The sequence below is a fragment of the Capricornis sumatraensis genome, chromosome 4 (genome assembly GCF_032405125.1).
Source record: "Capricornis sumatraensis isolate serow.1 chromosome 4, serow.2, whole genome shotgun sequence".
Lineage (NCBI taxonomy): Eukaryota > Metazoa > Chordata > Mammalia > Artiodactyla > Bovidae > Capricornis > Capricornis sumatraensis.
In genome coordinates this window covers 75,883,786-75,955,874 of record NC_091072.1, presented here as the reverse complement: position 1 = coordinate 75,955,874, position 72,089 = coordinate 75,883,786, and the positions used below count along the sequence as shown (strand labels likewise).

The following is a 72,089-nucleotide window of genomic DNA, read 5'->3' as shown; positions in this document are numbered from 1 at the left end:
CAAACTCCCAATTACTCCCACCCTTTCCCCCTAGGTATCCATACATTTGTTCTGTACATTGTGTCTTTGTTTCTGCTTTGCAAATAAGGTCATCTATACTGTTGCTGAGCGCCAGAGAAATGTGCTTTTGAACTGTGGTATTGGAGAAGATACTTGAAAGTCCCTTGGACTGCAAGGAGATCCAACCAGTCAATCCTAAAGGAAATCAGTCCTGAACATTCATTGGAAGGACTGATGCTGAAGCTGAAACTCCAATACTTTGGCCACCTCACATGAAGAGCTGACTCATTGGAAAAGACCCTGTTGCTGGGAAAGATTGAAGTTGGGAGAAGGGGACGACAGAGGATGAGATGGTTGGATGGCATCACCAACACGATGGACATGAGTTTGAGTAAGCTCTGGGAGTTGGTAATGAACAGGGAGGCCTGGTGTTCTGCAGTCCATAGGGTAACAAAGAGTCAGACACGACCAAGCATCTGAACTGAACTGATACCATTTTTCTAGATTACACATATATGCATTAATATATGATATTTGTTTTTCTCTTTCTGACTTACTTCACTCTGGACTAACTAGGTACATCCATGTCTCTACAAAAGAACAAATTGTGTTCCTTTTTATGGCTGAGTAATAGTCCATTGTATAATCTCCAAAATATAAAAGCAGCCCATGCAGTTCAAAATCAAAAAAAAAAAAAATCAAAAAATGGGCAGAAGACCTAGATACACATTTCTCCAAAACAGACATACAGATGGCCAACAAACACAAGAAAAAATGCTCAACCTCACTAATTATTAGAAAAATGCAAATCAAAACTGCAATGTGGTATCACCTCACACCAATCAGAATGGCAATCATATAAAAATCTACAATCAATAAAGCTAGCGAGGGTGTGGAGAAAAGGGAAATTTTACACTGTTAGTGGGAATGTAAACTGATACAACCATTATGGAAAAATATCTGGAGGTTCCTTAAAAAGCTAAAAATAAGACTTCCCTGGTGGTCCAGTGGTCGGGCGTGCCAATAGGGAACACGGGTTGGATCTTTGGTCTGTGAAGATTCCAGGTGCCGCAGGGCCACTCAGCCCACGTGCCGAAACTACTGAAGCCCAGGTGCCCTAGAGCCTGTGCTCTGCAACGAAGAAGCCATCACAACGAGAAGCCCACCCGCTGAAACGAAAGAGTAATCCCCCCTCGCCACAGCCAGAGGAAGCGCATGAGCAGCAGAGAAGACCCAGCACAGGCAAAAGCAATAAATAACTTCTTAACAATACTCTGCTCTCTGAGAGGGCTTCCCAGGTGGTGCTAGTGGTAATGAACTCACCTGCCAGTGCAGGAGATATAAGAGACATAAGTTCGATCCATGGGTCAGGAAGATCCCCTAGAGAAGGATATGACAACCCACTCCAGTATTCTTGCCTGGAGAATCCCATGGACAGAGGAGCCTGATGGGCTACAGTCCAACCAAGATCAGAAAAGGCAGTATGAATTATTAGATGTAAGTGGGTAGGAGACAGTCTCCTGATTTTCCTTGATCTTAGAATGCATGGGAAGTGAGGGACCCTACAGTCCATAGGGTCACAAAGAGTCAAACACAGCTGACGTGACTTAGCACACATACACTATCTGAGATTGTTTTCTTCAAATGAGTCATGGGGTACTGGGAGAGAAATGGAAGTCTGGCCAACCAGATCAGCATGAAATGGCTCACACAAACCATCCTCACATTCCATAGAGTGAAATACAGATTTCTGGTATTCAGTGTTTTAGTGATGTTGATGAATTATTGATAACCTTTGCTTCACATACTTTTCTTTCAGACTGAGGTAGCCATATTTAGTTATCTATACCAACATTTCTTATTGTTTCCAAATATCCACATGACTGCCTTTTAGAGAGTTTGATCTGGACATAAGGTGCTATCTCTACATTGATTCAGTGGTATTAAATGCTAAAAGAGTCATTTAAAATAAGTAAATAAATTGTTTAAAAAACTGAAAATAGAACTACCGTCTGACCCAACAATCCCACTACTGGGCATTACCCAGAGAAAACCATAATTCAAAAATACACATGCACCCAAATGTTTACTGCAGCAGCATGGAAGCAACCAAATGTCCATCAGCAGAGGAGTGGATAAAGAAGACGTGGTTCATCTATTGTTTCTAGAAAGATAACCTCTCACACCAATTTCTGAAGGGTAGATTCTTATCTCAGGGATAAGGAAATACCTCAATCCCTCTCAAGTCACCCATTTCAGATTCTTGGAGCCCCTGCCCTTCCTGTCCTTTTCCCACTCCACATCTCTACCTGTGAAAATCCCACCAACATTTCAGAAGAAGCTTAAATTCATTCCTGTGCCATCGGGGGCATTGAGCAAGGATCAAAAGTCAGAGCACCAGTAATATATCCCTGGAGAATAGTCCTGAATGTCCAATGGTGTCACTATAGGGCCCAGGGCTCAGACACAAATTAGCTTCAAGAAAGTACAAAGAAGCAAAATAAGGTAGCTATAGGGAAGAGGAGTTCCAGGAACAGAAAGAAGCAGAAGCAGCAAAGACAGCAGGTGTTCACAGCTTCTCATAGAGCTCCTGATCCAGCTTCTCAGAACAGAATGCTTTATGGGCCAACCTGATCAAAAAGGAGACAAGGCAAGTTGACTGACAGGATCTTAGCTCGACTTCGATCTACCTTTGTCCCCAGGAAAGCTGAGGTAGAAGAGTGAGGGTGAAAACTAAAACCAAAAAGATTTTCCTGGCCAGCTGGCAAGAGACACTGAGCCACCTCCATTTTTTAAAAAATTCCAAGAAGATAGTAGGGCCGTGGTACAAAGAGCTTGCCTTAGGGTTTAGGTCTAAACAAGTCAAGTTAAATGTGCAAGATCCGCTGAAGGAAATCCTGGGTTTCAGCCCTCTATTAGGGAATCCTTGTTAGGAAGATTGTTAAACAGAAGCGGAGTAAGTGAGGCTTGAAAATTGGAAACCTGAGTCTGGTTGATGATTTTTGTTTAGAAGGCTACATTCTAGCTTAAAATACCAGGAGATAAAGAAAAAGGGCTAAGTTAATAGAACTAAAGAGCTCAGAAGAAGGAGAGGAAGGTAAAGCAGAAAACAGAACGGGGCTCTCCAGGAGTTAATTCCGACTTTACCCAGAATCTTCTTGACACACAGAATGTCATCATCCAGGAGCTCTGGCAGGAGTTACAGGGGGTGGGAAATGAGAGAGCTAAGTATTACCCGGAAAGGTAATGAGTGTCTCTGTTCCCTGGTCCTTCTCAGAACTAGAGATTTGTGCTTGTTGTCTTTCTATATGAGAAATCCAATACAATAATGCCTCCCCTAGGTAACGACTCCCTTCGCTTTTCTCAGGCATCACCAGAGGAATTACCAACTTCATCAACTGAATTACTCTGAAAATGCCAGAGTATTACACTCTACCTGTGAACTTCAATAAGCTATCTGTGAATTTAGTGATGATGAAATTTTCTAACAGCCTCTTGCTCAGTATTATCAAGTCCCACAGTTGATGTGGAATCCAAGACAATGAAGCGAGAGGTGTGCTTTACACCAAAAAAGACTGTCACAGTGGTAGGCAATCTCAAAAAGAAAATCAAACCTGGAGGCTCACACTTCCCATTTTTACGTGTTAGTACAAAGCAACAAACAGCAAATAAAATGCTATGAGACTATGAGACATAAAGACATACATACAGATGAATGAAATGGATTGGAGATCCCCAAAATGAACCCACCCATCTATAGTGAACTGATTTTAGACAATAGTTAACAATATTAAATTGCAGGAAAAACGTGTTTTTAAAAAATGGTGTTGGGCAATTTGCTATCCACATGAAATTAGACTCTTTCCTCCTACCATATACAAAAAATAACTTAAAATACATAAAAAGCTTGAACGCTAAGAAGTAAAATTACAACCAGCACACCATATCCACAGGTTCCACATCTATGGACTCAACCAACTCCAGATTGAAAATATTAGGAAAAAGAAATTACAATGTTTCCAAAAGTAAAACTAGAATTTGCCATATAAAAGCAAATATTTACATAGTATTTACATTGTAATTACAATGTTTATATAGCATTTACATTATATTAGCTGACATAAGTAATCTAGAAATTATTTAAAGCAAATAGGAAGATGTGCCTGTGTTATATGGAAACACTATACCATTTTACATAAGAGACTTCAGCACACATGGATTTTGATGTGCCCAGATGTCTTTGAACCAATGCTCCACAGATACCAAAGGATGACTGTATAAATGCTCCAATGAAACATTGGGATAAATCTTGAATTTAGTGGTGATTTCTTAGATCTGAGAGCAAAGCACAAGCAATGAAAGAAAAAACAGATTAAATGGATTTCCTCAAAATTAAAAACCTTTTTGCATCAAAAGTTCAAATCAGAAAGTGAAAATATAGCCCACAGTATTTAAGAAAATATTTTCACATTATTTATCTGATATATCATTATCCAGAGTATATCAAGAACTTTTGCAGTTTGTCAACATAAAGACAAACAAGCCAAGTTTAAAAATGAATAAATGACTTCAATAGACCATTCTCCACACAAGACATACAAATAGTCAACAAGTAGATGAAAACATGTCAAACAACATTAGTCATGATGGAAATGGCAAATTAAAACAGCAATGCAACAATTCCTTCACATACTCTAAAATGGTTAAAATCAAGAAATCTAAAAATAACATAGATTGGCAACAGTGTGCAGAAATCGGAACCTTTAAACATTATTTGAAAAAATGGAAAAGATGTAACCTAGGTTAAGACTATAAATATACAATTAACACATGGTTCAACAACTCCACTCCTAGATATATACCCCAAAGAAATGATAGCAGATGTAAAGACACATTGATAACAGCACTGCTCACAATAGCCAATAGGAGAAACAAAGCAAATGTCCATCAAAGGATCAATGGATAAACAAAATGGAATTCATCCATAAACAGCTGTATTATTGACCATAAAAGAAATAAAGTAAGATGGTTCGGCCACTGTGGAAAATAGTATGGCCATTCTTGAAAAACTTAAACCTAGAATTAAAGTATGATCAATTAATTCCACATCAGGGTATATACTCAAAGGACTGAAAGCAGGGACTAGAAAAGATATAGGTACACTTATATTCATAGTAGCATTAACCACAAGAGCAAATGGATACACTAAATGTGGCATATACACAAAGTAATATAATATAGCCTTAAAAACAGAAGCAACCATAAATAGGTGCTGGATTTTGTCCAGTGATTTTTCTGCAGTTATTGATATTATCATATGATTTTTATCTTTCAGTTTGTTAATATGATATATCACATCGATTAATTTGCACATATTGAAGAATCCGTGAATCCCTGGCATAAATCCCTCTTGATTATGGTATATGATCCTTTTAATGTTTTGATGGATTCCATTTATTAGTGTTTTGTTGAGGATTTTTGCATCTGTGTTCATCAGTGATTGTTGTTGTTCAGTTGCTCAGTCATGTCTGACTCTTTGTGACCCCATGAACTGCAGCACGCCTGTCTTCCAATATCTCCCAGAGTTTGCTCAAATTCATATCATTGAATCAGTGATACCATCCAACCACCTCATCTTCTGTTTCCTCCTTCTCCTCCTGCTTTCAATCTTTCCCAGCATCAGGGTCTTTTCCAATGAGTCAGCTCTCCCCCTCAGGTGGCCAAAGGATTGGAGTTTCAGCTTCAGCATCAGTCCTTCCAATGAATGTTCAGGACTGATTTCCTTTAGGATTGACTGGTTTGATCTCCTTGTAGTCCAAGAGACTCTCAAAAGTCTTATCCAGCACCACAGTTCAAAAGCATCAGTTGTTTGGCCCTCAACATTCTTTATGGTCCAACTCTCAGATCTGTACATGACTACTTGAAAAACCATAGCTTTGGCTAGGCGAATCTTTGTTGGCAAAGTAATGTCTCTGCTTTTTAATATGCTATTTAGGTTTGTCATAGTTTTTTTCCAAGGAACAAGCATCTTTTAATTTCATGACTGCAGTCACCATCCACAGTGATTTTGGAGCCCAAGAAAATGAAGTCTGTCACTGTTTCCATTGTTTCCCCATCTATTTGCCATGAAGCGATGGGACCGAATGTCATGATCTTTGTTTTCTGAACGTTGAGTTTTAAGCCGGCTTTTTTGTTCTCCTCTTTCACCTTCATCAAGAGGCTCTTTAGTTCCTCTTTGCTTTCTGCATCTGTATATCTGAGGTTCTTGATATTTCTCCCAGCAATCTTGAATCCAGTTTCTGCTTCATCCAGCCCAGCATTTAGCATGATGTACTCTGCATATAAGTTAAATAAGCAGGCTGACAGTATACAGCCTTGGCATACTCCTTTCCCATTTTGAACCAGTCCTTTTTTCCATATCCAGTTCATCAGTGATATGGGCCTGTAATTCTTTTTTTGTGGTATCTTTGTCTGGTTTTGATATCAGGGTAATGGTGGTCTCATAGAATGAGTTTGGGAGTGTTACTCTCTCTGTAATTTAATGAAAGAGTTTAAGAAGGATAGGTGTTAGCTTTTCTCTAAACTTTTGATAGAATTCACCTTTGGAAGCTTCTGACTCTGAGCTTTTGTGTTGGAAGATTTTTCTCATAGTTTCCATTTCAGTGCTTGCGATTGGTCTGCTCATATTTTCTGTTTCTTCCTGGTTCATTTCAGAAGGTTGTACTTTTCTAAGAATCTGTCTGTTTCTTTGAGTTTGCCCATTTAATTGGCATATAGTGGCTGGTAGTAGTCTCTTAGGATCTTTTGTATTTCTGCATTGTCTGCTATAGCTTCTCCGTTTTCATTCCTTATTTTATTGATTTGAGTCCTCTCCCCTTTTTTCTTTATGAATCTGGCTAATGGTTTATCAATTTTGTCTATCTTCTCAAAGAACTAGCTTTTAGTCTTATTGATCTTTGATTTCTTTTTCTTCTTTTCTATTTCATTTATTTCTGTTCTGGTTTTTATGATTTCTTTACTTCTACTAACTGTGGGGGGTTTTCGTTCTTCTTTTTCTAGATGCAGCAGGTGTAAGGTTAGGATGCTTATATGATGTATTTCTCATTTCTGGAGGTAGGATTGTATTGCTATAAACTTCTCTCTTAGAAGTGTTTTGCTGCACCCCAGAGGTTTTGAGTCATAATGTTTTTGTTGTCATTTGCTTCTAGGTATTTTTATTTCTTTTTAAATTTGTTCAGTGATCTCTTGGTTATATAGAAGTGTATAAAATAACTTCAACATTTTTTTTCATCTTAAATGTTTCATCATTTTATTTTTATAAGCATAAATATTATTTAAAGTATAACAAAATGAGAAAGAATGAAAGAAGAGAGGGAAGAAGGGTAGGAATCCCAAGCTTTGAAATAAGAAACCTTAGAACTCTATTATATTTTTTCTTTAGAAATTATTGGCCACCCAAGGGTACCTCTTAGATGATGCAACTCTCTGAAACAAGACTAATACAGGGAAGAAATAGCTGGCCCTGGAGAACTCATTCAGATCAGAGCAAGCCTCCTTCCTAAGGGCCTCTCCAGGGACTCTTTAGATACTCTCCAAGGTCTAAAGCTGAGATAAAGTCCCTCTAGCCATTGTTACTCTGGAGGTAGAGTCAGAAGTCATCCCATTGGACAGAAGGACTATAGGAATATTTCCTTACTCAGAAGCCCCACCTCTGCATCTTCTAAGGGAAAGTTGTAGGAATCACATGAAGCCTTACTTATATCTGTGGCTTTGTTCCAGTGTTAAAAAGAATGCCATTCAGGTATCCTCCACTGAGAACATCTCTTGTTATCCTAAGGAAGCCAGGTGAAGAAAAATATCCTTCTCGTTCAGCTACATCTTCTCCTAAAACTATCCAATCTGGGAACTTGTGAGCATACAAGCCACAAATAGTAACTAGATCCTCACTCGAAAAATATCCTTCTCGTTCAGCTACATCTTCTCCTAAAACTATCCAATCTGGGAACTTGTGAGCGTACAAGCCACAAATAGTAACTAGATCCTCACTCGTCATCCTCCTGAGTTAGCCTTCAAGGGGAGAGAGGCCATCACTTGGTGTTCCTGTGGCCTGGACTAACCCCTCTCACTGTCCATCTTACCAGGTATTCTAGGGAGTCTTTTTTTCTCTGCTCTTGTTTTTACTATCACATTACTGTCTCTCTTATGCACAGAAGGTGGTTCAAATTTGACTTGGCCTTATCCAAATCCTCTGGTACCAACTTAGAGAATTCATTGTTTTCACAGACTCTAGCATTAAGTCCTGAGATTACAATGCAAACAGTGAACATTATAAATTCACAGAAATCCTGGAATGGGAAACTGTTGGAATAACTGATGTGCACAGCCCTCACCTCCAATTTGAGGGCTTCCTCATGCCTGGCTCCCCTGAAACCAGACTATGACTGTGCCACTTCTGTATGGGTTGACACAGAAGGGGAGAAATTTCCATTTAGTACCAGAGATAGCCAAGGAAGATTGTCTCCAATCTGTTTTGTTTAAATATTTGTTCATTTTTATTTATTTATTTGGCTGCACTGCATCTTAGTTGTGACACTCAAGCTCTTCAAGCTTCGCTTTGTGGTATGGGGGATTTTTAGCTGTGGTATGAGAACACTTAGTTGAGGCATGTGGGATTTCGTTACCTGGCCAAGGTTTGACTCTTGCCTGCCTGCACTGGGAGTGCAGCGTCTCAGCCATTGGCCCCTTAGGGAAGTTCATCTGCATTCTTCAGAATTTCTAAGATGGTATGGACTTTAGAAACCATCTAAAGTTTTCCAAGATTTTTTTTTTTAAATAAGAAGTGCAAATGACTTATTCATGAACTTACAGTGAGAGAGAAAGGTCCTGTGCCATCATCAACTGTCACAATACTTCTATTAATCATTCAGCATGCATCATGGACTGTCAGTCAGATGGTTGGCCAAAAGCTTTATTGCTTACTCACTATGCCTGTGAGGCTTCCTGTGGTTTGAACTCTGTTGCTTTTGTAACTGGAGAACAGCCCCTCTCAGTGCTCTGGAGACTATTTCCACTCCCTTCGTTTCCTTCTTCAGTCTGAATGGTATCTTTTCTCTTCTCCTTCCTTTCTAGGTTTGATTCTCTACACTCGTCCTTCTCACCTTTTCCACCTTATCCAATAGATTATCGCCCTGAGCTGGAAAGGGTTGATGAGGTCTGACATGGCTAGGTTACCTCTGCTACACACACTGTCTTTGATCAGTCCTAAAGCTTTATTCATAACACCTCATTCCCAGCCATTCTCTGAGACTCATAGCACACTGGAACATTCTTTTCTGTTCTTGTCCCTCTGAAGGGAATCTCTAATGATCCATGGAAGTTGGCAACACAACCAGAGTCACTGTGTTTGTTCTCCAAGGACTATCCAACAACCCTCAGATCCAGGTAGTACTCTTTGTAACATTCCTGGTGATTTACCTCCTGATCCTCACAGTGAACCTGCTGATGCTGCTGGTGATCAGGACTGATTCCCACCTGCACACCCCCATGTACTTCTTTCTCAGTCACCTCTCCTTCCTGGATTCTTTCTATTCCTCAGTCATTGTGCCTAAGCTGCTAGAGAACCTGCTTTTCAAGCAGAAAACTATATCCCTCCTAGAGTGTTTCACTCAGATCTCCTTGGTCATATTTTCAGGGGGCACTGAAACCTGCCTCCTTTCAGTCATGGCCTATGACCGATACCAGGCTGTGTGCCACCCGCTGTCGTATGTGGGGACTATGAACAAGAAGATATGTATTGGCCTGGTGGGAGCCTCCTGGGCCATAGGAATGGGGACTGGCCTGCTTAACACCATCCTGCTGGCTCAGGAGCACTTCTGTGGCCCCAACCTCATCCGCAGTTTTGCCTGCGAGTTTCCTCCAGTGCTCCTGTTGGCCTGTTCTGACCCCTCCATGAGCGTTGCCTCCATCCTGACCACCATGGTGGTCCTGGGCCTTGGCACCCTTGTCCTAGTGCTGGTTTCTTACACTCATATCATCATGACAGCCCTGGGGATCGACTCTGCCTCAGGTCAGAACAAGATCTTCTCTACCTGCTCATCTCATGTTCTTGTGGTCACCATCTTTTATGGTTCAGGAATTTTCAGGTATGTCATTGTTAAACCTCCAGAATGTAAATGCAGGATATTTTTCACTCTAACGTAACCTTGAACTACAGAACAAAACATTGCAAAGTAGCAGGAAAAGAGTTGTACTGGAATTCAGAAGTCCTGGGACCTATTTATGGCTCTTTTGTGGACTAGATGTGTGAATTATAAAATATCCATTTTCTTTCTGAGAGTTGAATTTTTACACAGTTAAGCTTAATTTTAATATGTATTACATCACAAAAGGAATATTATTAACCTCATTTTCCAATTAGAAACCTGACTTTCAGAAGTAACCAGGTACTTTATCAAAGTTGCCGGAACAAGCTAGGAATCAAATCAAAATATAAACCAAGTCTCACTGACTTGAAACCTCAACCCCTTTTCTACCAAGTTTCTCTCAAGCATAAACAGCTGTAGTTGATGAATCCTTATTCCCAGGAAACAAAATAACCAATGGCCTGTGCTCTTTTCAAGTGAACTGGAAATGGATTTGCACAAGTTACTCCGTACTTTCCTCGTCTGGTTGTTACTTGGAGAGAAGTCAGGAGTGGGAATGGATAAGGAATGATCTAGAAGAGTTCACTTGAGCCTGAGAGCAAATCTCTCCAGCTTTCTTTGTCTCAGTTTCCTCATTTGCCATAAAGGTATAATACAATTACTCCCACCCACTTCACAGAAATGTTTGGAGGAATAAACTAAAAGATAAAAAATGAGAATGAAATGAGTATCTTTTTTATTTAAGCATGTAAAACCCACAAAGAACATTCCAATGAAAATGGCACAATTGCAAAAAAAAACAACAACAACTTTAATGCTTCTTTGGGAAATACTCCTCGTGACACTTAAGATACACTAAAAATTTTAATATTACTATTTTGTATTCCTATCTCATGCTGAACACATATTTATCTTTCATTTTATTTACCCAGCTTGGATTATTTTCTAAGCCAAAGACAAACGTGCTTAAAAGGACAAATGATTGTTCCACTAAGCGTTAGAAAAATGATGTGCTGTGATTTGGGGGTATTTCTCAGAGTCATAAATGTTAGGAAAAATGATAGCATTATTGGACTAGCATTTAGTTTTGTAAGGTACAATCACCACAAGATTGGAACATGCATATATAGGGAAAAGAAGAGGGAAAAAATCCTCATGTTATCACCATAACTATTAAGGAAAGTCACTTTGAAAACTGTGAAGCGCTACAGAAATGTCTGAAATTTTCTTTAGTTCTAGTCTAACCTGTACCATTTGATATGCTGAAGAACTTCCTTTTTCTTTGGAAACTCCTCTAACATTTTGCATAATATCACTCATGTATGGAGGCGTTTGAAGGCAAAAACAAGTGACTTCTCACTAATAACACAGCCATTTCTAGATGCTTTCTACCAGTGATAGATGACTCAGCTCTGAGGACCCTCTTGGCCAGTCTGGGATGGGATGGACTGTGGCTGGCAATGGCATTGTGGCCACTGTCCTGAGCTCATTTCTGTCCTTTGTGCAATTCCCTTCAAGGTACATGACTCCAGCTTCTGGCTCAGCCCTGGAGCAAGTGCTATCCATGCAGTACAGTGTGGTGACCCCGCTACTGAACCCCCTTATCTACAGTCTGAAGAACCAGGAGGTGAAGGCAGCTCTTAGGAGGATGCTGGCCAGGAAGCCTAGGCTTACCTTCTAACCCAGGCTCTACTGCCTCCGCGTAATCAAAGAAAAATTCAAGAGAAGGAAGAGGACTTATAGAGAGCTTCACTTTAAAGCTATCTCAGCATGAATTCTTCTCCACAACAGAAGCCTTAGTTCCTCTGACCCCTGTGCCCTCATCCAGTCAAGCAAGATGGGAAAATCTCCACAGAAATGATGGCACTCCTCCACAGATGACCCAGTTACCACGCAGGAAAATCTTCTCAAAAACCATACAGAGGAATTCTCAAAAAACAAAAATAGAACCACTCTATGTCCCAGCAATTCCACTTCTGGGAATATATTCAAAGGATATGAAAATACTAACTTAAAAATATATCTACACACCCATGTTCATAGCAGCATTATTTACAATAGTCAACATATGGGAAAGAATCTAGGTTTTATTAATGGGTGAATGGATAAAGAAGGCATGGGAAAGCAACTGGGTATTATCCAGCCATAATAACGAGGAAATTCTACCATTTGTGACAACATGGATGGACACTGAAGACATTATACTCAGTGAAATAAGTCAAAGAAACACAAACACTATATGATCTCACATGCAGAACCTAGGGAAAAACCAAACTCATAGCAAACAAACATGTAGTTGTCAGGAGTGGAAAGTAGGAAGAAACGGAATTGGAGGAAGGTGATAAAAAGGTCCAAATTTTCAGTGTAAGGTAAGTACTAGGGATGTAATGTACAATATAATGACTAATTAACACTGCTGTATGTTACATAGGAAACATGTTGAGAGTAAATCCTAAGAGTTCTCATCACAAGGAAAAAAATTTTTGTCTGTTTTTTTGCTTTTGCTTTTCTGTTTTTTATATGTTTATTTTTTTGGACATGATGGACTTTTTAGGAATAGAAAAGAGTTATATCTCAGTCCCAGTGAGGACTGTAGCCCAGGAGACAGCTTCTCAAATAACTCTGGGGAACTGCTCAGTTGAATCTTTTCTTTTTAATAGTTATATAATCTCTCAGAGCACAGAACATACATCAAATGTGACAGGGGTATATTCCTTCAAGTTTCCAAAACACAGAAGTTTAATAAATATGGACTAAGACAGCATAATGGTCATGTCTGGAAATGGAACCTTATCTTTCAGGGAATGTTAATGTGGATGTCATAAGGAGGGAGATTTTTATCCCTGTCTTCATAACAGACATTCTTTCTTTACCTTTATGATTGAAGCAGATACGCTGTGTATGGCTGACAGGCTCACCACATAAAATTCAGGCTGAACAATGTATTAGTCCAAACGACTTCCCCAAAACTCAATGTGTGAAAATTTTCTCCATCAGAGGGAATCTTCAGGTTTTCCCAGTTTGGAGTTTTGTGATGATGGATATTAACTGAACCTATTGTAATATTCATTTATATATGCATATCAGAACATCATGCTATATGCCTTGAAACTATACAGACTTATACAGTAATGTATGTCAATTATCTCTCCATAAAACTGGGGGTCGGGAGAGTAAAGAATATCTTCACAGACCCCCAGCCGTTTCCACAGCTATTGCTTTTCCCTCTCATTTCCTGCCTATTCAGCCCCTCCCTTTTGCCTCGCCCTCACTCTTTTGCTTTGTCTATACACAAAGTGGAAATCTGACCACTAGAAAATTTACCACTTGATTTTGGGAGAATTCCATCTTAGTACTGAGAGCCAGCTCCTCCTTTGTTCCCACACCGAAAACTCCCTGGCAAAACCTACAGCTCCAGAGAAACCTGGTTTCAGAATAGGCAGAGGAACCAGAGATCAAATTGCCAACATCAGCTGGATCATCGAAAAAGCAGGAGAGTTCCAGAAAAATATCTATTTCTGCTTTATTGACTATGCCAAAGCCTTTGACTGTGTGTGTGGATCACAATAAACTAGGGAAAATTCTGAAAGAGATGGGAATACCAGACCACCTGACCTGCCTCCTGAAAAACCTATATGCAGGTCAAGAAGCAACAGTTAGAACTGGACATGGAACAACAGACTGGTTCCAAATAGGAAAAGGAATACGTCAAGGCTGTATACTGTCACCCTGCTTATTTAACTTCTATGCAGAGTACATCTGAGAAACGCTGGGCTGAATGAAGCACAAGCTAGAATCAAGATTGCTGGGAGAAATATCAATAACCTCAGATATGCAGATGACACTACCCTTATGGCAGAAAGTGAAGAAGGATTAAGGAGCCTCTTGATGAAAGTGAAAGAGGAGAGTGAAAAAGCTGGCTTACAGCTCAACATTCAGAAAACTAAGATCAAGGCATCCAGTCCCATCGCTTCATGGCAAATAGATAGGGAAACAGTGGAAACAGTGGCTGACTTTACTTTTTTGGGCTCCAAAATCACTGCAGATGGTGACTGTAGCCATGAAATTAAAAGACGCTTACTCCTTGGAAGGAAAGTTATGACCAACCTAGACAGAATATTAAAAAGCAGAGACATTACTTTGTCAACAAAGGTCTGTCTAGTCAAGGCTATAGGTTTTCCAGTAGTCATGTATGGATGTGAGAGTTGGATCATAAAGAAAGCTGAACACTGAAGAATTGATGCTTTTGAACTGTGGTGTTGGAAAAGACTCTTGAGAGTCCCTTGGACTGCAAGGAGATCCATCCTAAAGGAGATCAGTCCTGGGTATTCATTAGAAGGACTGATGTTGAAGCTGACACTCCAATATTTTGGTCACCTGATGCAAAAAGCTGACTCATTTGAAAAGACCCTGATGTTGGGAAAGATTGAAGGCAGGAGAAGAAGGGGATGACAGAGGATGAGATGGTTAGATGGCATCACCAACTCAATGGACATGAGTTTGGGTAAACTTTGGGAGTTGGTGATGGACATGGAGGCATGGCGTGCTGCGGTTCATGGGGTCACAAAGAGTCAGACACAACTGAGTGACTGAACTGAACTGAACTGAAAGTAGAACATAGAAAACAGTAAATCCTCAATAACTATTTGTTAATTATGGAGTGAATGAAGGAATGAATGGTGGATCAGTCTGAGGAGTCCTTTCTCTTGTATGATCTTAGGATATAGAAGGGACTCTGTAAGCCTGTACTCCAAGCCTATATTCCAAGCCTGTAAGCCTTGGAATATAGCAGATAGAGGTGTGATATTTAGCAATCAGACCAAAACACACAGCATAAAAGGTCTTACAGAGTTCTGTCTCATCACATTCATTTTAAACAAGGAACTAATATCCAGAAAGTTAATGTACACTGAAGTTGAAATTATTAAAATAAAAAAATTTACCTAAATAAATAAAATTTTAAAATGAAGTATAAGTCTTGAGAGCAAAACCATTTCTAAGCCTTCCGTATTCCCAGTGTCTAATAGGTCCTGTCACTTAATTGGCTAACAATTAGTGTGCAAAAAAAAAAAAAAAAGAATAAGAGAGAAGGAACATCTGAAAAGAAACATTTAATTTTGTTTAGTAAAATTGCTGCCTTCACAACAATACAGATGTTGTAGCCACACATTCCAGGAAACAAACTCACTCAGAAGGACAATGCAGATGGTGGAGTGCAGTTTATTACACCGGCGGGCCCCAGGCAGAGTCTCCTCTTAGCCAGGGACCCTGACCAGCATTTGTGAAAATCTTTTATACCCCATGTGTACGTGTCTGAACCCACCACTCCAAATTCCTTGAGACTTACATAAACCAAGGAAAATACAATCCCAATAACCCCAACATTCACGTGCTGTGCTAATGTGTTCAAACAGTCAAACAATTAGCCAATAATCAATAAACCCAAGGTTACACTCTGATAGATACAGAAAAATTTATGGCCTGTCTGGAGGAAGGGGTGATTAGTGTATGTTTTCTCTTAGGTGATGAGTAACCTAGATACGATCTTCAAGGTTCCCCTGTCTGGAGGGGGTCTTATCCTTCTGTTGTTGTTTTCATAGGCACTAAACACAGAGTTCAGAGCCCATTGGAAAGGTGGCCGAGCATGATCAGCATGAACAGGCCTCAGATGGAGTCCAGGCCCCATGAATTCCTTCTTCACAGATGTCAGAGGAAAGTAGCATGGAGGAGAGATCGGGATAGAAAGGAAGAAAGAGTCCATATTTTGAGACATCATCCTGGGTATTCCTCCCAAAAGCTCACTGAAGCCTGTGCACTGTGAGAACCCCTGACTTGAATCTCTCCACCACCCACCTGAGCCTGGACCACTTCATAGCCTTGACTGGTTCAAGACCTCTTTCAGGCCTAAAGGAAGGAGAAGTAGTTGGAGAAAGCAGAGCAAATGTTCAGCTTCCACCCCATCTCCCTTCAGCTCCAAAGAGAGTTCTCAGAAAGACAACAGCAATTGTTCCATCCAGATACTGACAGGTCAACATCAGCCAAGACCACTTCCGTGCCAGCTCCCTGAATTCTATCTGTTCTTGATCCTTTGACCCTCAGGCTAAGATCCCCTCCTCAGGTGTCAGTTCCCTTCAGCAAAGCCCTCTGAAAATCATGGCCTCATATGTAGTACACTCCCAGGGGAAATTTCCAAGATGAGGATATTTCTCTGTAGATAAAGGCCAAGGATGTACAGCTGAGCAAAACAGTCCCAGCTTCAGCTGCATTTCTGCTCTGACCATTTGGAGAAGCTTAGCTTTACATTTTCCAGAGCATATGCCTTCTTGAGGCTGAAACTGAGGCAAAGTTAAGTAGATATATGAGATCAGTGGGAAGAAGGGCCATTCAATCCTGTCTTCACATACAACCCAACCACATACAGGGATTATTCCTACAATCCTGTAGACCTGGAGGAAAGTCCTTTACCCCATGATTAAGGAGGGAAATGTATACAGTGCCCTCTGGGAGATGTGTTCCATTATGTTCAAATTCAGACTAAAATCATAGGATGAATACCAAGTTATTTCCTGAGACTTAGTTGTCTTTAAATATAGGACAGGGATGTCCTGCCCACCATTTTCCCGGCCCTATATGTCCCTAAATAGGCTATGGGGCCTTCATTAGGGAGCTGCTGGGCTCTGAGACAAGAGGAATATGGTCTAAATGCCAAAAACTCCAGTGAGTATATAGGGTAAGAAGAGGGAATTAGAAAATATAACTCGGCTAATACAGAAATGGGTGATTTAAACTGAAGTTTTGGAATATTTGCTTTGGAATGTCAAAGCAGGAAGAGATCTCAGAAAAATCACTAGACCAAAACCTTCATTTAATAATGAGGAAATTGGGCCATAGAGGCAGAGATGACTTGCCCAGCTTTGGACCACCAATGAGAAGCACAAACAGATTTAGGACTCAAATCTCCTGATTACTCTTCTTTTGCATTTCTCATAATCAAATTAGAATAAAGTTCTGCAAACATCCTCCTTAATGATCAAACAAGAAGTAACAGTAATGAAATCGAGTCCCAAAAACAAGGCCCAAGAGGTCCAGATTCTTCCATTGCTCAGCTCTCCTCTACTGTTTTCAGAAAGAGTTCCTCTCATAGCAATTTGTGAAAGGTATTTTCTTATCTCAGAGGTAAGGAAATAACTCAAACCCCCTTCAAGTCATTCATTTCAAATACTCATTTGAGCTCCTGCCCTGGCTGTCTTTTTCCCATCACACATCTTTACTTGTCAGAATCCCACAGCAATACTGCAAAGCAAGCTTAAATGTCGCTCCTCTCATGAATCTTTCCTTGAGCTCTTTTTCCCACAGCTCCCCCACGAAATATAAATTATCTTCCCTCTTATGAATACTCAGGGCACATTTCTAATCTCTTTCATGATATTTATGACACTATAGCTTGCGTTTTAATTAATTCTTAATGTTTATCTTATCTTTCCTACTATTCCTTGAGGAGAGAGATGGTTTCAGCCAACTAAAGATCCCTTCCATCTAAGGTGGAGATGATGGAATTCCAGCTGAGCTATCTCAAATCCTAAAAGATGGTGCTGTTAAAGTGCTGCACTCAATATGTCAGCAAATATGGAAAACTCGGCAGTCACCAGAGGATTCGAAAAGGTCAACTTTCATTCCAATCCCAATGAAAGGCAATGCCAAAGAATGTCCAAACTACTATAAAATTTTGCTCATTTCACATGCTAGTAAGGTTATGCTCAAAATTCTTCAAGCTAGGTTTCAGCCGTAGGTGAACTGAGAACTTCCAGATGTACCAGCTGGTTTAGAAAAGGCAGAGGAACCAGAGATCAAATGGTCAACATTCGCTGAATCTTAAGAAATCAAAGGGGTTCCAGAAAACCATCCACTTCTGCTTCATTGACTATGCTAAAGCCTTTGACTATGTGGATCACAGCAAACTATGGAAAATTCTAAATGAGATGGGAATACCACATTGCCTTACCAGCCTCCTGAGAAACCTGTATGCAGGTCAAGAAGCAACAGTTAGAACTGGACGTGGAACAACAGACTGGTTCAAAATTGGGAAAGGAGTACATCAAGTTTGTATATTGTTACCCTGCTTATTTAATTTCTATACAGAGTACATCATGCAAAATGTGGGGCTGGGTGAATCACAAGCTGGAATCAAGATTACCAGGAGAAATATCAACAATCTCAGATATGCATATCATATCACTCTAATGGCAGAAAATGAAGAAGAACTAAAGAGTTTGTTGATGGAGTAAAAGAGGAGAGTGAAAATACTGTCTTAAAACTACCACTCAAAAGACTATGATCATAGCATTTGTCCCATCGCTTCATGGCAAACAGATGGGGAAAAAGTGGAAGTAGTGACAGGTTTTATTTTATTGGGCTCCAAAGTCACTGCAGACAATGTCTGCAGCCATGAAATTAAAAATCCCTTGCCAACCTAGATGTCCATCAACAGATGAATGGATAAAGAAGCTGTGGTACATATATGCAATGGAATACTGCTCAGCCATAAAAAGGAATGACGCACATGAGTTAGTTCTAATGAGATGGATGAACTTAGAGCCTATTATACAGAGTGAAGTAAGTCAGAAAGAGAAATATAAACATCATATACTGACACACACACACATATATATGGACTCAAAAAGATGGTACAGATGAATTTATTTTCAGGGCATCAGTGAAGAAACAGACATAGAGAGCAGACCTATGGATATGGGGAGAGGGGAGGAGGAGGAAGATGAGATGTATGGAGAGAGTAACATGGAAACTTACAATACCATATGTAAAATAGATAGCCAATAAGAATTAGCTGTGTGACCCAGGGAAGTCAAACAGGGACTCTGCGACAGGCTGAAGGGAGGGGTGGGAAGGGAGATGGGAAGGAGGTTCAGGAGGAAGGGGACATGGGTGTACCTGTGGCTGATTTTTGTTGATGTATGACAGAAAACCACAAAATTCTGTAAAGCAATTATCCTTCAATTAAATTTTTTTTAAGTTGCTTGCTCCTTGGAAGGAAAGCTATGACAAACTTAGATAGTATATTAAAAAGCAGAAACATTACTTTCTGCCATCAAAGGTCCATATATTCAAAGCTATGGTTCTTCCAGTAATCGTATATGGATGTGAGAGTTGGACCATAAAGAAACCTGAGCATTGAAGAATTGATGCTTTTCAACTGTGGTGCTGGAGAAGACTCCTGAGAGTCCCTTGGACTGCAAGGATATCAAACCAGTCAGCCCTAAGAGAAATCAACCCTGAATATCCATTGGAAGAACTGATAATGAAGCTGAAGCTCAATCCTTTGGCCACTGATGTGAAGAGCCGACTCCTTGGAAAAGACCCTGATGCTGGGAAAGATCAAAAGCAAAAGGAGAAGGGGGAGGTGAAGGATGAGATGATTAGACAGCATCACCAACTCAATGGACATGAATTTGAGCAAACATCAGGAGACAGTGGAACAGAGGGGCCTGGCATGTTGCAGTCCATTGGGTCACAAAGAGTTAGATACTTCATAGCAATTGAACAACAACACTGGAATCTATTTGTCACCTCCACTGTATTGTCATAAGAGATTTGATAATATTATCATAAGGATATTGACTATGCCAAAGCCTTTTGACTGTGTGGATCACAACAAACTGTAGAAAATTCTGAAAGAGATGGGAATACCAAACCACCTAACCTGCCTCTTGAGAAATCTGTATGCAGGCCAGGAAGCAACAGTTAGAACTGGACATGGAACAACAGACTGGTTCCAAATAGGAAAAGGAGTACGTCAAGGCTGTATATTGTCACCCTGCTTATTTAACTTATATGCAGAGTACATCATGAGAAACGCTGAGCTGGAAGAAACACAAGCTGGAATCAAGATTGCTGGGAGAAATATCAATAACCTCAGATATGCAGATGACACCACCCTTATGGCAGAAAGTGAAGAGGAACTAAAAAGCCTCTTGATGAAAGTGAAAGAGGAGAGTGAAAAAGTTGGCTTAAAACTCAACATTCAGAAAACTAAGATCATGGCATCCGGTCCCATCACTTCATGGGAAATAGATGGTGAAACAGTGGAAACAGTGTCAGACTTTATTTTGGGGGGGCTCCAAAATCACCGCAGATGGTGATTGCAGCCATGAAATTAAAAGACACTTACTCCTTGGAAGAAAAGTTATGACCAACCTAGATAGGATATTCAAAAGCAGAGACATTACTTTGCCGACTAAGGTCCGTCTAGTCAAGCCTATGGTTTTTCCAGTGGTCATGCATGGATGTGAGAGTTGGACTGTGAAGAAGGCTGAGCGCCGAAGAATTGATGCTTTTGAACTGTGGTGTTGGAGAAGACTCTTGAGAGTCCCTTGGACTGCAAGGAGATCCAACCAGTCCCTTCTGAAGGAAATCAACCCTGGGATTTCTTTGGAAGGAATGATGCTAAAGCTGAAACTCCAGTACTTTGGCCACTTCATGCGAAGAGTTGACTCATTGGAAAAGACTTTGATGCTGGGAGGGATTGGGGGCAGGAGGAGAAGGGGACAACAGAGGATGAGATGGCTGGATGGCATCACTGACTTGATGAACGCAAGTCTGAGTGATCTCCTGGAGTTGGTGATGGACAGGGAGGCCTGGCATGCTGCAATTCATGGGTTCGCAAAGAGTCGGACACGACTGAGCAACTGAACTGAACTGAAGGATCATACCTGAATGGCCTAGTGGTTTTCCCTACTTTCTTCAATTTAAGTCTGAATTTTGCAATAAGGAGTTCATGATCTCAGCCACAGTCAGCTCTAGGTCTTCTTTTTGCTGACCATATAGAGCTTCTCCATCTTCAGCTGCAGAGACTATAATCAGTCTAATTTCAGTATTGACCATCTTGTGATGTCCATGTAAAGAGTTGTCTTGTGTTGTTGGAAGAGGCTGTTTGCTATAACCAGTGGGTTCTCTTGGCAAAACTTTGCCCTGCCCACTTTGTACTCCAAGGTCAAACTTGCCTGTTATACTGGGTATCTCTTGACTATATACTTTTTTTAAATATAACTTTATTTATTTTAATTGGAGGTTAATTACTTTACAATATTGTATTGGTTTTGCCATACATCAGCATGAATCTGCCACAGGTATACATGTGTTCCCCATCCTGAACCCCTCTCCCTCCTCCCTCCCCATACCATCCCTCTGGGTCGTCTCAGTGCACCAGCCCCAAGCATCCAGTATCCTGCATCAAACCTGGACTAGCGATTCATTTCATATATAATATTATACACAGTTCAATACCATTCTCCCAAATCATCCCACCCTCTCCCTCTCCCACAGAGTCCAAAAGACTGTTCTATACATTGGTATCTCTTTTGCTGTCTCGCATACAGGGTTATTGTTACCATCTTTCTAAATTTCATATATATGCTTTAGTATACTGTATTGGTGTTTTTCTTTTGGCTTACTTCACTCTGTGTAATCGGCTCCAGTTTCTTCCACCTCATTAGAACTGATTCAAATGTATTCTTCTTAATGGCTGAGTGATACTCCATTGTGTATATGCACCACAGCTTCTTATCCATTCATCTGCTGATGGACATTGACTATATACTTTTGCATTTCAATCCCTTATGATGAGAAGGACATTTTTTTTTTTGGTGTTAGTTCTAGAAGGTCTTATAGGTCTTCATAGAACCATTCAACTTAAGCTTCTCTGGTGCTAGTGTTGGTGCATCAGCTTGGATTACTGTGATGTTGAATGGTTTGCCTTGGAAAGGAACTGAGATCATTCTGTCATTTTTGAGATTGCACCCAAGTACTGCATTTCAGACTCTTTTGTTGACTATGAGGGCTACTCCATTTCTTCTAGGGGATTTTGTCCACAGTAATAGATATAATGGCCATCTGAATTAAATTCACCCATTCCTGTTCATTTTAGTTCACTGTTTCCTAAAACGTTGATGTTCACTCTTGCCACATCCTGCTTGACCAAGTCCAATTTACCTTGACCCATGGACCTAACATTCCAGGTTTCTATGCAATATTGCTCTTTACAGCGTTGAACTTTACTTTCACCACCAGACACATACACAACTGTGTGCCATTTCTGCTTTGGCCCAGCTCTCTTTCTGGACCTATTTTTCTACTCTTCCCCAGTGGCATATTGGACACATTCTGACCTAGGAGGCTCATCTTCTGGTGTCATATCTTTTTGCCTTTTTATACAGTTCATGGAGTTCTCAAGGCAAGAATACTGAAGTGGTTTGCCATTCCCTTCTCCAGTGGACCATGTTTTGTCATAGCTTCATTGAGTTACACAAGTCCCTTTGCCACAGTACTGTGATCCATGTGATCATTTTTGTTAGCTTTGTGGGATTGTGGTTTTTATCCTGGAAGCTGTGGGATTGTAGTTCTTGTTTCTTCTGACTGCCTTCTGATGGATGAGAATTCAAGGCTTATGCAAGCTTCCAGGATGGGAGGGACTGGCTGTGTAGAAAGCTAAATCTTCTTCTGGTGGGCAGAGCTATGCTCAGTAAAATTTTAGTCTAATTATCTGCTGATGGGTGGGGTTGTGCTCCCTCCCTGTTAGTTGTTTGGCCTGAGGCAACTCAGTCTACAGAGTCTACAGGCTCTATAGGAGGGCTATTGGAGAACTTCAAGAGGACTTATGCCAACACATGCCTCCCAGGCCCCAGTCCCCGAGGCAGGCCACTGTTGACCCACACCTCTGCACGAGACCCTCAAACATTCACAGGCAGGTCTGGCTCAGTCTCCTGTGTGGTCACTACTTTTTTCCCCTGGATCCTGACATACACAAGGTTTTGTTCATGCCCTTCAAGAGTCTCTGTTTCCCCCAGTCTAGTGAAAGTTCTGTAATCAAGTCCTGCTGCCCTTAAAAGTCAGACTCCCTGGGGATTCTCAGTCCCTCTGTCAGATCACCAGGCTGGGAAGCCTGAAGTAGGGCTCAGAACGTTCACAACAGTGTGAGAACTTCTTCGGTATTATTATTCTCCGATTTGAGGGTCGCCCACCTGACTGGCATAGGATTCGATTTTAACCTGATTACACCCCTCCTATGGTCTCATTTCAGCTCCTCCTTTCTCTTTGGGTATAAGGTATATTTTTTTTGGTGGGTTCCAGCCTCTTCCTGTATCATAATATTTTACAAGACTGCTTGTGCTCCTCCTTTGGCCTCCTTCCTCACAGGCTTGCCCTGGGCTCCTACTCAGTCTCTGCCAGCTTTTCCTGGTTCTCCTTGAGCTCCGTAGTGCAGGCTGTAACCACCACTGCCGCCACCACCAATCAGCTGCCCAGCTGAGCCCAACCAGCTTCAATCATGTGTGAAGTAAGCGTGTTCCTGGCTGAGGCTGCTCATGTGTCACACATTCCTGGCTGATCTGAAGAATGAGCACATACACATAGGTCACAGGAGAAGCCCAGCAGAAAGTCAAATCCAGAGCATCCCAACTTTGAATATGCTCTTCACTACCTATCTCTGTAGCTAATAGAGTACCTAATGTACCTCTCAAACATAATAGACTTGCTTCTGAAGAAACTAAAAAAAACACAACCTTATTTTTTGTAGTGGGAAGTTGGAGGTCAGTTAGAAAATCTGTTTTAGAAAGATAAAAGCTTAAGCTATTACAGAAGAGATCCCAAAATAAAGTGTATCAAACAAAATGAAAGATTTTTTTTCTCTTAATCCCAGACATGTACTTGATAGTCCAGAGTGAAAAATACAAGTTCCTTCTACATTGTTCTTTGTTATCTCCTAGGGATATTTCATGCAAATGTGGGCACAATAAAGGACAGAAATGGTATGGGCCTAACAGAAACAGAAGATATTAAGAAGAAGTGGCAAGAACACACAGAAAAACTGTACAAAAAGGATCTTCACGATCCAGATAATCACGATGGTGTGATCAACAACCTAGAGCCAGACATCCTGGAAGGTGAAATCAAGTTGGCCTTAGGAAGCATCACTACGAACAAAGCTAGTGGAGGTGATGGAATTCCAGTTGAGCTCTTTCAAATCCTAAAAGATGCTGCTGTGAAAGTGCTGCACTCAATATGCCAGCAAATTTGGAAAACTCAGCAGTGGCCACAGGACTGGAAAAGATCAGCTTTCATTCCAAACTCAAAGAAAGGCAATGCCAAAGAATGCTCAAACTACCTCACAATTGCACTCATCTCACATGAAAGTGATGCTCAAAATTCTCCAAGCTAGGCTTCAACAGTAAGTGTACTGTGAACCTCCAGATGTTCAAGTTGGATTTAGAAAAGGCAAAGGAACCAGAAATCAAATTTCCAACATCTGCTGGATCATCAAAAAAGCAAGAGCACTCCAGAAAAATACCTACTTCTGCTTTATTGTCTATGCCAAAGCCTTTGACTGTGTGGACTACAACAAACTATGGAAAATTCTTAAAGAGATGGAAATACCAGACCACCTGACCTGCCTCTTGAAAAATCTGTATGCAGGTCAGGGAGCAACAGTTAGAACTGGACATGGAACAACAGACTGGTTCCAAATAGAAAAGGAGTACGTCAAGGCTGTATATTGTCACCCTGCTTATTTAACTTATATGCAGAGTACATCATGAGAAACTCTGGGCTGGATGAAGTGCAAACTGGAATCAAGATTGCTGGGAGAAATATCAATAACCTCAGATATGCAGATGACACTATGGCAGAAAGTGAAGAAAAACTAAAGAGCCTTTTGATGAAAGTAAAAGAGGAGAGTAAAAAAATTGACTTAAAGCTCAACATTCAGAAAACCAGGATCATGGCATCCAGTCCCATCACTTCATGGCAAATAGATGGGGAAACAGTGGAAACAGTGGCTGACTTTATTTTTGGGGCTCAAAACACTGCAGATGATGACAACAGCCATGAAATTTAAAGATGCTTGCTCCTTGGAAGAATAGTTATGACCAACCTAGATAGCATATTAAAAAGCAGAGGCATTACTTTGCCAACAAAGGTCCATCTAGTCAAAGCTATGGTTTTTCCAGTAGCCATGTACGGATGTGAGAGGTGGACTATAAAGAAAGCTGAGCACTGAAGAACTGATGCTTTTGAACTGCGGTGTTGGAGAAGACTCTTGAGAGTCCCTTGGACTGCAAGGAGATCCAACCAGTCCATCCTAAAGGAAAACAGTCTTGAGTATTTGTTGGAAGGACTGATGTTGAAGCTGAAACTCCAACACTTTGGCCACCTGATGTGAAGAGCTGACTCATCTGAAAAGACCCTGATGCTGGGAAAGGTTGAAGGCAGAAGGAAAAGGAAATGACAGAGGATGAGATGGTTAGATGGCATCACTGACTCAATGGACATGAGTTTAAGTAAACTCCGGGAGTTGGCATTGGACAGGGAGGCCTGGTGTGCTGCAGTCCATGGAGTCTCAAAGAGTTGGACACAACTGAGCAACTGAACTGAACTGAACTGATCTCCTAGGGATTTATTCAGTCAACCATCATTTGGTCTTTATCCATGGCAAAGACTGATAATGGCTCTTCAGTACCTATCCTTTCCTTCTTCCTTTGAACAAGTCCGTGTTTTAGATGCTTGACTGCTCGTGTAGCATAGAGATCATGTTTTTCAGTCCATGTGGTCAAAGATGGGTAATAGTCAACGAGTTGATAATTGTTGAAGCTGGATAATGGATACAGAAGGATTATTACATATTTTTTATTTCATATATGTCTAAATTTTTCCATAATAAAAAGTTTTAATCACAGTTAAAAAAATTTTAAGATTTTTTCCTTTTTTAATTGAAGTTAGATGATTTAAAATATTGAGTTAATTTCTGCTGTACGTAAAAAAACTTCAGCTATGCATATATATATATTTCTTTTTTATATTCTTTGCCATCATGGTTTATGACAGTATATTGACAATACTTCCATGTGTTACACAGTAGGACCTTGTTGTTTATTCATTTTATACATACTCCTTTGCATCTGCCAACCAAAAAGAGTTTTATGATTTTTAATCTATTTGGATTTTTTTGAATTGCAATAAATAAAATAATTAATTTTGGATAACATAATAAATTTGTATTTTCTCTTGCTATCATGAAAATATCTTTAGTATACTTTTTCAATTTTATAATACCTAAAATATCTTTTCTCCTATTATATATATTATTATATTTCTATATCAGAAATATTATTTAAAATTGAAAGAAAAAGAGGACATCCCTGATGGTGCAATGCATGGGAATCTGCTTGCCAACGAAGGGGACATGAGTTCTATCCCTAGCGCAGGCCATTCCACATGACAAGGAGCAACTCAGTTCCTGCACCACAACTTCTGAGTATTCATTCTAGAGCCTGCAAGCCACACAGCAGTGAAGAGTAGCCCCCACTCTCTACATCTAGAGAAAGCACACACTCAGCCACAAAGACCCACTGCAACCAAAAATAAATTTGAACAAATAAATGTGTGTGTATATATATTTATTTATTTATTTATTTATTTATTTATTTATAAACTTAACAGAAAGAGAAGGAAAGAAAGGAGAGAGGGAAGACGAGAAGGAATTCCAAGGTTTAGAACTAAGAAAACTTAGGACTCTATATATTTTTATTTTTAGAAACTATTGGCCAACCAAGGGTAACTCTTGGGTGACATAACTCACTGAAACAAGAATGATACAGGGAAGGAATGTTGGCCCTGGAGGACTCACTCAGATCAGAGCAGACCTTCTGCTTAAGGGCCTCTCCAGGGACCACCAACACTCTCCAAGGTCTAGAGTTGAAATCAAGTCCCTCTGGTCATTGTTATTTTAGAGGCAAAGCAAGAAAACTTCCCCTTGGACAGAAGGACTATAGGAATATTTCCTTGCTCAGAAGTACCACCTCTGCATCTTCTAAAGGAAGAACAAAGTTCAGGGAAGCTCATGAAGCCCTAGCCATATCAGTGGCTTTGGCTCCAGTGTTGGAAAGAATGATATTCAGGTACCCTCAACTGAGAGCATCTCTTGTTGGCCTAGGAAGCCCAGGTGAAGACAAATATTATTCCCATTCAGCTGTATCTTATCTTAAAACTATCCATTCTGAGAACCCATGACTGTACAAGGCATAAATAGAGATCATATTCTCATTTATCACCCTCCTTAGTCACTGTTTAAAGGGAGAGAAGTGAATATTGTAACTTGCTTTGCTCTATACTAAATGCTCTAACTCTCCACTTATCCACATGTTCTAGGTGGCCTTTTATCTCTTCTTTTCTTCTTTTACCATCTCTATGATGCACAGAAGGTGCTCCAAATTTGACTTGGCTTCATCCAAATCCTCTAGTATCAACTCATAGAATAGCACAGTCTTCATGGAATCTCATGTTAAGCACAGAGATGACAGTGCAAACAGTGGACATTATAAATTCACAAAAATCCTGGAATGGGAAGCCCTTGGAGTCACTGCAGTACACAACCCTTGTCTCCCATCTGAGGGCTTCCTTCTACCGGGTTTCTGTGAAACGAGGCTACTACTGTGCTGCTTCTGCTTATGTTGACACAAAAGGGGGGAAATTTCCATTTAGCACCAGAGAAATCCAAAGATTATCCCACATTCTCTAGAATCTCTAAGCTGGAAAGAACTTTAGAAACCATCTAGTTTTCCTAGATTATTCTTTAATGAGAAACCCAAGTTACTTATTCATGAACTTACAGTGACAAAGAAAGGTTCTGTGCATCAACAGCTGTCACGGTACCTCTGCCAGTCATTCAAACACGCATCATAGACTATCAGCCAGATGATCAGTCACTATCTTTATTGCTTACTCACTATGCCAGTGAGCCTTCCAGTTGTTTGAACTTTGTTCCTTTTGAAACTGGAGAATGACAATTCTCAGTGCATTGGCATCTATTTCCATTCCCTTCATTTCCTGCTCCAGCCTGAATAATCTCTTTTTTCTTCTCCTTTCTTTTTATTTTTGATTCTCTACATATTTCTTTCCCATTTTACATCTCCACCTTAGCCAATAGATTACTGCCCTGAGCTGGGTGGCGTGATGAGGTCTGACATGGCAAGGTTGCCTCTGCTACACAATCCATCCTGGGTCAGCCCTGAAGCTTTATTCATAGCATCTCATCTCCGGACATTCTCTGAGACTCATAGCACACTGGAGCATTCTTTTCTGTTCTTGTCCCTCTGAAGGGAATCTCTAATGCTCCATGGAAGTTGGCAACACAACCAGAGTCACTGTGTTTGTTCTCCAAGGACTATCCAACAACCCTCAGATCCAGGTAGTACTCTTTGTAACATTCCTGGTGATTTACTTCCTGATCCTTACGGTGAACCTGCTGATGCTGCTGGTGATCAGGACTGATTCCCACCTGCACACCCCCATGTACTTCCTCCTCAGTCACCTCTCCTTCCTGGATGATTTCTATTCCTCAGTCATTGTGCCTAAGCTGCTAGAGAACCTTCTTTCCAAGTGGAAGACTATCTCCTTCCTTGAATGTTTCACTCAGATCTCCTTGGTCATATTTTCAGGGGCCACTGAAGCTTGTCTCCTTTCGGTCATGGCCTATGACCGATACCAGGCTGTGTGCCGCCCACTGCTGTATGTGGGGACTATGAACAAGAAGGTGTGTGCTGGCCTGGCGGGAGCCTCCTGGGCCATAGGAATGGGGACTGACCTGCTTAACACCATCCTGCTGGCTCAGCAGCACTTCTGTGGCCCCAACCTCATCCGCAGTTTTGCCTGTGAGTTTCCTCCAGTGCTCCTGTTGGCCTCTTCTGACCCCTACATGAGCGTTGCCTCCATCCTGACCACCTTGGTGTCCTGGGCCTTGGCACCCTTGTCCTACTCCTGGGATCCTGCACCCATATCATCATGACAGCCCTGGGGATCAACTCTGCCTCAGGTCAGAACAAGATCTTCTCTACCTGCTCATCTCATTTTCTTGTGGTCACCATTTTTTATGGCTCAGGAGTTTTCAGGTAAGTCATTGCTATACCTCCAGAATGTGGAAGTGGGATATTTTTCACTTGAAATTAATGGTGATCTGTAGAACAGAGCACTGCAAAGTAGTAGGAAAAGAACCACACGAGAATTCAGAAGTTCTGAGTTCTAGTTCTGGCTCTGCTGTGTGGAGTATTAAAATTTTATTTTCTTTCCAAGACCTCAATTGTCTAACTCTGAAAAATAATCTTACAAGGACTAAAGGATTTCCTAATTTCATTAACCTATGTTTTGGGAGTTTTGGAAGGAAATCAGAGAGACCTTCATAGGCTTTTATTCAGAGTTGGATAAAATATATATATAATATATTATACTTGAAACAGATGCCGTTTCTCTTTCCTACTGAAAGATGATGATCCAAAGCCTATTTGTCCTATAACTATTAATTAGGCAGCTACTTACAACGACTGCTTTGCACAATCAAGATCAATTTTAGTATGTGTCATACCACAAGACAAATATTACTGACCTCATTTTTGGATTAAAAAAAACTGAGTTTCAGGGGTAACCAGGTGCTTTATCAAAGTGGCCTGAACAAGCTAAGAATGGAGGCAAAATATAAACTGAGTCTCACTGGCTTGAAAACCTCAAGCTCTTTTCTACCATGTTGCTCTCGAACATAAACAGCTGTAGTTAATGAGCCCTTGCTTCCCAGGAAATAGAGTCACTAATGGCCTGTGCTCTCTACTAGTGAATCTGGAGATGGATTTGCACAATTAGTCTTACCATTATTGGATTAATAATCATTTAGCATTCATATCATGCTAAACACAGTTTTATCTTTCACTTTATTTACAGATCTTGGCTTCTTTTCTAAGCCAAATGTGCTAAAAAGGACAAAGGTTTGTTCCACTGAGCATTAGAAAAATAATGTGGTGTCATTCTGGGGTAATTCCAAGAGCCATAAATGTTGGGGAAAATGACAGCATTATTGGATGAGCATATAGTTTTGTAAGGAACAATCATGACAAGATGGGAACATACAGTTGTATATATTAAAAAAAGGAAGAGAATACATTCTTCATAGTCTCAACGTAACTACTAAGGAAAGACACTTTGAAAAGTATGAAGTGCTATAGAAATGCATGAAATCATTTTTAGTTCTGTTCTAACCTGGAGCACTTCATATACTGCAGAACTTCCTTTTTCTCCTGAGGGCAGCTCCTATAATGTTCGGCATAAGATCACTCATGTATGGAGGCATTTGAAGGCAGCAATGACTGACTTCTCATGATAATACAGTCATTTCTAGATGCTTCTACCAGTGATAGCTAATTCAGCCCAGAGGACCCTCTTTGCAGAGTCTGGGATGGGATGGACCCTGGCTGCCTACAGCCATGTGTCTGTTGTCCTGAGCTCATTTTATTCTTTTGTGCAATTCCCTTGAAGGTACATGACTCCAGCTTCTGGCTCAGCCCTGGAGCAAGTTCTATCTGTGCAGTACAGTGTGGTGACCCCACTACTGAATCCCCTTATCTACAGTCTGAAGAACCAGGAGGTGAAGGCAGCTCTAAGGAGGATGCTGGCCAGGAAGCCTAGGCTTACCTTCTAAGCCAGGCTCTACTGTCTCCTCATAATCGAGGAAAAATCAAGAGAAGGAAGAGGAGATAGAGAGTTTCATTTCTAAGATATCTCAGCATGAATCCTTGTCCCAAATGGAAGTCTTAGTTCCTCTGACCCTTGTGCCCTCCCCTAGTCAAGCAAGATGGATAAACCTCCACAGAATTGATGGCATCCATCCACAAATGACCCAGTCACTACACAAGAAAATTTTCTCAAAAACCATAAAGAGGAATTCTCAAAAAGTGAAAAATAGAACCACCAAATGTCCCAGCAACTCCACTTCTGGGAATAGAGCCAAAGGAAATGAAAATACTAACTCAAAAAAGACACATGCAAGTATGTCTGTGGGGATCCAGGGGTAAAGAATCTGCCTTGCAATGCAGGGGACATAGGTTCAATCCCTGGTCAGGGAACTAAGATCCCACATACAGAGGAGCAACTAAGTCAACGAGCTACAGCTACTCAGCCTGCACACTCTAGAGCCCATGAAACCAGGCCCCTCAAGAAGCCTTTGGAGGGCAGTGAGAGAAGCCTGTGTGGGGCAACTAAATACACCCACAGCCATCTCAGCTAGAGAAATTTTGCACACCTCCATGAGCCTAGGGTCCATGGCAAAGACCCAGCACAGCCAATAAGTAAATAAATAATAAATATCTTTTAAAAATATATGAGCTCCTATGTTGATACATCCATGCTCAGTCACATCTGACTCTAGACGACCCTATGGACTGTAGCCCTCCAGGCTCCTCTGTCCATGGAATTTTCCACCCAAGAATACTGGAGTGGATTGCCATTTCCTCCTCCAAGAGATCTTCACAACCCAGGGATCAACCCCCTGTCTCCTGTGCCTCTTGCATTGCAGGCAAATTCTTTATCACTGAGCCATGCAGAAGTCCCAAGATCATAGCAGCATTATTTACAGTACCCAAGACATGGAAAGAACCTAGGTATTCATTAATGGATGAATGGATTAAAAAAAGGTATGGATAAAGCAATGGAATATTATTCAGCCTTAAAAATGAGGAAATTCTACCACTTGTGACAACATGGAAGTTCCTTGAAGGCATTATGCTGAGTGAAATGGGTCAGACATAGAAAGACAAATGCAGTACAATGTCACATACATGTGAAACCTAGAGATCAACCAAACTCATAGAAAAAGATATCAGACGTGTAGTTATCAGGAATGGAGGGTGGGAGGAAGGTGATCAAAAGGTACAAATTTCCAGTGTAAAATAAGTACTAGGGATGTACACAACATGATGACTATAGTTAACACCATTGTATGATATACAGGTAATCTGTTAAGAGAGTAAATCCTAAGAGTTCTCATGACAAGGAGAAAAGATCTTCCTCTTTCTTCTTTCTTTTCTTTATATGACATCTTTATGAGAGCTTCCCTGGAGGCTCAGACGGTAAAGCGTCTACCTACAATGCGGGGGACCCGGGTTCAATCCCTGGGTCAGGAAGATCTCCTGGAGAAGGAAATGGCAACCCACGCCAGTATTCTTGCCTGGAAAATCCCATGGATGGAGGAACCTGGTAGGCTACAGTCCATGGGGTCGCAAAGAGTTGGACACGACTAAGCGACTTCACTTTCACTTTTATGAGATGATGGGATTTTTTTTTTTAGGAATAGAGGAGTTTTATTTAAGCCAAATTTAGGGCTATAGCCCAGAAGACAGCCTCTCAGATAACTCTGAGAAACTTCCCCACTGAAGCATGATTTTTAGCATGATCATCTACCTTAACAGAACAAAGAACATACATCAAACATGACAGGGGTATATTCCTCAAGTGTCCAAAAAGAGATAGTTGTAATCCATATAGAGTGAGAGAGCAGGACCCTAGTGTCTGTGAATGGAACCATATTTTTGAGAATGTTAATATGGATGTCATATGAAGGGAGTTTGTTATCCTTATTTTCAAAACAGACATTCTTTATCTCAGTGGTTAAAACAGATATTCTCTGTGAGTTTGACAGGCTGTTCTGGTTCAACAAAATTCAGGCTGAACCATGTATGGGCCAAAAATACTTCCCCTTACTTGAATGTGTAAAAATATTCTACATCAGAGAGAACTCTCAGGATTTTCCCAATTAGTAGTTTTGAGATGATGCATATTAATTAAACCTATTGCAATGCATATATATACACATACATATATATATATACATATATATACATGCATGCATATATATGTATATATATGCATGCACACTCAGTCACTTCAGTTGTGTTCAACTCTGCAAGCTTATGGACTGTGGCCCACCAGGCTCCTCTGTCCATGGGATTCTCCAGACAAGAATACTGCAGTGGATTGCCATTTCTTCCTCCAATATATATATCTAAAAAACAATCACACTGTATGCCTAGAATTTACACATTAATTTATGTCAATTGCTGCTACTGCTGCTGCTAAGTTGCTTCAGTCGTGTCTGACTCTGTGCAGCCCCATAGATGGCAGCCCACCAGGCTCCCTCGTCCCTGGGATTCTCCAGGCAAGAACACTGGAGTGGGTTGCCATTTCCTTCTCCAATGCATGAAAAGTGGAAATTGAAAGTGAAGTTGCTCAGTCATGTCTGACTCCTAGCGTCCCCATGGACTGCAGCCTACCAGGCTCCTCCGTCCATGGGATTTTCCAGGAAAGAGTACTGGAGTGGGGTGCCATTGCCTTCTCTGTTATGTCAATTATCTCTCCATAAAACTAGGAGGAAAAGATAAGAAAGATCTTTACAATTCCATCAGCCATTTCACAGCTTTTGCTTTTTCTTTCATTTCTTGCCCTTTCCACACCTCCTCTTTGCCTCTCCCTCACTTGTTTTACTTTTATCTATGCACAAAGTAGAAATCTGACCACTAGTAAATACCCCACTTCATTCCAGGAGAGTCCTATCTCAGTCCTGAGACCTTCTTTGTTCCCATACCAAAAACTGCCTGGCAAAATCTAGAGCTCCAGAGTAACTTGGAAAGAAATGAAATAAAATCAGTGTGTCTCCTGTTGTCTTTGTCCTTAATAAGTAATACATGGAGTAGAACATAGCAAATAGTAAATCTTCAATAACTATTTGTTGATTATAGAGTGAATGAAGGAATGAATAGTGGACCTGTCTAAGGAGTCCATTCTCTTATATGGTTCTAGGGAATAGGAGGGACTATCCACCTCTACTGGAGAAGGCAATGGCACCCCACTCCAGTACTCTTTCCTGGAAAATCCCATGGGTGGAGGAGCCTGGTAGGCTGCAGTCCATGGGGTCGCTAGGAGTCAGACACGACTGAGCAACTTCACTTTCACTTTTCACTTTCATGCATGGAGAAGGAAATGACAACCCACTCCAGTATTTTTGCCTGGAGAATCCCAGGGACCGGAGAGCTTGGTGGGCTGCCATCTATGGGGCTGCACAGAGTCGGACACGACTGAAGCAACTTAGCAGCAGCAGCAGCATCCACCTTTAAGGACTTTCTAGGTGGCACTAGTAGTAAAGTCAATGCAGAAGGCATAGGAGATGTGGGCTCAATGCCTGGGTTGGGAAGATTCCCCTGTAGGAGGTCATGGCAACTGACTCTAGTATTCTTGCCTGGAGAATTCCATGGACAGAGGATCCTGGCAGACCAGAGTCCATAGTGTCGGAAAGAGACACAATTGAGCAACTTAGCACGTATCCTCCTTTAAAACCTTGTCTAACAGATTCTGTATCTCTAATAGTTAGTATGTTCTGTTAGTGTTAGTGAAGTTAAGTGTGTCTGTTAGTGTTAATGAAGTCAGTCCTGTCTGACTCTTTGCAACCTCCATGGGCTATACAGTCTATGGAATTCTTCAGGCCAGAATACTGGAGTGGGTAGCTTTTCCCTTTTCCCAGGGGATCTTCCCAACCCAGGGATCAAACCCAGGTCTCCCTCATTGGAGGTGGATTCTTTACCAGCTGGGCTACAAGGGAATAGTGTGCAAAGAAAAAGAATGAATGAGAGAGAAGGGGTGAGAGAAGGAGCATATGAAAAAAAAAAAAATGTGTGTCCTTCACAACAATACAGATGTCAGAGGGAAGTACTATAGGAGAGATCAGGATCCGGAGAGATCAGGATCCAAACAGATGAGTCAAAATTTCGGTTCACCACCCAAAGTCATCATCACAAGAGCTTGGTGAAACATGTGCACTCTGACCCCCTGCCCAGAGTCTCTCCATCACCTATCTGAGCCTGGACCATTTCAGATCCCTGACTTGGTTCAAGACCTGTTCCAGGTGTAGAGGAAGGAGAAGGAGTTAGAGAATGCAGAACAAATGCTCAACTGCCACCCCATCTCCCATTCAGCTCTCAAGAGGGTTCTCAGAAATACACCAGCAATTGTTCTACCCAAAAACTGACAGGTCACATCAGCCAAGACCACTTCCATGCCAGCTCCCTGGCTTCTATCTGTTCTTGATCCTTTGACCCTCAGGCTAAGATCCTCTCTGCAATTGTCTGTTTCCTTCAGGAAAGCCCTCTGAAAATCATGGCCTCATAATGTGGTACACTCACAGGGGAAGTTTCCAAGATGAGGCTATTTCTCTGGAGATGAAGGCCAGGGATGTGGAACTGAGCCAAACAGTCCCAGCTTCAGCAGCATTTCTGCTCTGCCCACTTGGTGGAGCTGGTCCTTTACATTTTCCAGAGCATATGCCTTCCTGAGGATGCAACTAAGGCAAAATAGTAAATAGATATGTGAGATCAGTGGAGGAATGGCCATTTAATCCTGCCTTCACATACACAAACACACACAGGGATTATTCCTAAAACCCTGTTGACTTGGGAGAAAGCTTTTTGTCCCATAATTAGGGAAGGAAGAGCATGGGAATAGACTGGGTTCAAATTCAAACTAAAATTATGTGATGAATACCAAGTTGTTTTCTGAGTCTTAGTTTTCATCAAGAATAGGAGAGGAATGTCATATTCCCCCCTTGCCTAGCCCTATATGTCCCTAAACAGGCTATGGGGACTTCATTAGGGAGCTGCTGGGCTCTGAAAGAAGAGAAATATGGTCTGAATGCCAAAAGCCCTATGGCGTATATAGGGCAGGAAGAGGGAATCAGAAAATATAACTTGGCTAACACAGAAACGGGGTCATTTAAGTTGGAGTTTTGGTAAGCTGGATTGTCAAAGCAGGAAAAGATCTCATAAAAATTGCTAGACCAAAACCTTCATTTGAAAATGAGGAAAGTGAGCCACAGAGACAAAGATGACTTGCCCAGGTTTAGACCATCAGTAAGAAGCAGAAACAGACTTTAGGACTCATGTCTCCTGCTTCTCCATCTTTCACATTCCTTATGATCAAATTAGAATAAAGCTCTGCAAACATCCTCCTATAAATCAGAGAAGCAGCAAGGATGAGTAATAGCGTGCAGGGTCCCAACCAAAAGGCCCCCAAGTGCACAGATTCTTCATTACTGATCTGTTCTTATCTAATCTTTTTATTTATTGCTATTAATTAATTTTTATTGCAGTATAGTTGCTTTAGTTTCTACTCCATAGCAAAGTAATCAGCCCTACATACACATATATCACTTCCCTTTGTGATTTCGGCCCCATTTGGGATACTGCAGTGCATTAATTGGAGTACCCTGTACTATACAGGATGTTCAGGTCAGTTGTCTATTTTGTACACAGTATCCAAAGTACTTAGGCATCAACCCCAGTCTCCCAATTCCTCCCACCCCACCCCTTTCTCCCTTGAGCTCCATACATTTGTTCTCTAAGTCTCTATTTCTGCTTTGGAAATGTTGCAGTGAAAAGGAGAAAAAAGAGGAATGAGTTTTTTTCTTTCTCTTTCCTGAGAACAAAGAAGATAAAGAGAACAGTGAGCAGGACTGAACATTCCTAATGTTCTGTTTTGTTTTTTTCACTTTAACTGCTCCTAATTCTGCGTGTCTATAAGTAAGTTTGTGTTTCTGCCCCTAACTCTGCAGGGGCTACACTTCGCACTTATTTTGCTTTGTCTCGATGCTCAATACACCCCGTATATCGTGTTTACCCTTACAGCACCCTTCCCCTTGTAGTTAAATATTGGAAAGAAGGCCATAGAGCCACTGAACTGCTACACTCAATTACTGCGTTACAGACGCCAGCCTATGGCTGCTTTTAACAAGATCCTAAAATCCTTGCTCCTCATCAAAGACTCCTGGGAACCCTCATCTTATATAAGCTCCTAGAATCTTCATGGAGTGGGAGCACAGTTCTTGAGGCATGAGCCTGCTATATTCTGCCCTCCGCCAGCTGAGAATTAAGTCAACTCTCTGTTTCCAAACTCTGTCTCCATATTTTTTATTCAGCTTTGGTGGGCAGAGAAAGCCAAGATTTTGGCCAGCAACAGAAATAAGGTCATCTATACCACTTTTCTAGATGACAAACACATGAGAAGATGCCTAATATCACTATTTACTAGGAAACTACTGTGAGGTATACCCTTACACACGTCAGAATGGCCATCATCAAAAAATCTACAAATAATAAGCACTGGAGAGGGTGTGGAGAAAAGAGAAACTCTTACACTGCTGGTGCTAATGTAAGCTGATAGAGCCACTGTGGAAAACAGTATGGAGTTTCCTTAAAAAAACTAAAAATAGAACTACCATATGACCCAACAATCCCACTCCTAAGCATATACCCAGAGAAAATCATAATTCAAAAAGACACATGCACCCCCGTGTTCATGGCAGCAGTACTTACAATAGCCAGGACATGGAAGCAACCTAAATTTCCATCAACAGAGAAACAGAAAAAGAAGATCTAGATGGTAGATCTAGATGGTAACCAGTTTGTGAAGGGTATTTTCTTATCTTAGGGGTAAGGAAGTACCTCAATCCCCCTCAAGTCACCCATTTCAGATTCTTGGAGCCCCTGCCCTTCCTGCCCTTTTCCCACTCCACATCTCTACCCGTTAAAATCCCAATACTTCAAAATGAGCTCAAATTCACTCTTGTCATGAATCTTTTCTTGAGCCCTTTTTCTCACAGCCTCCCACCAAATAAACTATCTTTCCTCTTATCAATACTCACGGCACATTTCTAACCTCTCTCATAGTATTAATGATACTGTATCTTGTATTATAATTATTTGTTAATGTTTATCTTATGATTCCTACTAGTCCATGAGGGAAATGATGTTTTTAGCCAGATTTAGATCCCCTCCAAAGTTCTTTGAATTATGCTAGGTGATCAATAAAACTTGGTCGAATTGAATTGATACAGAAAGGAATCTCCATCTTTGAGTTGTTGTAAGTTCAGCCTATTTCCTCTTTGGTAGAGATGAAGGTGGCTGTGACCCTTAGCCATGTCCGCCTTTCACCCTGTTTCCTCCCTCTCCCTCCAGGAAGAAAATAACAACCAGCCACTCAAAATCAAGCCCTTTATTTAGGACACAGGACACTGATGTAGTGAAAGTGCCATTGTCGGCACTGAGCCGGAGTCAAAAGTCTCAGAGCACTGTTTACCGACTCCTGGAGAATAGTCCTTGTATGTCCAACAATATCACTAGAGGGCCCAGGCCCAGAGACAAATCAGCTTCAACGCCGTATGAACAAGCAAAATGAGGTAGCCCAGGGCAGAGGAATTTCAGGAACAGAAAGAGGGCAAAAGCAGCAAAGACAGGTGTTCACAACTTCTCACAGAACCACTGAACCAGCTTCTCAGAACAGAGTGCTTTATGGGCCAACCTGATCATGAAGAAGGAGACAAGGTAAGTTGACTGACTGGATTTTAGCTCAGACTCTCACTCAGTTTTATCCCCAGGAGGGCTGAGGTGGAAGTGTGGATGAAAATTACAGACTTTCCTAGCCAAGTGGCAAGGGACATTGAGCCACCTAGTGGAATAAGGTCCATTTCCTTAAACTCCAAGAAAATTGGAGGGCAGTGGTAACAAGGGTTTGTCTTAGGGCTTAGGACTAAACAAGTCGAATTAGATGTTCAAGTCCAGGTGAAGGAAATCCTGGGACTCAGCCCTCTCTTAAGGAATCCTTGTTAGGAAAATTGCTAAACAGAGGTGGAGTAAGTGGGGCTTGAAAATTGGAAACCTGAGTCAGCTTGATGAATTTTGTTTTGAAAACTATATTCTAGCTTAAAAACAGGAAATAGAAAGGGATATGGTGCTGGGACTAAAGGGCTGAGAATAGGGAGAGGAAGTGTAAAATAGAAAATAGAATGGAGACTCACCGTAGTTAATTCCTATTTTATCCAGAATTTTCTTGACACACATAATGTCATCAGTAAGGTCATCATCCAGGAACTCCGGCAGGAGTTTTAGGTGGAAAAAATGAGAGAGCTAAGGATTACCCAGAAAGGTAATGAATTTCCCTCTTCCCTGGTCCTTCTCTGAACTAGAGGCTTAAGCCTGTTGCCTTTTGTGTGAGCAATCCAATACACTAATAACCCCCCAACCCCGGCAAAGACTCCCTTCCCTTCTCTGGGGCATCTCTGGAGGAATTATCAACTTCATCAGCTGACTTCCTCTGAAAATGCAGAGTATTAAACTTCAAGATCACCAAACAACTCAGATCATCTATTCATGAACTTTCAGGGACCGTCTGGGATTTGGTGATAATGAAAATTTCTAACAGCCTCTTAATAATATCAGTTCAAGTCCCACACGTGATGTAGAGTCCTAGGCAATGAAACCAGAGGTGCGCTTGACACCGAGAAAAGAATTTATCCCAGAAGCAGGCAGTCTTAAAAAAGAAAATCAAAGTTGGCTGCTGTCTCGCTGTATTTCACTATGCGCACTGTTCACTAAACCCATGGTAGGCAAGATGTGAGCTGGGAAGCTGGAAGAAAACTCAAGGAGCTATAGGAACTGCAGACACGTTTATTCTCTCCTGGCTGGCACAGCAACTGCAGCAGCAGACACACTGTATTCTCTCCTCTCATGGCTGATCCAGGAACATAACCATAGGCAGTCACATGGAGCCATAAGGCAGCCTCAAAGACTTCTCAGGTGGTGCTTCTATAGGCATATCACACAAAGTAGCCCGTGACCAAGTGAGTACCTCGTGACACGCTATAAATGATCTCAGCTGTTACATAGCCATGTATTTACCAAACGTGGGGCAAGAGGGCCTGACCACCATCTTGGCTAATTTGCTCTCTCCCTACAGATACTCACATTTCCCATTTTTACATGTTAATACAAAAAACACTGAATAAAACACGATGTGACTGGCATAAAGATATACATAGAGATGAATGAAATTGAAGGGAGATCGCAGAAATAAACCCACCCATCTATGGTGAACTCATTTTAGACAACAGTCCACAACATTAAATTGAGAGGAAAATGATGTTTTCAACAAACAGTGCTAGGCAATTGGTTATCCACATGCATAGCAATGAAATTGGACCCTCTCCTCCTTCCACATACAAAATGTAACTCAAAATACATAAAAGGCTTAAATGTAAGAAGTGAAATTACAGTCAACATCCAATATCCACAGAGTTCACATTTCTAGAGTTCATTTAAAGCATACAAAATTTAAGAAAATGTTTGTTCATTATATATCTGATAAATCATTATCCAAAGTATCTCAAGAATGTTTACAACTCACCAACACAAAGACCTAAAAAACAATTATAATAATGGATAAATGACTTCAACAGACTGTTCTCCACACAGGTCATACAAATGGTCACCAAGCCATGAAAACATGTCAAAGATCATTAGTCATGATGGAGATGCAAATTAAAACTGCAATGAAGCAACTCCTTCACATATTCTAAAATGGTTAAGATAAAGAAATCTAAAAATAACAATTCATAACAATGTAAAGAAATTGGAACCTTCAAACATTACTTGTAAAAATAGAAAAGGGAAGGGTGCAACCAACACTTACAATGTGATGTGTTAGCCCCTCATTCACATCCAACCCTTTGGGACCCTACGGGCTGTATCTAGTCAGGTTCTTCTGTCCATGGAAATCTCCAGACAAGAATACAGGAGTGGGTAGCCAATCCCTTCTCCAGGGAATCTTCCCAACCTAGGTATCAAACTCAGGTCTCCTGCAATGCAGGCAGATTCTTTACCATCTGAGAAGATGGGCTTACCACCAGGGGAGTCTATATTTACAATATAAATATATAATTAGTATATTGTTCAACAACACCATCCTAGAAATATACCCCAAAGAACTGATAACAGGTGTACACATATAATGACAGCCACACTGTTCACAATAGCCAACAGGCACAACAATGCAAAGTCCATCAGCGGGTAAATGAATAAACAAAATTGTGTAGATCTGTAAACAGACGTATTATTCACCATAGAGGGAGTAAAATAAAAGAATAAAGTCTCTGTGAAAAACAGTATGGCAGTTCTTCAAAAGCTTAAATATAGAATTAACATATGATCCACCAATTTCACATCAGGGTACGTACATAAAATGTTGAAAGCAGGGACTGGAACAGATATGGGTACACTCATATTCATAGCAGCATTAACCACAAGAGCAAAAGGAGGAAGCAACCCAAGTGTCCATCAACAAATGAATGGATAACTTAAGTGTGGCATTCACAAAGGAATATAATTCAGCCTCAAAAACAAAGGAAATAGCAACACATGCTACAATATTAACCTTAAAGTCTTTATGATAAGTGAAATAACCCTGTCACAAAATGACAAAAATATATGAATCCACTTACATGGGGTATCCACAGAAGTCAAAGACAGAAAGTAGAATGTCACTGCCAGGGACTCTGGGAATTAGTGTTTACAGAGTTTCACTAGTGAAAATTGGAATGCTCTGAAGGTGCTTGTTGGGGATATGGTTGTACAACAATGTGAATGTAATTAATCCCAAAGAACTGTGTATCTAAAATGGCTTGAATAGTAAGTGTTTGTATATTTAGGCACAATGAAATAAATGAAAGAAATACTGATACATGTTACAACATGGATGAACATTGAAAACAGCCCATGTGAAAGAAGCCATGCAGGAAAGACATCAATGTTGAGGATGACCTGGATGTGATGGAAACAGTGGGATTCTTGTAGGTAGAATCTACACCATCTCCTGCAGGAGACCCAGAGCCACGTCAGAAACCAATGAGTGCCTGCTTTTACAGGAAATCCAGAGTCAGGTCAGGGGCCAAGATCCTCGCAGATTGAACCTGCAGCTGCTCCTGCAGAGGACACAGAGCCAGATCAGAAACGAACAAGGGGCAGGTTGAACCTGCTCTTGCTCTTCCAGGAGACACAGACCAGGTCAGGGCATGGAACTCCTCGTGGAGAAGCTGCCCCTGCCCTGCATTAGACCCAGAACCACATCAGGAACCTTCACCCCTGAAGACTGAAAACTGCTCCTGCAGGAGCCCCATGTGGATTCACCACTGCTGCAGGGGAACCTGCCCTGGCTCCTGCAGGAGACGCTGGGCCAGGTCAGGAACCAGCGCCCTTGCGGGCTGCACTGCACCTGTAGGAGACCCAGAGCCATTTCAGGAATCAACACCCCAAGGGCAGGTTTGAATCTGCAGCCACCGTTACTTCCGATACACATCATCAACCCGCTCCTTCTTCCAAACTTTACTTTCCGTCTCCGGTCATTGTTTGTGTTGCAGTTTTTATTGTTTTGTCTTTCATATTATTTACAGCACTGTATATTTTGTGTTTTACGTTTATAACAATACGATGTAAGCCTTTTTAATATTGCCGTTCAGGAGCATTAAACGCACTCATGATACTGTGCAGCGATCACCACTGCCTAGTTTCTACATTTTATTCCCCAAATAAAACCCTGTATCCAAAGAATGCAGCTCCCAATTCCTCCTCCCCCAGACTCTGACAACCATGATCCTCTTTCTTTCTCTGTTTCTTTTTTTAACTCAGTTTATTTATTTTTGGCTGCCCTGAGCATTCATCGCTGTACGGGCTTTCTCCAGCTGCAGCAAGTGGGGGTTACTCTTCGTTGTGATGCACACCATCTCATTTCAGTGACTTCTCTTGTGGAGCACAGGCCCTAAGGCTTGCAGGCTTCAGTAGCTGCAGCACACAGGCTCTGTAGTTGTGGCTTGTAGGCTGTAGAGCACAGACTCAGTAGTTGTGGTGCTCGGACTTAGTTGCTCCTTGGCATGTGTAATCTTCACGGACCAGGTAATCACACCAGTGTCTCCTGCACTGACAGACTCTTATCCACTGTACCACCAGGGAATTCCTCTTTCTCTGTTTCTTTATCTATTGTCGATGTTTCCTATAAATGAAATGATTAAAAATCATTTTTGTGTCTGTCCACATATTTTAAGAAATAACTGGTTACTTTTTATTTTTATCTGAAATAGCATTTTTGTTACCTGAAAGAGGAATTCAGATGCATTACAGATGAGAGGTACAAAATGAGATTTTAAACATAGGAAATATGGGCATAAAATTGGGATACACACTGCTGTTCTAAGTGTGACACCAAATGATATGATGCATTTACTCCTGTAAAAGGAAACTCGTGACTACAGAAGGTATGGAACAGAAACAGCCTCACAAGCATAGAGAACAGACTTACGGTTGCCTAGGAGTAGGAGCGGGGTGAGAGTTGAATTGGGAGTTTGGGACTAGCAGATGCAAACTATTATAAAGAGAATGGATAACAACAAAGTCCTATTGTGTAGCACAAGGAACAATATTCAATATCCTATGATAAATGATAATGGAAAAAATGTTAGGGAGATGCTCAAACTCACTAGTTATTAATATAATAATTTAAAACAGCAAAGAGATGACACTCCACACCTGATAGATGACCAAATATTAGTTAGTTGACCAGTATTTTGTGATACAGAAACCCACAAGGATTACAGTGAAAGCTGCAGCCTCTCCAGTGAAATTGAAAGTCACTCAGTCATGTCTGACTCTTTGCGACCCCATGGACTATACAGTCCATGGAATTCTTGAGGCCAGAATACTGGAATGGGTAGCTTTTCCCTTCTCCAGAGGATCTTCCCAACCCAGGGATCGAACCCAGGTCTCCCGCACTGCAGGCAGATTCTTTACCAGCTAAGCCACCAGCAACCTCTCCAAGGCACGAGTATTTGATCAAACTATGCCTACACATAACTATGTCCCAGATACTCTTCATCTGGGTAAAATTCTCAAAAATATTGCCATATAAGTTCTTGAGGAAATATGTATTAAATGTTTATTTCAGACCACCCTGTCCAACTTTCAGTGTTCCACACTCTTGGCCTGAACTTCCTCGGCTTCCTTTTTGCCCTGCCCACCTCTTCCTCACCTCCTCCAACAACCGTCGCATCCAGGGACTCAGCTGAGCAGGCAGCAGAATTTTCCAAGAAATAATTTCTCCAAGATGTCCAAATCTGGTGAATGTCTCAGATGAGAGCTACAGACAGACAGTGCTAATTCAGACATGGATCAGTGAGATCCAGCCACTCCAGAGCCTGAAGAACAAGTGAGAAAACTTTCTGCCACCCAAGAGAAGAAAACCACCACACTCTAGCAAAACCACTGCTAAGTTATCCACTAGCACCATAAGAACTCAGGAGGAGCTAGCTGAAATAACCCTTCATTCTCCCCCTCCTAAGTGCCATGCTGGGCCAATAGAGACAACATTGATGAGTGGAGATCGACTACACTTGCCCCAGCAGGTTCTGTATGTGAAGGTGATATGTTCTTTCTGGATAGTACATTTTCATCGTATTGTCCACACCAGTGGTTTCTTTTTTAAATTTTTATTTTATATTGTAGTATAGTTGATTAAAATGTTGTGTTAGTTTCAGGTGTACAGCAAAGTGATTTTTTTAACAAATTTATTTATTTTAATTGGAGGTTAATTACTTTACAATATTGTATTGGTTTTGCCATACATCAACATGAATCTGCCATAAATATCCATGTATCTCTTCTTTTTCAAATTCTCTCCCCAAGTTATTACAGACTATTGAGTAGAGCTCTCTGAGCCACCAAGTAGGTCCTTGTGTTCTGCACCAGAATCTATTATGGCAACATCAACAGTCCAGGAGTCACCTGTCTGTACATCCTTAAAGACAGCTGGAGTACCTTTGACTATTTCAAAGGTTTTGCTGTCCGTTTGTCTTCTGACAGACTGCAACCCTGTGGATCCTCCGCTCAAATGCATAGACATTCACTATTTGATCAACAGAGCAGAAAATGGTAAGAGAGCTGGACAGTGGACCAAGAGATGTACAACATAATTCTCATAATTTGTGTGCAACATAAAGGAGCAGAAGACATCTTCTCGTGATGCTACAAATCTTTATACCCTTTATAGTATGAAGTCTAGGTAGATGTTACACTGATTCTACTCCGCTTTTGTCCTTTGAAGGCTGGGAGACTCCCCAAAACATAAATGCTACCAAGAGTACAACTTTGTAGCTTTAGATTACTTATGCTTAAAATGCCTACTTGTAATTTCTTATTTCTTTGGTATATCAAAATGTATTTTACAATGTACTAAAGACTGGGAGGGACTGGGGGCAGGAGGAGAAGGGGACGACAGGGGATGAGATGGCTGGATGGCATCACTGACTCGATGGACGTGAGTCTGAGTGAACTCCGGGAGTTGGTGATGGACAGGGTGGCCTGGCGTGCTGCGGTTCATGGGGTTGCAAAGAGTTGGACACGACTGAGCGACTGAACTGAACTGAACTGAAAGACATCATTATCTTTATGAAATTATAAAAGACTAAGAATTATGTAAGTTGTTTGAAACACAGCTATATTTCTGAGTTTGTGATTCATGTTTTGCCAAAAAAAAAAGTTCACTTTTTAACAGTTTGTAATGAGGCGTCATTTTACCCCTTGTAGCTCAGAGAGCACCTGATGTATCATCTCAAACATAATTGACATGCTTCTGAAGGCACAAAAAAAATTATTCTTGCAATATTATTTTTGGCGGTGGAAAGTTGAAGATAATTGGGGTTAGGAAATCTGTTTTAGGAGGAAAAAGGCTAAGCTGTTGTAGAAGAGATCCCAAAATAAAGTGAATCAAACAAAATAAAAGATTATTTTTTCTTTTCAGTCTAGAGACGTACTGAATAGTCCAGAGTGAAAACCCGAGTTCCTTCTATATTGTTCTTTGTTATTTCCTAGGGAGTTATTCAGTCAGTCATCATTCAGTCCTTATCCATGGCAACGACTGATAAGGGCTCTTCAATATCTATCCTTCCTTTTTACCTTTGAGTAGTAAAATATGTCCATGTTTTAGACACAACTATTCATGTAATACAGAGACCACATTTTTCACTCCCATGAGGTCAAAGCAGTCAATGAGTTGATAATTATTGAAGTTAGGTGATGGATAGAGAGGAATTATTACACTATTCTTTTTATTTTTGTAGATGCTTATTTTTCCATAATAAAAACTTTCTACCAGAGTTAATGTTTCAAAGTTTTTTAACTTTTTTTAATTGAAGTTAGTTGATTTATATGTTGTGCCAATCTCTGCTGTACAGCAAAGTGATTACGTTATACATCTATATATACATTTTTTAATGTTCTTTTCCATTATGGTTTATCACAGGATGTTGAATATACTTCCCTGTGCTATGCAGTAGGACATTGTTGTTTATCCATCCTGTATCTAATAGTAGGTATCTGCTAACCCAAAACTGTTTTATAGCTTTTAACTTATTTGGATATTTTCAGTTCAGTTCAGTTTCTCAGTCATGTCCAACTTTTTGCAATCCCATGGACTGAAGCATGCCAGGCTTCTCTGTCCATCGCCAACTCCCGGAGCTTACTCAAACTCATGTCCATTGAGTCAGTGATGCCATCCAACCATCTCATCCTCTATCATCCCCTTCTTCTCCCTCCTTCAATCTTTCCCAGCATCAGGGTATTTACCAATGAGTCTGTTCTTACCATCAGGTGGCCAAAGTATTGGAGTTTCAGCTTCAGCATCAGTCCTTCCAATGAATATTCAGGACTGATTTCCTTTAGGATGGACTGGTTGGATCTCCTTGCAGTCCAAGGGACTCTCAAGAGTCTTCTCCAACAACATAGTTTAAAAGCATCAATTCTTTGGTGCTCAGCTTTCTTTATAGTCTAACTCTCACATCCATATATGACTACTGGGAAAACCATAGCTTTGACTAGATGGACCTCTGTTGGCAAAGTAATGGCTCTGCTTTTTAATATGCTGTCTAGGTTGGTCATAGCTTTACTTCCAAGGAACAAGCGTCTTAATTTCATGGCTGCAGTCACCATCTGTAGTGATTTTGGAGCAGAGCCCCAAAAAATAAAGTCGTTCACTGTTTCCATTGTTTCCCCATCTATTTGCCATGAAGTGATGGGACCGGATGCCATGATGTTAGTTTTCTGAATGTTGAGCTTCAAGCCAACTTTTTCATGCTCCTCTTTCAATTTCATCAAGAGGCTCTTTAGTTCTTCTTCACTTTCTTCCATAACGATGGTGTCATCTGCATATCTGAGGTTATTGATATTTCTCCCGGCAATCTTGATTCCAGCTTGTAATTCATCCAGCCCAGCATTTCACAGATGCAGATGTACTCTGCATATAAGTTAAATAAGCAGGGTGACAATATATAGTCTTGACACACTCCTTTCCTGATTTGTAACCAGTCTGTTGTTCCATGTCCACAATGAATAAAACAATTAAAATAAATAAATTTATATTTTAAAAAATAAATAAAAAGCAGAGACATTAAAGTTCAGTTCAGTCACTCAGTTGTGTCCAACTCTTTGCGACCCCATGAATCGCAGCACACCAGGCCTCCCTGTCCATCACCAACTCCCAGAGTTCACTCAAACTCACGTCCATTGAGTCCATGATGCCATCGAGCCATCACATCCTCGGTCGTCCCCTTCTCCTCCTGCCCCCAATCCCTCCCAGCATCAGAGTCTTTTCCAATGAGTCAACTCTTCGCATGAGGTGGCCAAAGTACTGGAGCTTCAGCTTTAGCATCATTCCTTCCAAAGAAATCCCAGGGCTGATCTCCTTCAGAATGGACTGGTTGGATCTCCTTGCAGTCCAAGGCACTCTCAAGAGTCTTCTCCAACACCACAGTTCAAAAGCATCAATTCTTTGGTGCTCAGCCTTCTTCACAGTCCAACTCTCACATCCATACATGACCACTGGAAAAACCATAGCCTTGACGAGACAGACCTTAGTCGGCAAAGTAATGTCTCTGCTTTTGAATATCCTATCTAGGTTGGTCATAACTTTTATTCCAAGGAGTAAGCGTCTTTTAATTTCATGGCTGCAATCACCATCTGCAGTGATTTTGGAGCCCCAAAAATAAAGTCTGACACTGTTTCCACTGTTTCCCCATCTATTTCCCATGAAGTGTTGGGACCGGATGCCATGATCTTCGTTTTCTGAATGTTGAGCTTTAAGCCAACTTTTTCACTCTCCTCTTTCACTTTCATCAAGAGGCTTTTTAGCTCCTCTTCACTTTCTGCCATAAGGGTGGTGTCATCTGCATATCTGAGGTTATTGATATTTCTCCCGGCAACCTTGATTCCAGCTTGTGTTTCTTCCAGTCCAGCGTTTCTCATGATGTACTCTGCATATAAGTTAAATAAGCAGGGTGACAACATACAGCCTTGATGTACTCCTTTTCCTATTTGGAACCAGTCTGCTGTTCCATGTCCAGTTCTAACTGTTGATTCCTGGCCTGCATACAGATTTCTCAAGAGGCAGGTCAGGTGGTCTGGTATTCCCATCTCTTTCAGAATTTTCCACAGTTTATTGTGATCCACACAGTCAAAGGCTTTGGCATAGTCAATAAAGCAGAAAGAGATGTTTTTCTGGAACTCTCTTGCTTTTTCCATGATCCAGCTGATGTTGGCAATTTGATCTCTGGTTCCTCTGCCTTTTCTAAAACCAGCTTGAACATCAGGGAGTTCATGGTTCACGTATTGCTGAAGCCTGGCTTGGAGAATTTTGAGCATTACTTTACTAGCATGTGAGATGAGTGCAATTGTGCAGTAGTTTGAGCATTCTTTTGCATTGCCTTTCTTTGGGATTGGAATGAAAACTGACCTTTTCCAGTGTGGTCACTGCTGAGTTTTCCAAACTTGCTGGCATATTGAGTGCAGCACTTTCACAGCATCATCTTTCAGGATTTGAAACAGCTCAACTGGAATTCCATCACCTCCACTAGCTTAGTTCATAGTGATGCTTTCTGAGGCCCACTTGACTTCACATTCCTAGATGTCTGGCTCTAGATTAGTGATCACATCATCATGATTATCTGGGTCATGAAGATCTTTTTTGTACAGTTCTTCTGTGTATTCTTGCCACCTCTTCTTAATATCTTCTGCTTCTGTTAGGTCCAGACAATTTCTGTCCTTTATCAAGCCCATCTTTGCATGAAATGTTCCCTTGGTATCTCTACTTTTCTTGAAGAGATCTCTAGTCTTTTCCATTCTGTTGTTTTCCTTGGTTTCTTTGCATTGATCACTGAAGAAGGCTTTCTTATCTCTTCTTGCTATTCTTTGGAACTCTGCATTCAGATGCTTATATCTTTGCTTTTCTCCTTTGCTTTTCACCTCTCTTCTTTTCACAACTATTTATAAGGCCTCCCCAAACAGCCATTTTGCTTTTTTGCATTTATTTTCCCTGGGGATGGTCTTGATCCCTGTCTCCTGTACAATGTCACGGACCTCATTCCATAGTTCATCAGGCACTCTATCAGATCTAGTCCCTTAAATCTATTTCTCACTTCCATTGTATAATCATAAGGGATTTGATTTAGGTCATACCTGAATGGTCTAGCGGTTTTCCCTACTTTCTTCAATTTGAGTCTGAATTTGGCAATAAGGAGTTCATGATCTGAGCCACAGTCAGCTCCCGGTCTTGTTTTTGTTGACTGTATAGAGCTTCTCCATCTTTAAAAAAACAATTAATTTTGGATAACATAATAAACTTGTACTTTCTTTTATCATTAAAATATCTTTAATACACTTCTCAATTTAAAATACCTGAGGCAATAAAAGAAGGGAAATAAAAAATACATATCAATTTTAATTTTATATCTTTTATTATTATCTTTCTATAATCAAATATTATTTAAAATATAATAAAGAGAGAAAGAAAGAAAGGAGAGAGGGAAGAAGGGAAGGAATTCCAAGATTTACAACTAAGAAACCTTAGAACTCTGTATTTTAATCTTTAGAAATAATTGGCATAGACAAGTACCTCTTAGATAATGCAACTCACTGAAAAAAAGTAATACAGGGAAGGAATTGTGGCCCTGGAGAATTCATACAGATCAGAGCAGGCCTTCTGCTTAATAGACTCCCCAGGGACCGCCAACACTCTCCAAGGCCTAGCACTGAGCTCAAGTCCCTCTGGCCATTGTTATATTGGAGGCTGAGTCAAGAAATTTTTCTGTTGGACAGAAGGACTATAGGGATATTTCCTTGCTCAAAAACTCCACCTCTGCATCTTCTAAAAGAAAGACAAAGTTGAGGAAAGCCCACCAAGTCCTAGCCATATCTCTGGCTTTTGCTGGTTAGAAAGGATGCCATTTATGTATCTTCTACTGAAAGCATCTCTTGTTGGCTGAAAGAGACCAGGTGAAGAAAACTGCCCTTCTCATTCAACTCCATCTTCTTCTAAAACTATCCACTCTGGGAGCTTGTGAGTGTACAAGCCGTAAATAGTAACTACATCCTCATTCATCACCCTCCCGAGTTACCCTCTCAGGGGAGAGGGGTGACCACGCTATATTCCTTTGCTCTACACGACACCCTCTAACTTTTTATTTTATCAGGTGTTCTGTACAGTCTTTTACTTTGCTTTTTTTCCCCTTTTCCATCTCTGTTATGCACAGAAGGTGGTCCAATTTGACTTGGCTTCATCCAAATCCCTAGTACCAACTCAGAGAATAGCATGGTCTTCTTGGGCTCTAATGTTAAGTCCTGATGTTATAGTGCCAACAGTGGACATTATTAATTCACAGAAGCCCTCGAGTAACTGATGTGCACAGCCCTTGCCTCCCATTTAAGGGCTTCCTCTTGCCTGGCTTCCATGAAACCAGACTATTCCTGTGCCAGTTCTACTTGTGTTGACACAGAAAAGGAGAGGGTTTCCATTTAGTAACAGAGAAACCCAAGGAATGTTGTCCCCAAATTTTTTAAAAAATATTTATTATTGTTTATTTATTTGGCTGCACTGGGTCTCAGTTGCAGCAAGCAGGATCTTCAACCTTTGTTTTGTGACATTCCAGATCTTTAGTTGGAACATGTGGGATCTAGTTCCCTTGAATAGGGGTTGAACCCAGGCTGCCTGCATTGGGATTGCTGAGTCTTGGCCACTAGACCTTAGAATTTCTAAGCTGGAATGGATTTTAGAACCCATTTGTTTTTCCCAGAGTTTTTTTCTTAATGAGAAACCCAAGGGAATTATTCATGAACTTACAGTGACACAGAAAGGTCTTGCGGCATCTCCTGCTGTCACAATACCTCTAGCAATCATTCAAACACACATCATGGACTGTCAGCAGGATGGCCAGTCAACATCTTTATGGCTTATTCACTATGTCAGGGAGCCTTCCTGTGGTTTGAACTCCATTCTTTTTGGAACCAAGAACGGGTGCTCTGGAGGCTGTTTACAACTCCCTTCCTTTCCTTCTCCAGTCTGAATAGTCTCTTTTCTCCTTCCTTTCTGAGTTTGATTCTCTACATCTTCCATCCCACCATCTCCACCTTAGCCAATAAACCAATAGATTATTGCCTTGAGCTGGGAAAGGTTGATGAGGTCTGACATGGCAAGGTTGCCTCTGCTACACGACCTGTCCAGGGTCAGTCCTGAAGCTGACACCTCATCCCAGCCGTGCTCTGAGACTCATAACACGTTGGAGATTTCTTTCTGTTCTTGTCCTTCTAAAGGGAAACTCCAATGCTCCATGAAAGTTGGGAACATAACCACAGTCACTTTCTCTATTCTCCAAGAACTATCCACTAACCCTCAGATCCAGGTAGTACTCTTTGTAACATTCCTGGTGATTTACCTCCTGACCCTCACAGGGAACCTGCTGATGCTGCTGGTGATCAGGACTGATTCCCACCTCCACACCCCCATGTACTTCCTCCTCAGTCACCTCTCCTTCTTGGATGCCTTCTATGCCTCAGTCATTGTGCCTAAGCTGCTAGAGAACCTGCTTTCCAAGTGGAAGACTATTTCCTTCCTTGAGTGTTTCACCCAGATCTCCTTGGTCATATTTTCAGGGGGCACTGAAACCTGCCTCCTCTCAGTCATGGCCTGTGACCAGTTCCAGGCTGTGTGCTGCCCGCTGCTGTATGTGGGGACTGTGAACAAGAAGGTGTGTGCTGGCCTGGCGGGAGCCTCCTGGGCCATAGGAATGGGGACTGGCCTGCTTAACTCCATCCTCCTGGCTCAGCAGCACTTCTGTGGCCCCAACCTTGTCCCCAGTTTCGCCTGCAGGTTTCCTCCAGCGCTCCTGACCCTGTTCTGACCCCTGTTCTGACCCCTCCATGAGCGTTGCCTCTGCTCCGACTACCATGATGGTTCTGGGCCTCGGCACCCTTGTCCTAGTGCCGCTTTCTTATACCTGTATCAAGACAGCCTTGGGAATCAACTCTGCCACAGGTTGGAACAGATCTTCTCTATCTGCTCATCTCATTTTATTGTGATCTCCATCCTCATGAACATTAAGGTATATCATTGCTGAACCTTTGAATATAATGTACAATATTTTCCACTCTAAAGTAACCTTGGTCTATAGATCAGAACATTGCAAAGTAGCAGGAAAAAAATTTTATTGGAACTCAAAAGGCCTGGGCTCCATTTCTACCTCTGCTGTGGACTAGATGTGTGAATTATTTTTTAAAAAAAGTCATTTTATTTCTGAGGCTTCAATTGTCTAACTCTGAAAAATAAGCTTATACAAAGACTGAAGTTTTTCTTATTTCCATTAAACTGTGATTTCAGTTCAGTTCAGTTGCTCAGTAGTGTCCAACTCTTTGCAACCCCATGAATCACAGCACACCAGGCCTCCCTGTCCATCACCAACTCCCGGAGTTCACTCAAACCCACATTCATCGAGTCGGTGATGCCATCCAGCCATCTCATCCTCTGTTGTCCCCTTTTCCTCCTGCTCCCAATCCCTCCCAGCATCAGAGTCTTTTCCAATGAGTCAATTCTTCACATGAGGTAGCCAAAGTACTGGAGCTTCAGCTTTAGCATCATTCCTTCCAAAGAAATCCCAGGGCTGATCTCCTTTAGAGTGAACTGGTTGGATCTCCTTGCAGTCCATGGGACTCTCAAGAGTCTTCTCCAACACCACAGTTCAAAAACATCAATTCTTCGGCGCTCAGCTTTCTTCACAGTCCAACTCTCACATCCATACATGACCACTGGAAAAACCATAGCCTTGACCAGATGGACATTTGTCGGCAAAGTAATGTCTCTGCTTTTGAATATGCTATCTAGGTTGGTCATAACTTTTCTTCCAAGGATTATGCGTCTTTTAATTTCATGGCTGCAGTCACCATCTGCAGTGATTTTGGAGCCCAAAAAATAAAGTCTGACACTGTTTCCACTGTTTCCCTATCTATTTGCCATGAAGTGATGGGACCGGATGCCATGATCTTCGTTTTCTGAATATTGAGCTTTAAGCCAACTTTTTCACTCTCCTCTTTCACTTTCATCAAGAGGCTTTTTAGTTCCTCTTCACTTTCTACCATAAGGGTGGTGCCATCAGCATATCTGAGGTGATTGATATTTCTCCCGGCAATCTTGATTCCAGCTTGCGCTTCTTCCAGCCCAGCATTTCTCTGCATGTAAGTTAAATAAGCAGGGTGCCAATATACAGTCTTGACAAACTCCTTTTCCTATTTGGAACCAGTCTGTTGTTTCATGTCCACGTTCTAACTGTTGCTTCCTGACCTGCATACAGATTTCTCAAGAGGCAGGTCAAGTGGTCTGGTATTCCCATCTCTTTCAGAATTTTCCACAGTTTATTGTGATCCACACAGTCAAAGGCTTTGGCATAGTCAATAAAGCAGAAATAGATGTTTTTCTGGAACTCTCTTGCTTTTTCGATGATCCAGCGGAAGTTGGCAATTTGATCTCTGTTTTCTCTGCCTTTTCTAGAACCAGCTTGAACATCTGGAAGTTCACAGTTCACGTATTGCTGAGGCCTGGCTTGAAGAATTTTGAGCATTATTTGGGAGTCATCAAAAGGGAAAATGAAAGTCTTTAGTAGACTTTTATTCAGTGTTGGACAAAAAAATTAAATACATCATCCTTAAAACATGCCATTTCTCTTTCCTACTGGAAGATGATGTCTCCAAAGCTTATTTGTACTGTAGCTATTGATTAGCTAGTTACTATACTACAGCTGCTTTACACAATCAAGATCAATTTTAGTATGTATCACACCACAAGATAAACATTATTAACCTCATTTTCCAAAAGAATACTGAGTTTCAGGAGTAACCAGGTACCTTACAAAAGCTGCCAGAACAAGCTAGGAATGGAGCCAAAATATAAACTAAGGCTCACTGACTTGGAACCTCAAGCTCTTTTCTACTGTGTTTCTCTCAGACATAAACAGCTCTAGTTGATGGGTCCTTGCTCCCAGGAAACAGAGTAACTAATGGCCTGTGCTCTCTACTACTGAACTGGAGATGTATTTGTACAAATTGAGAACTTTCCTCACCTGGTTGTTACTTGGCAAGAAGTAAGGGGTGGGAAATGATAAGGTCCAGGAGAGCTCACCTGTCCTGAAGACAAAACTCTTCAGCTCTCTTTTTCTCAATTTCCTCATTTGCCATAAGGAGAATGATAAGACTTCTTCCAACCACTTCACAAAAACATTAGGAGGGATAAATTTAAAAATAAAAATGACAGTAAAATGAGTATCTTTTTTAACCAAGTACATAAAACCCACAAAGATCATTCCAGTGATAATGACACAATTGCAAAAATAAAATTTGAATGCTTCTTTCAAAAATACTCACAATGACACTTAACAATGTACACCCATGAGGAGAAGACAATGGCACCCCACTCCAGTACTCTTGCCTGGAAAATCCCATGGACAGATGAGCCTGGTAGGCTACAGTCCCTGGGGTCACTAAGAGTAGGACATGACTGAGCGAATTCACTTTCACTTTTCACTTTCATGCCTTGGAGAAGGAAATGGCAACCCACTCCAGTGTTCTTGCCTGGAGAATCCCAGGGACGGGGGAGCCTGGTGGGCTGCCATCTATGGGGTCGCATGGAGTTGGACACGACTGAAGCAGCTTAGCAGCAGCAGCAGCAGCAACATACACCCACAATTTTAATCTTACTATTTTGGATTCATATCTCATGCTAGATACATTTGTATCTTTCACTTTATTTACAAAGCTTGGCTTCTTTCCCAAGCCAAAGACAAATGTGCTAAAAATGACAAAATTTTGGTCCACTAAGCATTATAAAAATAATGGGCTGTGACTCTGAGGTAATTGCTAGAGCCATGAATGGTAGGGAAAAAATGACAACTTTATTAGACTATCATATAGTTTTGTTAGAAACGATCATCACAAGATAAGAACATGCAGTTGTATATATAGGGAAAAGAAGAGGCAAAAATCCTCAGATTATCATCATAACTACTAAGGAAAGATGCTTTGAAAACTGAAGTGCTATAGAAATGCATGAATTTTTTTTAAGTTTTATTCTAACCTGTAGCACTTAATATGCTGCAGAACTCCCTTTTTCTCCAGGGCAGTTCCTCTAATGTCTCACATATGATCACTCATGTATGGAGGCATTTGAAAGCAGAAATGACTGACTTCTCACTGATAATAGTCATTTCTAGATGCTTCTACCGCTGATAGCTGACAGCCCTGAGGACCATCCTTGCAGAATCTGGGACAGGATGGACCCTGACTGCCCAACAGCATTGTGGCTTTTGTCTGGACCTCATTTTATTCCTTTGTGCAATTCCCTTCAAGGTACAGGACTCCAGCTTCCGGCTCAGTCCTGGAGCAAGTCCTATCCTTACAGTACAGTATGGTGACCCCACTACTGGACCCCCTTATCTACAGTCTGAAGAACCAGGAAGTGAAGGCAGCTCTAAGGAGGATGCTGGCCAGGAAGCCTAGGCTTACCTTCTAAGCCAGACTCTACTGCCTCCGCGTAATAGGAGGATAATAGCAGGAAAAGTCATGAGAAAGAAGAGGAGACAAAAAGACTTTGCTCCTAATTTATCTCAGCATGAATTCTTCTCCACAACAGAAGTCTTTGTTTGTCTGATCCCTGTGCCCTCCTCCAGTCAAGCAAGATGGGAAAACCTCTTGAGAACTAATGGCACCCATCCACAGGGGACCCAGTCACTGCACAAGAAAATCTTTTCAATAGATATATGGAGGATCTTTGAAAAACTAAAAACTAAAAAATATATGATCCAGCAATTCTACTTCTGGGAGTATATCCAAAGTAAATGAAAACATTAACTCAAAAAGATATCTACAACCCCCCATGTTCATAGGAGCATTATCTACAATAGCCAACACATGGAAAGATCCTATGTTTTCTTAATGGATAAATGGATAAAGAAGGCATGGATAAAGCCGTGGAATATTATTCAGCCAGAAAAATGAGGTAATTCTACCATTCATGATAACATGGCTCGACATTGAAAACATTACGCCAAGTGAAATGTCAGACAAATGCAATATGATCTCCCTTATTTGCAGAACATGGGGAAAAATCAAACTCATAGAAAACAAATGGTCATCAGAGGCAGAGAGGTGGGAAGAAGGGGGTTTGGAGGAAGGTGATCATAAGGTAAAATTTCCAGCGTAACATAAGTACCAGGGAAGTGATGCACAATATGATGACTCTAGTTAACACCATTGTATGATATATAGGAAATCTGTTAAGAGAGTAAATATTAGGGATTTACATCACTAGGAGTAAAGTTTTCCCTTTTTTTACTTGTTATTTTTATAAGATAATTTATTTTTTTAGAGATATATTTGAGACACATTGAGAACTATAGCCCAGAAGACAACCTCTCAGATAACTCTGAGAAACTGCTCCATTGAACCATTATTTTTTGCACAGCCATTTACATTATCAGAACACAGAACATACATCACATGTGACAGGGGTGTATTCCATCCAGTTTCCAAAAGACACAGGTAAAGTATATAGACAGAGAGACAGCAGTGTTAACAGGGAAGAGTCTGTTTTGATTCTTCCATGCTATATCTGTTTCTTTGGCCACTTTGATTATTATAATCACACATAACGGCCGGCCTCAGAAAATCCTGCCCCTCAACCTGACTGTTCAGCTAAAGTGCCTTTGTTCAGAACTCTGTCCACCTTAGATGACAGGAAGGAAGAAATTAATACACGTCCCTGCCTGAGGCTTGCCAATCTAGGAGGTACTTACAAGGTTAAATGGCTTTTTTAATCTGTTTCCTCATCTCCCCCCATCTCTGATCCATAAAAGAACTTGGCATCCAGACCCCAGCAATATGGTTATTTTGAGACATTATTCTACCAAGACATCCTCTTGGTCAGCCAGCTTTCTGAATGAAGTTGTATTCCTTTCCTTAACACCTCATCTCTCAGATTCATTGGCCTATTGTGCAGCGAGCAGAGCAAGCTTGGACTCTTTTTAACAGCAGGACCCTAATGTCTAAGAATGGAACACAGTCTTTCAGGGAATGTTAACATGGATGTCATGAGAATGGAGTTTCTTTATCCCTGTCTTCAAAACAGACATCCTTTACCTTAATGATTGAAGCAGACATACAGTACATGTTTACAAGCTGTTCAGGCTCACACAAAATTCAGGCTGAACCATGTACGAGCCAAAATGACTTCCTCATACCTCAATGTGTGAAAATTTTCTCCATCAGAGGGAACTTTCAGGATTTTCTCAATTAGGAGTTTTGAGATGAAGAATATTAACTGAACCTCTTGCAATATTTATTTATATATGTATATCCAACCATCCTGCTCTACACTTTGTACTTATACAGATTTATACAGTAATGTATGTCAACTGTCTCTCCAATAATCTTGGGGGGGGGGGGTGGGGAAATAAAGAATATCTTCACAGCTCTACCAGCCATTTCCACAACTATTGCTTTTCTTTTTCATTTCTTGCCCTTTTGACCTGCCCCCTTTTGCCCCTCCCTCGATCTTTTACTTTTGTCTATGCACAAAGTGGAAATCTGACCACTAGCAAATTTACCACTTCATTTTGGAAGAGTCCCATCTTAGTACTGAGACCCAGCTCCTCCTTTGTTCCCATACCAAATACTTCCTGACAAAATCTAGAGGTCCAGAGTAACTTGGAAAGAAATGAAAATCAGTATATCTCCTCCTGTCTTTGTCCTTAACTATCAACACCAAAAGTAGAACATAGCAAATAGCAAATCCTCAGTAACTATTTGTTGATTATGCAGTGAGTGATGGAATGAATGGTGGATCTGTCTGAGAAGTCCTGTCTCTTACATGATCCTAGGAAACAGAAGGAACTATCCACATTTAAAGTGTAAGTCTTGGAAAATAGAAGACAGAGCTGTGATATTTAGCAATCACAGAGAAACACAGGACTTAAAAGGTCTTATAGAGTTCTGGCTCATCACATCCATTTTAAACAAGGAACTAATATTCAGAAAATTAATATACACTGAAGTTGAAGTTTAAAATAAACACGTTCACCTAAATAAATAAATAAAATTTTTAAATAAAGTGTAAGTCTTGAGAGCAAAACCCAGGCTAACAGATTCTGTATCCCCAGTGTCTAGTATGTCCTATCACTTAATTGACTCTCAATTAGTGTGCAAAATAAAGAAGAATGAATGAGATTGAAGGGAGTGAGAGAAGGAACAGATGAAAAAAATCAGTTAATTTTGTCCAGTAAAATTCCTGCCTTCACGACAAGATAGACATCAGAGAAAAGTAGCATGGAGGAGAGATCAGGACAGAAAGGGAGAAAAAAGACCATATTTTGGGACGCCAACCTGGGTCATCCTCACAGAGCTCACTGAATTATGTGCAGTCTGGCCACCCTGCCCTGAGTATAAGAAAAAAAAAAAAAGCTGAGCATAAAAACTGCCACACACCTGAGCCCAGACCACTTCAGATATCTGTCTGCTTCAAGATCTGTTCCACAGGATAGAAAACCCAGAAATAAGCCCATGCACCTATGGCCAATTAATCTATGACAAAGGAGGCAAGACTACACAATGGTGGAAAGACAGTCTTCAACAAATTGTGCTGGGGAAACTGGACAGCCACATGTAAAAAAAAATAAATTAAATTAAATTATTCTTTAACTCCATACACAAAAATAAGCTCAAAATGGATTAAAGAGCTAAGAGTGAGACCAAATACAATTAAACTCTTGGAGGAAAACACAGGCAGAACACTCTCCGACATAAATCAGAGCAACAGCTTTTTTGACCCATCTCCTGGAATAACAGAAATAACAACAAAAATACACAAATGGGACCTACTTAAACTCAAAAGGTTTTGCACAGCAAATAAAACAATAAACAAAACAAAAAGACAACCCACAGATTGAGAGAAAATATTTGCAAATAATGTGACTAATAATGGATGAATTTCTAAAATGTACAAATAGCTTATGATGCTTAGCAGCATCAAACAAATAGCTCACTCAAAAAATGGGCAGAAGACCTGAATTGACATTTCTCCAAAGAGGACATACAGATGGCCAATGGGTACGTGAAAAGATGTTCAATGTTGCTAGTTAGTAGAGAAATGCAAATTAAAACTACAATGACATATCACCTCACACTGGTCGGAATGGCTATTGCCAAAAAATCCACAAACAACAAATGCTGGAGACGGTGGAGAGAAAAGGGAAACCTCCTACACTGTTGGTGGGAATATAAATCAGTACAGCCACTAGGAAACACAGTATGGAGGTTCCTTAAAAACTAAAAACAGAGCTACCATATGACCCTGCAATCCCACTCCTGGGCATATACCATGAGAAAAACATCATCCAAAAAGATGCATGCGCCCCGGTGTTTACCACGGCACTGTTTGCAATGGCCCAGACATGGAGCCAACATGGATGTCCCCATCAGAGGAGTGGATAAAGAGGATGTGGTATATATATACAATGGAACATTACCCAGGCATCAAATAGAATGAAACAATGCTGTTCGCAACAACATGGGTGGGTCTAGAGAGTGTCATACTGAGTGAAGTAAGTCAGACAGAGAAAGAGAAATATCATATGACATCCCTTATATATGGACTCTTAAAAAAAAATGATACAAACCAGAAAGAGATTCACAGACTTAGAAAACAAACTTACAGTTGCTCAGGGGGAAGGGATAGTTAGGGACTTTGGGGAGGTCATGTACACACTGCTATATTCAAAATGGATGACCAACAAGGAGCTATTATATAGCACGTGGAACTGTACTCCATGTTATGTGCCAGCCTGGATGGAAGCGGGGTTTGGGGGAGAATGGATGCATGTGTATGTATAGCTGAGTCCCTTCACTGCTCACCTGAAACTACCACAACATTGCTAATCGGCTATACCTGAATACAAAATAAAAAGTCTAAAATTGGGGGGGGGAAAGACTTGTTCCAGGCCTAGAGGAAGAAGCAGTAGTTGGAGAATGCAGAACAAATGGCTCAGCTGCCACCCCATCTCCCACTCAGCTCTAAAGAGAGTTCTCAGAAAGAGAACAACAGCAGTTGCTCTACTCTAAGGCTGACAAGCCTGCAGCAGTCAAGACCACTTCCACGCAGGCTCCCTGGTTTCTATCTATTCTCAGTCCGTTGAGCCTAGGCTAAGATCCTCTCTGCAATTGTCAATTTCCTTTGGCAAAGCCCTTGAAAATCATGGTCTCATATACAGTACAGTCACAAGTGAAATTTCCAAGATGAAAATATTTCTCTATAGGATGAAGGCCAGGGATATGGAACTAAATGAAACAGTCCCAACTTTAGTTAAATTTCTGGTCTACCCATCTGAGGGAGAGGGTCCTTCACCTTTTCCAGACAAATTTAACTCAGATGACCATTATATCTACTACTGTGGGCAAGAATCGCTTAGAAGAAATGGAGTAGCCATCATAGGCAACAAAAGAGTCCAAAATGCAGTACTTGGATGCAATCTCAAAAACGACAGAATGATCTCTGTTCATTTCCAAGGCAAACCATTCAATATCACGGTAATCCAAGTCTTTGCCCCTACCAGTAATGCTGAAGAAGCTGAGGTTTAGTGGTTCTATGAAGACCTACAAGACCTTTTAGAATTAACACCCCAAAAAGATGTTCTTTTCATTATAGGGGACTGGAATGCAAAAGTAGTAAGTCAAGAAACACCAGGAGTAAAAGGCAAATTTGGCCTTGGCATACAGAATGAAGCAGGGCAAAGGATAATAGAGTTTTGCAAAGAGAATGCACTGTTCATAACAAACACCCTCTTCCAGCAACACAAGAGAAGACTCTACACATGGACATCACCAGATGGCCAATAGAGAAATCAGACTGATTATATTCTTTGCAGCCAAAGATGGAGAAGCTCTATCAGTTCAGTTCAGTTCAGTCACTCAGTCGTGTCCAACTCTTTGTGACCCCATGAATCGCAGCATGCCAGGCCTCCCTGTCCATCACCATCTCCCAGAGTTCACTCAAACTCACATCTATCGAGTCCATGATGCCATCCAGCCATCTCGTCCTGGGTCGTCCCCTTCTCCTCCTGCCCCCGATCTCTCCCAGCATCAGAGTCTTTTCCAATGAGTCAACTCTTCACAGGAGGTGTCCAAAGTACTGGAGCTTCAGCTTTAGCATCATTCCCTCCAAAGAAATCCCAGGGTTGATCTCCTTCAGAATGGACTGGTTGGATTTCCTTGCAGTCCAAGGGACCCTCAAAAGTCTTCTCCAACACCACAGTTCAATCGCATCAATTCTTCGGCACTCAGCTTTCTATACAGTCAGCAAAAACAAGACTGAGAGCTGACTGTGGCTCAGATCATGAACTCCTTACTGCCAAATTCAGACTGAAATTGAAGAAAGTGGGAAAAATCACTAGACCATTCAGGTATGACCTAAATCAAATCCCTTATGATTATACAGTGGAAGTGAGAAGTAGATTTAAGGGACTAGATCTGAAAGACAGAGTGCCTGATAAACTATGAACGGAGGTTTGTGACACTGTACAGGAGACAGGGATCAAGACCATCCCCAAGAATAAGAAATGCAAAAAGGCAAAATGGCTGTCTGAGGAAGCCTTACAAATAGCTGTGAAAAGCAAAGGAGAAAAGAAAAGATATAAGCATCTGAATGCAGAGTTACAAAGAATAGCAAGGAGAGACAAGAAAGCCTTCCTCAGTGATCAGTGCAAAGAAATAGAGGAAAACAATAGAATGGGAAAGACTAGAGATCTCTTCAAGAAAATTAGAGATACCAAGGGAACATTTCATGCAAAGATGGGCACAATAAAGGACAGAAATGGTGTGGACCTAACAGAAGCAGAAGATGTTAAGAAGAGGTGGCAAGAATACACAGGAGAACTGTACAAAAAAGCTCTTCACAACCCAGATAATCACGATGGTGTGATCACTCACCTAGAGCCAGACATCCTGGAATGAGAAGTGAAGTGGGCCTTAGGAAGCATCACTACGAACAAAGCTAGTAGAAGTGATGAATTCCAGTTGAGCTATTTCAAATCCTGAAAGATAATGCTGTGAAAGTGCTGCCCTCAATATGCCAGCAAATTTGGAAAACTCAGCAGTAGCCACAGGACTGTAAAAGGTCAGTTTTCATTCCAGTCCCAAAGAAAACCATGCCAAAGAATGCTCAAACTACCGCACAATTGCACTCATCTCACCTGCTAGTAAAGTAATGCTCAAAATTCTCCAAGCCAGGCTTCAGCAATATGTGAACCATGAACTTCCAGATGTTCAAGCTGGTTTTAGAAAAAGCAGAGGAACCAGAGATCAAATGGCCAACATCTGCTGGATCATGGAAAAAGCAAGAGAGTTCCAGAAAAACATCTATTTCTGCTTTATTGACTATGCCAAAGCCTTTGACTGTGTGGATCACAATAAACTGTGGAAAATTCTGAAAGAGATGGGAATACCAGACCACCTGACCTGCCTCTTGAGAAACCTATATGCAGATCAGGAAGCAACAGTTAGAACTGGACATGGAACAACAGACTGGTTCCAAATAGGAAAAGGAGTACGTCAAGGCTGTATATTGTGTATATTGTGGTTGTATACTACTTATTTAACTTATATGCAGAGTACATCATGAGAAACGCTGGGCTGAAAGAACCACAAGCTGGAATCATGGGTGCTGGGAGAAATACCAATAACCTCAGATACGCAGATGACACCACCCTTATGGCAGAAAGTGAAGAACTAAAGAACCTCTTGATGAAAGTGAAAGTGGAGAGTGAAAAAGTTGGCTTACAGTTCAACATTCAGAAAACGAAGATCATGGCATCTGGTCCCATCACTTCATGGCAAATAGATGGGTAAACAATGGAAACAGTGAGAGATTTTACTTTTGAGGGCTCAAAATCACTGCAGATGGTGACTGCAGCCATGAAATTAAAAGTCGCTTACTCCTTGGAAGGAAAGTTATGACCAACCTAGATAGCATATTAAAAAGCAGTGACATTACTTTGTCAACAAAGGTCTGTCTAGTCAAGGCTATGGTTTTCCCAGTAGTCATGTATGGATATTAGAGTTGGACTGTGAAGAAAGCTGAGCACTGAAGAATTGATGCTTTTGAACTGTGGCGTTGGAGAAGACGAGAGTCCCTTGGACTGCAAGGAGATCCAACCAGTCCATCCTAAAGGAGATCAGTCCTGGGTGTTCATTAGAAGGGCTGATGTTGAAGCTGAAAATCCAATACTTCGGCCACCTGATACAAAGAGCTGACTCGTTTGAAAAGACCCTGATGCTGAGGAAGATTGAGGGCAGGAGGAGAAGGGAACGATAGAGGATGAGATAGTTCGATGGCATCACCGACTCAATGGACATGAGTTTGGATGAACTCTGGGAGTTGATGATGGGCAGGCAGGCCTGGCATGCTGCAGTTCATGGGGTTGCAAAGAGTTGGACACGACTGAGTGACTGAACTGAAGTGAACTGATGCCTTCCTGAGACTGTAACTGAAGCAAATAATAAGGAGATGTGTGAGTTTGGTTGGTGGAATGGTCATTCAATCCTGCCCTCCCACATACCACTGTGAACAGCGATTATTCTAAAACCTTATAGACTTGGGGAAAGCATTTTGTCCCATAATTAGGGAAGGAATAGCATGCAGTACCCCTGGGAGGTGTGTCACATTGTGTTCAAATTCAGACTAAAATCATATGATGAATACCAAGTTATTTCCTGAGAGTTTGTTTTCGTAAGTGTAAGAGAGGGGTGTCCTGTTCACTGCTCGACAGGGCCTATAAGTCTCTAAACAGATTATGGCAGCTTAATTTGGGAGCTTCTAGTCTCTGAGACAAGGCAAATATGGTCTGAATGCCAAAAGCCCCAGTGGATATAGAGGTAAGAGGAGGGAATTAGAAGATATTGACAGTTTTCTAACCTCTCTAATGATACTTATGACACTATATCTTGTATTATGTTGCTGTTGTTGTTGCTGTTCAGTTACTAAGTCATGTCTGAGTCTTTGTGACCCCATGGACTGCAGCTCACCAGGTCTCCCTGTCCCTCACCGTCTCCCAGTGTTTGCCCAAGTCCATGTCCATTGAATCTTGTATTATAATTATTTATTAATGTTTGTATTATACCAGTTGAGGTTAGAGATGCTTTTAGTCAACTTTAGATCCCCTCCATAGTTCTCTGAATTATGCTAGGTGATCAATAAAACTCTGTTGAATTGAATTCATACAGAAAGTAATCTCCATCTTTGAGTTGTTATAAGTTCAGTCTTTCTCTCCTCCTTAGTAGAGATGAAGGTGTCTGTGACCCACGGCCAGGTCTACCTACTCACCCTATTTCCTCCCTCTCCCACCAGGAAGAAAATACAGCCAGCCACTCAGAATCAGGCCTTTTATTCAGGACAGAAGTGGAATATGCACTGTTGCATTAAAAGTGCTATCAGGGGCACCGAACAAGGGTCAAATGTCCCAAGCACCATTCACGCATCCCTGGAGATTAGTCCTTACATGTCCATCGTCACTACAGGGCCCAGGGCTCAGAGACGAGTTAGCTTCAAGGGGGTACAAAGAAGCAAAACGAGGTAGCCAAGGGGCAGAGGAGTTCCAGGAACAGAAAGAGGACAGAAGCAGCAAAGACAGCAGGTGTTCACAACTTCTCACAGAGCCACTGATCCAGCTTCTCAGAACAGAGTGCTTTATGGGCCAACCTGATCATGAAGAAGGAGACAAGGCAAATTGACTGACAGGATCTTGGTTAGATTTACATCTAGCTTTATCCCCAGGAAGGCTGAGGTGGAAGATTGTGGGTGAAAATTACAGACAGACTTTCCTAGCCACATGGCTAGAGATACTGAGCCACCTAGTGGAGTAAGGTCCATTTTCTAAAACTCCAAGAAAATTGTGGGACAGTGGTACAAAGGGTGTGCCTTAGGATGTAAGACTGAACAAGTAGAATTAGATGTTCAAGTCCTGGTGAAGGAAATCCTGGATCTCAGCCCTCTATTAGGGAACCCTAGGTAGGAAAATTGCTAACGGGAGTGAAGTAAAGTGAAGCTTCAAAATTGGAAACCTGAGTCTGCTTGATGATTTTTGGTTTTAAGATTACATTCTAGCTTAAAAGGCCAGGAAATAGAGAGAACGGAGTATAGTGCTGGGGCGAAAGGACTGAGAAGAAAGAGGGGAAAGATTAAGTGAAAAATAGAGAGGTGACTCACCAGTAGTTAATTCCTACTTTATCCAGAATCTTCTTGGCACACACAATGTCATCAGTAAGGTCATCATCCAGGAACTCTGGCAGGAGTTACAGGTGGGAAAAAATGAGAGAGCTAAGGATTACCCAGCAGGGTAATGAATTTCCCTCTTCTCTGGTTTTCTCTGAACTAGAGGCTTATACCTGTTGCCTTTTAGATGAGAAATTTAATACAGTAATGCCTTTCCCTAGGTAAGGACTCCCTTCTCTTCTCAGGGGCAGCTCCTTAGGAATTATCAACTTCATCAACCAGCTTAGTCTGAAAATACAGGGTATTATACATCAAGATCCCCAAACAGCTCAGGTCACCTACCCATGAACTTTAAGAAACTGTCTGGGGATTTGGTGTTAATGAAAAATTCTAAGAGCCTCTTACTTGGTATTATCAAGTCCCACAGTTAATTTGGAGGCCAAGGCAGTGAAGCCAAAGGTGTGTTTCACACCAAAAAGAAAAAGGAGGTTATCCTAGGAGTAGGTTTTAAAAAACACAGGGACAGGGTAAAAAGACATCACTCACTGTCACAGGAGATGTTACAGATGTTCCTTGAGTGAGGGTTCTGGTCGTCTTTGCACCAAATTTTATTATTTATCTGGAAGAGTCCATATTCTGTGCTGTCATTGTCTTGTACTATGGCTTGTGTGTCATAACCACTGGTATGAAATGCAGTACAGACCCCTGAAAGAAAGATGAAAAAGAGATTTCACAAGGATGTTCATGTATAGCATAAATGAGGACCTGTATTCCCAGACAGAAAAAGGCTCTCCAACCAATCTCCAAATATGGCAGACCACAGAGTATCTTGATAAGGTGAAAAGAGTTCCAAAGGATCAGACAACGGGAAAAAGGAGAGATACATAAATAAATGTAATAAAAGAGTAAACAAATAAGAGAATTGTTCGATAATTTAATTAAAAGTAGAGGGGAAAAAAGAGGATGAAGAGAATGGAGGGAAAGAGTGAAGAGGATGAATTATGGGACAAAGCAAAACATCAGGGGACTCACATTCAGGCAAACTGACACCTCCGTAGTCCTTCAAGTCTTTCAGCTTCTGGAACACCTCACATTTTGTTAATTGCTCAGCCTGGGTGGCATGGAATAGGATGCCTACCAGGAGCAGAGAGACAAAGGACATCATTTTGGTTACCCCCCAAGATCCTGAAATGGGGTCACCACACTGCTCACCTCCTTTTATTTGTGGAAAAAGCCTCAGGGGCCCTGGCATCAAGCCTTACATCCAGGAAGAGGAGGACGAGAGAGGCCAGTCAAACCAACAAAGAAACATTGAGCCTCCTAGCTTCCTTCTGTAATTTCACCCCACTTTTCCTTTCCTCCCCAGAATCTCTAGTCCATACTAGGAATTGTTACCTGCCCAAAGAGTGTTACAAACATGATCCTGTTTCCCGTTTGGCTTTATTTATGTTGTTTCTGGTAGTGTTGGTTCTAGGAAGCAAGATGTGCCCAACCTACTTCGGGAACAAAGGGGGCCTCAGGGGTAATACAAGTGAAGCAATCAGAAAATGCACAAAGGGTCCATGGTCAACTCCTCCTTCCCCTTAGAGACATATAGAATATGCGAAAGGACTGTACATCATCATATGTCATGGTCCCAGAATCAGAGCTGACACTGGCCCACTCAACCCAGGCATGAAACAAAAGAAGTGTCCCTTGATATCTTGGTTCCTGGTTGAGTGGTCAGGAACAGAAATAGAATATGACCACAGAGACTGAGAATCATATATAACTTGGATCCAGAGACTTTCTATTTCACAAAAATGGAGAACTTGAAAAGTGTGTATGACAGTATCTAGCTACCCTCTGAGCTGCTATCAGCCTCCCCATCCCCAACCACCAATACCACTAAAGAGCCAGACACCACATTGTAAATCTAAAACTAACAACTTGCAATAAATGTGTTCATAAATATATAAGCTTGTAGATAGCCTCAGAGTAGACCACAGAAGGTTAAAAAAGAGTGACTCAACCTTTTTGGGAAAGGTGGGAAAACTGGACTTTAAGCACTTTAATATCAGAGTAGTATACACCTGGTAGTTCAGCTGGTGAAGAATCCACCTGAAGTGCAGGAGACCCCAGTTCAATTCCTGGGATGGGAAGATCCCCTGGAGAAGGAATAGGCTACCCACTCCAGTATTCTTGGGCTTCCCTGGTGGCTCAGATGGTAAAGAATCTTTCTGCAATGCAGGAGACCTGGGTTCAATCCCTGGGTGGGGAATCCCCTGGAGAGGAATCCCCTGGAGGAGGGCGTGGCAACCCACTCCAGTATTCTTGCCTGGAGAATCCCCATGGACAGAGGAGCCTGGTGGGCTACAGTTCATGGGGTCACAAAGAGTCAGACACAGCTGAGCAACTAAGCACAGCACAGTACAGTATACACCTGTGAAGTGAAGGGAAGGAAAGTTGCTCAGTCATGTCCGACTCTTTGTGATCCCATGGACTGTAGCTTACAAGGCTCTTCTGTCCATGGAATTTTCCAGGCAAGAGTACTGGAGTGGGTTGCCATTTCCTTCTCCAGGGGATCTTCCCGAGCCAGGAATCGAACCGAGATTGCCCACATTGCAGGCAGACACTTTACCGTCTGAGCCACCAGGGAACCCCCACAGTATACACCTAGAGCTTATAAAACAAGATTCTGAACCTGAGCTTTAAGATCAGTGTCCTGGAGCATATAGAGTTTAGGATACTAGTTCTAAATGATTCCTTCAAATTGCTGGCATCAAGCTTCATGCTATGGTACCAATAGCTGTTAGTTTCTTGTATGCCAAGGCTTATTCTCTCTACCTCAGTCTCTAAAACCTGATTGGGTACACATACTAAGTAAATAATTTAAGGGTTCCAACCTGAAGATATTCTAAACTTTTATATCCTACAACTCTTCAGAATCAGGGCAAACTCTTCCTCTGTTTTATCCTATATTCTGTACCATGGATTGTCACTATCAGTTCAGTTCAGTTGCTCAGTAGTGTCCAACTCTTTGCAACCCCATGGACTGCAGCACGCCAGGCTTCCCTGCCCATTACCAACTCCTGGAGCTTGCTTAAACTCATGTCCATTGAGTTGGTGATTCCATCCAACTCTTCCATCCTCTGTCATCCCTTCTCCTCCTGCCTTCAATATTTCCCAGTATCAGTGTCTTTTCACATGAGTCATTTCTTCACATCAGGTGGCCAAAGTATTGGAGTTTAAACTTCAGCATCAGTCCTTCCAATGAACACCCAGGACTGATCTTTAGAATGGACTGATTGGATCTCCTTGCAGTTCAAGGGACTCTCAAGAGTCTTCTCCAACACCATAGTTCAAAAGCATCAATTCTTCAGCACTCAGTTTTTATTATAGTCTAACTCTCACAACCATACATGACTACTGGAAAAACCATAGCTTTGACTAGACAGACCTCTGTTGGTAATGTCTCTGCTATTTAATATGCTGTCTAGGTTGGTCATAGCTTTTCTTCCAAGGAGCAAGTATCTTTTAATTTCATGGCTACAGTCACCATCTGCAGTGATTTTGGAGCCCAAGAAAATAAAGTCTCTCACTGTTTCCATTGTTTCCTCATCTATTTGCCATGGAGTCATGGGATCAGATGCCATGATCTTCGTTATCTGAATGTTGAGTTTTAAGCCAGCTTTTTCACTCTCCACTTTCACTTTCATCAAGAGGCTCTTCAGTTCCTCTTCACTTTCTGCCATACGGGTGGTGTCATCTGCATATCTGGTTATTGATATTTCTCCTGGCAATCTTGATCCCAGCTTGTGCTTCATCCAGCCCGGCATTTCACATGATGTCCTCTGCAATATCACTATATAAAGTACTGATTATCACTATATGAAGTATTGATAATCACTATATGAAGTACTGAAACTAAACAGGACCCTGTGGGGCTTCTGAAAACAGAAGTCTTTTCATGTCCCTCATTTCTTCTTTGTAGGGAATAGACTCCAGCCTCCATGACCTTACCTGAATTCCAAAGGGTAGATTCAGGGAAAGGTGGAGATGCAGAGACAGGGAGGAGCAGCCAAGAAACAATAGCACAGCCTTGGGGCAGGGTCCTAGTTTCACCATAAGGGATACACTAACAATATTTTTGAGCTCTTTGCAGAATTAAAACCTCCAGCAAATGGAAGATGTTAGCATTCATTTCAGAGACGACTACCTGAGGCCAGATTAAAGGAGTGAAGGCCCTGCACACATCCTACTCTTATCAACAGCCCTGCCCTTGAACCATTGCCAAAACATGCCTCACCAAATCTTCCCAGGTTGGGACACACAGTTTTGAGGGGCATGAGCCCATTGTGTTCTCCTTTGGCTTTGAAAAGCAATACAGCTATCATCTTCTACTTCACCCAAAACTCTGTCTCCAAGATTCAATTCAGTGCCGAGAGACCAAGTTTTTGGCATCAGCACCATGAGTGAAATGAGTGTAGAGGATCTTGGTGTTCCAAGAGAGATGAGCAGAAAGTCCTAATATCAGAGATATGTGTTTAGAAACACAGCAGAAGTGCATCCACTCCATTTCTCCTCCGTTCCATTCAGAGGCATTGGAAGAGTACACGGAGAACAGGAATAGAAATTCTATCACCCTAAGCAAATATGGTTGAAATATGGCTGGGAGTGAGAGGATGACCTTGAACCACGCGGAAGAGGTATAGATTAAAAAATCTAGTCCTAGAGAATAGTCTTTCCAACAGAGGTGCTTGGTGTAAAATGTCTCCTGCCCAGGGCTGTGGACTGAAAATACCTGTAATAGAATAAAACGATGGGCCAGGATGTCACGAATCACAGGGGCTTTCTTACACTTCCAGCCAGGTCAAGGTTTATGGCAGCAGCCCATTTGCCTATAATTTGGTAGTATCTCCACCCTTCCAAGAAGCAGCATACTAGGCAAGGAATCACAACTAAATGCAAAAAAGAAAAGAAATATACCTTAGGCAAGAGGAACCATTATTTCCTTAGAAATGTTTATAAAATAGCATATCTGGAGTTGTCTGATAAAGAAGATAGGTATCTATTGCAAACAATTACAAACTTTTCAGAGAAAGATGTCAGTTCTTAGAGATGGATCAAAGAAGAAGAACAAACAACAATCTCAGCATTGAGGAAATGTATAGAAAGACGTGAGCATTGCTGATGAAGGAAAGCCCCTGCCAAAATCTCTCCGGAGACACAGGGTGCTCTCTGTGCAGGCCAAGATCCAGCTCAAGGGAGTGAAGAGATATTCACAAGATGCTGGATTTTTCAGAAATATGCTAGGAAGCTATGCTCATTCCCTTGGATGCTTTTGAGGGTAAAATTTTGATGGTAAAAATCAAAGTTTCTCAAACCAGTCCTATGGAGGACTTCCAGAGATTGAGGAATCAGAAGCACCTTCTTCAAAACAAATTTGGCAGCAGCCATCTAACACTGTAGTTTGTAGATGATTAGTGACTGATAGAGACCTCGGCTACCACTTGGAGGGAACACCCTGAGAGCCACAATAATACTGACCATTACTCCTTACTCCTTACAGGGGCTACCCTGGTGGCCCAGACAGTAAAGAATCTGCCTGCTATGCAGGAGACCCATGTTCGATCCCCGGGTGGGGAAGATTCCCCCAGAGAAGGGAATGGCAACCCACTCTAGTACTCTTGCCTGGAGGATTCCATGGACAGAGGAGCCTTGCGAGCTACCATCCATGGGGTCGCAAAAAGTCAGACGTGACTGAGCGACTAACACACACACCTTACCGTTAATAGCCTCACCTTTTTCTGCTTCCTCCTATAATTAAGGTAAGTTATCACTAGGTGAAAAATAAAGTTAGATCTTAGAATTGAAACCCAAATTTAGCCAAATTCCTAAATGAATTAGTTATTTAGGGCAAATAAAATTTGGGGAGTGAGTGTTTTTTCTGACTTATTTCCTTTAGCATAATCAAGTTCCATCCATATTGTTGGACTGGCAGGATTTCTTCTTTTTTAAAGCTGAATAATATCCCAATGTGTACCTGATGCTATATCAACATTATTTTTTCATTCTAATAAACTATACAGTTTATATTCTGAAAACTATTTTTAAAATAAGTTTCCTTTAGAATTTTTATCATTTCAAGTCTTACATTTAACTCTTTAATCTATTTTGAGTTAATATTTGTGAGTGGTATAAGATAGTCCAATTCTCACTGTTTTGCATGTGAATATCCAGTTTTCTCAGCACCATTTATTAAGATACTATTGTTTCTCCATTAAGTAATCTTGACTCCCTTCTCAAAGATTAGTTGTGTATGCATTGGTTTATATTTGAGTTCTCTATTCTGTTCCATTAATCAGTATGTTTTTATGCCAGTACCATACTGTTTTGATTACTGTAGCCTTGTAACATAGTTTGAGATAAGGAAGTGTGACACCTCCAGCTTTGTTCTTTCACTGGATAGGTTTTGTTATTCAAGATCTTTTGTGACTTCACACAATCTAGTTTCCAAACTAGGGATCAAATCCAGACCCTTTGCAGTGGATGCACAGAGTCCTAACCACTGGACCATTAGGGAACTACCTCCCCCTCTGTTTT

The 72,089-nt window shown here is 41.2% G+C and overlaps 2 protein-coding genes and 3 pseudogenes across 2 annotated transcripts; 4 read left to right on the top strand and 1 right to left on the bottom strand.

Annotated features, from left to right (window-relative positions):
• The first annotated feature begins 9,369 nt into the window (after window positions 1–9,369).
• Window positions 9,370–11,823, top strand: LOC138078611 (olfactory receptor 8S1-like). Its single transcript, XM_068971428.1, has 2 exons — window positions 9,370–10,142; window positions 11,661–11,823. The coding sequence occupies exons 1-2, from the start codon at window positions 9,370–9,372 to the stop codon at window positions 11,821–11,823; spliced, it is 936 nt and encodes a 311-aa protein (XP_068827529.1).
• Window positions 11,824–28,323: 16,500 nt separating this feature from the next.
• LOC138078610 (olfactory receptor 8S1-like) lies at window positions 28,324–30,669 on the top strand (annotated as a pseudogene).
• A 7,687-nt stretch (window positions 30,670–38,356) lies between these two features.
• Window positions 38,357–45,504, top strand: LOC138078609 (ubiquitin-conjugating enzyme E2 E3-like; annotated as a pseudogene).
• A 6,033-nt stretch (window positions 45,505–51,537) lies between these two features.
• LOC138078607 (olfactory receptor 8S1-like) lies at window positions 51,538–55,760 on the top strand (annotated as a pseudogene).
• Window positions 55,761–64,930: 9,170 nt separating this feature from the next.
• LALBA (lactalbumin alpha) lies at window positions 64,931–66,669 on the bottom strand. Its single transcript, XM_068971843.1, has 4 exons — window positions 66,537–66,669; window positions 66,051–66,209; window positions 65,499–65,574; window positions 64,931–64,991 (listed from the first exon to the last, which is right to left on the bottom strand). The coding sequence occupies exons 1-4, from the start codon at window positions 66,667–66,669 to the stop codon at window positions 64,931–64,933; spliced, it is 429 nt and encodes a 142-aa protein (XP_068827944.1).
• Between the last annotated feature and the right edge of the window lie 5,420 nt (window positions 66,670–72,089).

Excerpts from the sequence above, each read along its gene's own strand:
- LALBA (XM_068971843.1), bottom strand. The coding sequence starts at position 66,669 with ATGATGTCCTTTGTCTCTCTGCTCCTGGTAGGCATCCTATTCCATGCC. Across the intron at positions 65,575-66,050 it reads CTGTAACATCTCCTGTGACA|AGTTCCTGGATGATGACCTT; the intron begins GTGAGTGATGTC and ends AACTCCTGCCAG. Across the intron at positions 64,992-65,498 it reads AAAGTAGGAATTAACTACTG|GTTGGCCCATAAAGCACTCT; the intron begins GTGAGTCACCTC and ends CTTCATGATCAG.
- LOC138078611 (XM_068971428.1), top strand. The coding sequence starts at position 9,370 with ATGGAAGTTGGCAACACAACCAGAGTCACTGTGTTTGTTCTCCAAGGA. Across the intron at positions 10,143-11,660 it reads TATGGTTCAGGAATTTTCAG|GTACATGACTCCAGCTTCTG; the intron begins GTATGTCATTGT and ends ATTCCCTTCAAG.